Genomic DNA, 72,089 nt, shown 5'->3' with positions numbered 1-72,089 from the left:
ACATAGGCATGACTTTTAGTATTTAAAAGGAAGGTTTTAACCAGTCTAAAGGGCTTATTTTGACAAGGTGTATTTCCAGAATAAAACTGCTACAGCCAGGCTACAAATGGCAGACCAGCAGTCATGTTTGCACTGTTACTGCAGTGGATGGCACAAGGAGTGCAACAGTCCATTAGTAATATTTAACTGACAGACCCTGGGCGCATTTTGTTCCTTATGCTAGGCACTGATAGGTAATTTAGACATGCCATGTTGAAAGGGGTAGCATAGGCACTTTATCACTGATTAGCAGAAGTAAAGTGCACAGAGTTTTACAGCCAGCAAAAATATAGGCCCAGCAAATTTCCTATAGAGCTGTTGCTCTCTCCCCCACTGCTGGTGCTCTTTAGGCTGACATGCGCTGCACACATCTTAGTGCAAGGGTGTCAGCATGAAGCCTGATGTAGGTTTTGTTCTGGAAGTGAATCCTTTTAATTACAAAATAAATAAAAAAATCCAATTGTATATGTGTGCTTTACAATACTGCAAACCTTTCTCAAACATTAAGGATGCCTAGAGAAAATGTAATTTTTTATTGCAAAGCATGTATACAATTGTTGGGAGATAGGGTTTTGGGCCTCGTGTACAAAGTCTTTAAATTGTCACCAACCCTCAGATGTGGTAAATCTGAGGGTTTGCAACCACTAAACCACTTTTTTTAATGTACTAAACCCAGTGAATGATTTGGAAAAGGTTTTCCAAATTGTTAAATGGGTTTAGGAAACAATGAGCAGTCTGTATATGGAAGGGGTGTGTTTAGGGCACACCTTTAAAATACAGAATATTTATGGTATGAATTAGCTGAAACAGTATGGGGTGCATCTGAACTCTTGATGCAAAAAAATAATGTTTACCTACAACTTAAAGGAGGGGGTAACCGATTCGCAAAGGGGAAGGAGTGCACTATGGACTATGGACATCCTTCGCCTTTGTAAATGTTGACATTACTCCTTAAAAAGGTATATGTGTTCGTTTAAGGAAAACAGGCTGCATTGAATTTTTTCTTTTTCTAAGTCACAGACATAGTGCTCTGCTAACCTCAGAACGCCGTCATCCCTCTTATTTTGGCCAGTCATTTTGGGTCGTATGCTGCATCCTGCCTCGTGATATTGATGAATATTATTGAGATTGGTTGAATTGTGATACACTATGATTCTGTATTTTGTGACTCAACCTACTAGTACATACATTGGTTTATCAAAATCAAATATTAATTAAAAGTCGGGGTGCAATTTGCAACTACTTTTACTGATTTGATTTTTTGTACATGAGGATCTTTGTATCGAAAACCATATACCACCCATGGGCTACCTCCTTCAAACAAAGCAGCAGAAAGCAGCACCCGCCACTACTTTGTTTTAATGTAAGGCTACTTCAAGTGCAAATCACATTTTGCAAAAGTTTTCTTTATTTTTGTTTACTCGCACCCACACGGGGCCATAGTGTGCAATCACCGTTGTGCTGTCTTCCGCCACACAGTATTCCTAAACAATATTCCTCAGCCATTGCACATTCTGCAAAGTAAAGGGTTTACTTTTGCAAACCTCTGTGCTCTCTAAACAGTGGAAATAGGGTGATTTTAAAAGATTACCTTTTGTTAAAATGGCGCTCTAGGGTAAATGATTTCAATAACGGTCATGTTTCTCGGCCAGATTTAAATCTTTTGACTCTCGCCAGGCTTACAGTGTAATAAGGTGAGATGTACTGTAGAGTTGGCGTTCTAGTGTTCACGCTACATCACCATGTAGCGTGAACGGCAGCCATTTTGGGTCGCGCGCGAGGCACGCCATATCGGGTGCCGGAGCGGGGCTTAGAGGCAGCAAGCTCGGCGCTCTCCGTGAGGAGCATGCTAAATCAAATAAATACAAAGTTAAATCACCCAGAGTGTCCTGTCATTAATAGGAGGAACCTAACCTCCACAGTGGCGACGAGGCTGGGACCTGGGGAAAAGACAACCACAGGAAGCAACCCACAGAAGTAACAAGACAGTCACACAGCAGCTCATAGACAGACCCCATATGGGAGAGGCCAGAGGATCACGGAGAGCGCAGCAGAAGCGCAGAAACCCACCAGAACCAAGAGGGAAAGCAAGGAACCAGGTACAAGGGCACTGTTCACCCAGGAGCAAGGGGGTGGAACCACCAGAACCAAGAAGTGTGAGGGGAGCAGGAAGATAGTAGCCCACGGCCACCGCACGCCCAGAAGAGCACGCAGGGGCACAACACGGTACAGAGGGTGCCCCAACTGAGCAGGAGCACTGGCGGAATCAAGGGGCAGTGAGGAAGGAGACGCAGAGAGCCCCCACCTCCAACCAGAACAGGGAGAGGAGAGCAGTGCGCCAGGCAGTCCCAAGAGCCCGAATACAGTGCCGGATAAGCGTGATACCATGTGCGCAAAGGCGACTTCAGCGACAGCCCCGATACAATTCCTACCCAAACCGGGAGAACCCCCTAATGAAGTGGGATGATTGGAGAGAGTACATTCTAAATTACATAGAGGTCCTGGAAGATGAAAATGAGGAGGCTTTAACGAGCAAAAGGAAAAGAAGAATTTTGCTGCACAACCTAGGCCCGGAAGGAATCAGGGTATTTAAAAACCTACTACCCAAACTTCGGCAAGACACAGATGACGATGTCTTTGCCCATGCGATCGAAGAACTCAATGAACACTACCGGCCGGCAGTGTGCGTGTCAATAGACCGCTACAACTTTCAACAGCAGAAACAAGAAGCTGGAGAATCAATTGACGAGTATGTGGTGACGTTGAAAAAGTTAGCGGCGACATGTAAATACAGCGCACTCCATGATGAGTTAATCAAGGACCAAATTGTGATGCAGACAACAAATAAATCGGTGCAAGGCAAACTATGGGCGAGCGGAGACGCCTCATTGAAAGAAGTGATTGCGATAGTGAAGAAGGCGGAATTGGCGCGGAGATGCGCAGACGCAGCTAAAAGAGAACCAGCATTGAAGCCGATGGTAAATAAGATAGACGAAGAGGAAATCAAAGGAGGGAATAAGAACATGGGTGCGACTTACAGAGGACCCAACAGGTGGCCGGGGAAGCCGGGACCACAAGGGAAGCAGACGAAAGGAGTTAAGAATCCCTGCTACCGTTGTGGCAGTTTGGCTCATGAAGCACATGACAAGAGATGCCCAGCGTTCCGCACCAAGTGCATGTTTTGCGGCATAATGGGGCATTACGAAAAGGTATGCCGGAGGAAGGCAGGCCGCAACACGGTGAAGTATGTAGACCAAGACCAAGAAGGCATGGAAGGAAGATGTCAAGAGGAAGAGGTTGAGGTGCTATGTATAGAGGAACAAGTTCTAAGCGTGGACGCCAGGAGGTCGAACAAACCGTTACTTGACATGCTAATAGGCGGAGTGATGATAAGCATCGTGGCGGACTCAGGATCGCCATACACGATAGTCCAGAGAGCAGTATGGACTGAGAAATTCACGCCTCATTTGGGTCCGCAGTTGGAACCACCAGACATCAGGCCAGTCACGTACCCCTGAGACTGCATCCCAATGGTGGGGTTTAGACCGTTGAAATTCGAGTTCAGGGGACGCAGTGCCGCTTCTAAATTATATGTAGCGGAAAAGGGCCTGTCGGTCCTAGGCTGGATGTATCAAGGAGACCTGGGAATCAAGTTGGACCCCGGCGGAGCGGTACAGGTGCTGATGACGGCGCCGGAACAATGGCCAGACCTAGAAAAATGGAAAAGAGACTTCCCAAAGGTGTTCGGCGGAAAGGTTGGGAAATTGGAAAAATTCTCTCACAAGATTGTCCTCAAGATGGATGCCACGCCGGTATCACACAAAGTGAGGAATGTGCCGATCGCAGTGAGGGAAGCGGTGCAACAGGAACTACGTGAACTGGAGAGGAATGGGATAATAGAACCCATTACTTGTGCGGAGTGGCTTGCACCCCTGGTGGTAGTAATGAAGCCTAACGGCAAGGTCCGGTTGTGCGTGGACCTGCGTGAACTAAACAAAAGCATAGTGGTGGAAAAGATTCCATTACCCCGCATCGAGGAAATACTGGCGAAAACCAAAGGAAAAAAATGGTACTCCACCATTGATCTGACGTCGGCGTACCACCAGATAGCGTTACACCCGGAGAGTAGGAAGCTGACGTCATTCATAACTCTCTTCGGGTGTTACCAATTCTGCAGAATGCCTTTTGGCCTTGCATCTGCGGCGGCCGTCTTCCAGAAACTCATGCACCGCCTCTTCAAAGACATGGAAGGGATCCAATACTTCCAAGATGATATCCTCGTGATGGGTAAGGACCAACGAGACCACGACACCAAGTTGTCCAGGGTACTGAATGTGCTAGAGGATAAAGGACTGACCGCAGAGTGGGAGAAGTGTCGTTTAGGGATGGCCTCTGTCACCTATCTGAGACATGAAATTGGTGAACAGGGTATCATACCAAAGAAGGAGAACGTGAGAGCAATATGTGATACTCCACCCCCCTCCAGCAAGGAAGAAGTAAGGTCCTTTCTAGGGATGGCTGAATATTACAGCAAGTTCGTATAACACTTTGCCACCAAGACCCACCACATGAGGCAGCTTACGAGAGAGAAAACGGCATTCGCATGGACGGAAGAGACGTAGAAGGAGTTTGAATGTATCAAAAGGGATGTTGTCCAGCCATACCCCTCCAGGGATACGATCCGCAGGGTCAAATGGTGTTGACAACGGATGCCAGTGACAAGGGGCTGGGAGCAGTCCTAATGCAAGACAGGGGCGGAGGAACGATGGAGACATTAGGCTCCGCATCCAGAGCCCTGACAGACACGGAAAAGAAGTTTAGCGTCGTCGAAAAGGAAATGTTTGCAGTAGTGTGGGCCATGGGCAGATTTCGTCAGTTCTTGTGGGGCACGAGGTTCCAACTTAAAACGGACCACAAACCCTTGGTGAGAGTTCTCACGTCTAACGGGCATGCGAGCGCCACGCTCAGAATTGCAAAAATTACCCTCAAATTGTTGGCATATCGCTATGATGTGGAATACATCCCGGGCAGCAGGAACAAGGTGGCTGACTACCTGAGCAGAGCTGCAGCAATGGAAACCGCCGATGAAGAGAAGATAGCATGTGAAGAGATGGTGGTATTGATGGAAGACCCGGTGAAGGTAATAAGCAATCAAGAATGGAAGGAGGCGTACAAAGCGGACAGGAACATCCAAGAGGTGATAGAACACATAGTTGGAGGATGGCCCGAAAAAAAGCATTTAAATGGGAACCTGAGGAAGTATTATGAAGTAAGAGAGGAACTGTCCCTGGATGACAAAGGTGTGTTTGTATAGAGAGGGGATAAGGTGGTACCCCCGGAGGGGCTAATCCCGAGGCTACTGGCGATACTGCATGAAGGCCATCTAGGTATTGGAAAAACCAAACTGAGGGCCAAACAAGGATACTGGTGGCCTGGCATGGACATACATACTGAACGACATGTAAGAGAGTGTGACCAATGCCAGGGTGCTGACAAAACCATGACACCATTGAGGCCGGCCTTAGGAAAATTTGCTGCCCCGAAGAATCCATGGGAGGAACTCTCCATTGATATACTGGGACCAATACTGGACGAAGAAGGAACTCCGAAATATCTATGTGTCCTAGTAGACAGGTACTCAAAATGGCCTGAAGTTCCCATTCAATAGGAGATGGATACGGAAACCATACTTAGGTTCCTCACGGCAACTTTACTCAGGGAAGGCATTCCCAAGCCCATATTGAGTGATAATGGTCCTCAGTTCACATCAGAAAAGTGGCTTAAATACATGGAGAGGAATGGGATCATCTCCAAACACACATCCATATATCATCCCGCGGGAAATGGACAAGTGGAACGATTTAATAGAGTACTAATGGGGTCCATCCAGGCAGCCATCATGATAGGGAAGGACTGGGAAAAAGAGATTCGACACATGATTTGGGCCTACCACATCACGCCCACAAGTACGGGGTACAGCCCCTTCCAGATTCTCAGAAGCAGAGATCCCTTTACCATAGACAATTTGGCGTGGAAGGATAAGACTGTTACTAGCAAATGGTCTCCGGCTGTAGTACAGAGAAATCTGGAAAAAGCTCAAACCATATATACTGAACATTATAACAAAAGGAAAAATGCAAAGGGCACGTAATTGGAAAAAGTTGAATGGGTGAGGGTCAAGCTGGCAGTGTTGCAGAAAAAGGGAGACAGCAAATACAGCCGCCCCCTCCAAGTCAAAGAGGTTTGTGATCGAGCAGCATTGCTTAGTGATGGAAATGTGTGGCCCCAGGATCGCTTGGCTTGATGCAACAAGATCATAAAATGGACTCCTGAAGATCGGGAACAGGGAGCGACAGAACAGGACACGACAAAGGATGAGCACAGCCAGGAAGGAGGCATGGAAGGTGTGGATCCAGGGTTGGAGCAAGTAAACAGTGAAACTCTCAGAGCAGGGACACAGAGTCGAGAGAGGAGAGAGTTGTCTTGCAGAGAGAGTCCGGGTACCCAAGAAGGTAGAGAGAAGGGGTCCACGACGACCAGCGGGAGAGAAGTGGTGTCCACCCCGGTAAGATGCACAAGGGGGGGCGATTGGTTGTGAGACCCTCCAGGTTCCGGGACTATGAGATGGGTGACGGACAGTAACGCCCCCAAGACTGCTTCATTCATGTGATACAAAAAGGGGGAGATATGTAGAGTTGGCGTTCTAGTGTTCACGCTACGTCACCACGTAGCGTGAACGGCTGCCATTTTGGGTCACGCACGAGGCGCGCCATATCGGGTGCCTAGAGTGTCCTGTCATTAATAGGAGGAACCTAACCTCCACATGTACCACATCCAATTACATCAGTGCATCACATTACAGACTGTAATCTTATATGCTGATGTAATAAGCTTTGATTTATTATCCAGGGTAACGTTAGGAGTACGTTTAAAGTGCAGGTGGTACACAACATTGTCTAAATGTATATGCAATGTATTCAATATCACGTATATTCAAAATGCTGATGATTAAGAAACAATTCATAATCACAGCAGCGCAATAGTAGCGACAGCTGTTCCCCAGATGCAGAGTATTTGTACAGCTATATTATCTGGACAGTCACAATGCCTCAATTTTTATCCTGTGACCTACGTGGAATATTCACTCACTGACCTTTATTTGCCCACTTCACAGTTAGTATGGTTATGACTATCTACAATATATGTGTATCTTCTTTGTAGTGCAAGGTCTCAGTGTTGGTATCACAAGACACTTGATCAATGGGGACTTATTTAAGCAGTGTTTCCTCCTTTGCAGCTGGTCTATCACCTTGGAGACAATTGTATTTCATTTTCAGATGGACTAGTTGCAGTCATTTTACATGCACAGAAAGAGGCAGCTTAGGGCGGGGTACAGTACTTGGAAGTTCTGGGAGGGAGCACGACAGATACCCAGTGCCCTTCCATTCCCCTCAGAAAGCATTGCTGTCACATAATACAGCTTCAACTTAAAATGCTGAAACTTCTCCTTTCCTAAAACCTCTCCTAAAGACAAAGGGGTATTTGTACAAGGAAAAATGCAGCACAGCACTGTGGCAAATGTTTCAGCATCATGCTGCGCCCCTTCTTCCAAAACACAGGTATGCACCGTATTTACAAGAATACTGAGCACATGTTAGAAATGGGGGGCTCAGGTTGGCGATGGTTTTCACCTTTTTCCAAGTAGGGACCCTTGCGTCTAGTCACGGTAAGGGAGTTACACTCTTAGACAACCCCAGTTCAAACAAACATCCAACAGATAGTAGACAAAATATGCACTTTGCAAAAATAATCTTAGAAATTCAGTTTCTTGAAATCAGTAGCTCCGCCCAGAGCTACCACAGTGCTGAAAACAACCAAATCCCGTCAGTGCGGACTGGCATCGGTGTCAGAAGCCTCATAAACAGTACCTTTGGTTCCGCCCGACCACGTTGGTGCGGGCTGGTTGTGGAACAATCCTGGTTGCAGTGTATGTATGTTTGTATGTTTTGGATTTATATAGCGCTTATAACCCAGGGGTCTCTAAGCACTTTGCCTTGGGAACCCGTCCTGGCTTTTCCCTGTGAGATAGCCCCTACAAGGCATCCCCAAGGTGAAAGCCAGGCATCCCGCCGCGGGGGGGCGTTGTGGAGATTAAGCAAGCTTAATGCCCAGAGTTGCAGAGTGTGAACCCATGATTAGGTCAGGCACCGAAGCGAGAATTATCGAGTCCGTGGACATTTGAGCTCGAGACCCTGCCGCGTCGGGAATTGAACCCTGGTCCCGGGTCTGACCTCTGCTTCAGGGTCTGCCTGCTCTAACCAGTGAGCCACACTTCTCCAGTGTGAAGTTGAGCAGTCTGGCGTGCGGTGCCCTCAGGTTGTTGTGCAGGCAGCGGCTCGGAGACCGTTGTCCAGTGACGTCGGTGAGACCAGGATGGTGGTGCTAAGTGGGGCAGTGCTCGTTGCAGTGCTGACAGATCATGCTGCAGGCGGTGGTGCCAGTCAATGGGAGCTGGTATCGTTGGGCCCAGACTATGATATGAGACGGGGTGGTGCTTCATGTGACTTACGAGTGGTACCCCCAAACTACAGTGCAGGCAGGGGCAGCGATGTCAGCGTACAGCGTACTTGTCGGGGAGACCAGGGTAGCAGAGTGAACCGAGGCGATGCAGAATGCGGTGCCCATAGGTCGTGCTGCAAGCAGCGGCTTGGTGGTGATGGTCATCATTGTCCATGAGATCAGGGTTGCGTTTCAATGTGTGGCTGTGCCCTCTGCAGTGTATTCAGATCAAGGAGCCAGGAGCGGTGTCGGTGACGGCAACATGTTGGAGTTTCCCTCTGTGGCAACTGGAGCGCACGTTCCCGGAGGTGATATCCTGCAGAAGGTGAAGTCTTTGCTGTTCCTGAGACTTCTTGAACAGAGAGCACGCTCTACTAAAAGCCCTTGGAGATACTCATTAAAGAAAAGTTACAGAAAGTTAAGTCCAGTCCTTTCTCTGCCCAAGATAGAAGCATCTACTACCGGCCAACACAGCAAGCACACAGCAAAATGGTAGTCCCTCCTCACAGCTTCCCCAGCTCTTCTTCTTGGCAAGTTCCTTGATCCAAGCGAGTTCTAAAGTTCTGGGATCTGGGCCCCTATATTTATACCACATTTTCCTTTGTTCTCTTGTGGCAAAAGTCTCTCAGCTTAGTCCAAACCAGTTCTGTCCTCTCTGGTCCAGCTTCCTGGCAGGAGGTGGAGACAGCATTGTGCACAGGAGACAGGGCCTAATCCAGTGCAAGGAAAACTCCTCCCACTACTCTAAATGCAACCTAGGCCTATTCAGCGCAGCTGTGAGTTATCCAGGAAAGGCAGGACACACCTCAACCCCCCCCCCAGTAGCTGTCTACAGCGAATGCACATCCCCAGCTCATGTCACTCTGATACCAGACAGTCAATACACAACCCAGCAGAGGCACATAGGATGGGTAAACAAGAAAATGCCCACTTTCTAAAAGTGGCATTTTCAAACACACAATTAAAAAAAAAAACTTTACTAAAAGATGTGTTATTAAATTCTGAGTTTAGAGAGCCTAAACTCCATTTCTGTATCTTGTCCCAATAGAAAGTTATACTAAACTCCCTTGTTACCCTATGGGACATATTGCCTTTCATTAGTGAAACATGGAATTGGCAGTAGTTCACTATCAGGCCATGTAAAACACACCAGCACATGTCCTACCTTTCACATACACTGCGACCTGTGCATGGGGGTACCTTGGGCCTACTTTAGGGATGACTCACATGTAAGAAAATGTAGGGTTAGGGTCTGGCAAGTGCATGCACTTGCCAGGTCGACATGGCAGTTAAAAACTGTGCGCATACACTGCAGTGGCAGGTCTTAGTCACCCCTCTGAAAGGCTACTTGGGTTGGTGTCACAACCAGTGCTGCAGACCCACTAGTAGCATTGTATTTACAGAACCTGGGCACACACAGTGCACATTACTAGGGACTTATTAGTAATACACCAATACATAAACACAATGTGCATGGAGGGCCTTTGCACTGTAGCACTAAATAGCAGTGGTAAAGTGCCCAAAGTCCTAAAACCAACAAAAACAGGGTTGAAAATCAGAGGCCAAAAAGCAAAAAGTCTGGGGGTGAACCCACTAAAAAAGCCAAGTCTAACAGCACCCCTACGTTTTTCCCTTGTGCTGGCGCTAAAAATAGCTGCCTAGCGCAGACACGGACACCCTTGAACCATAGTGCAAAGGTTACTGCATTGCAGGGATGAATGTTTGTGTGCAGGAAGGTGTCCGTTTCTGCACATAAACAATCAATAATGGTGATTTGGTACTTTTATGAATGTAGCACACATTGAAGTAGAAGATCGCCATTATATAGACATTGTTTTTGTGCACGAAGGGAAACCTTCCTGCACAAAAACAGTCATTAATGGTGTTTTGCTTTTTCTATGTGTGCTGCATAATGCAGCCCACATAGAAAATCAAAAACGAGGAAAATAAAAGCATTTCTCCTCGTTGAGCCAATCTAATGCATGCTTTTTCATGGCATTAGTTTCTGGCACTGCCTCAGATTTACATATCCTTGTATATCGGTGACAGCATCAAAAAGCAGTGGGTGTTGCGGTGGAACGCCCATAGCAATAGTCATTGTATCATATTTACAAAGCAGCGTCGAGCCACAAAAAGTGGTTTAACACAACTTTGTAAATATGAAGCACAATATTGCACCACTGGAATGGTGGTAAAAGGGATGTTGCAGTGGCTCAACTCTCAAAGTATGGATAATTGATGAGGACTAATGAAACACAGTAAGGGCTTTCCAAACTGACCCCGTGCCGGGGAACAAAAATGCACGCCATGGAAGAGTGGCAGAAAATAGGCACTAAACATGCAATAGGGCATACGCTTTCTCTTCTCTGGAGCTGGCAATGGGGAAGTCCATTCCATACTGTTGCCCTATGTCCAAAGCTTATGAACAGTGATTTAAGGAGATACATTTTGCAAGCACACCAAATTATAATGAGTCATAATTGTCATTGAGTAAAGTGATCTTTATTTTCCATCAAAGCAGATCTAGCCAACACCTGTTTAAAACCAGGCGAATATCATACATAGGAATTAATAACATATTAAAAAAACATAACCAATGCCAAATACATTCATCCAGGACATTGTTGCATCAATAATAGGCAGTGTGTTCAAAGTCCAAGCTTTTCTGTGAATAAGTAGCTCGGAAAACACATTCACGAAACGTATTGTTTGCTGACAGTTTGTGAGTAAACATCCAAGCACACACAAGCATGGAAAGCAGTGTTGCCAATAGTTGTGAGAGTCTAAAAACTATTCAGTAGAAGAGAAACATCATCATCTATAGTTGATCTATATTTCCTTCAGTAAGGTTTTACTATCAAAGTGCTGCATGCCAAGGAGCACGCACATGAGTCTTAAGGCCTGATTATAAGATGGGCAGTTAGTTTTGTATTGTGCGTAAACCTCCTTACGCAAGGGGCGGAATTACGAGTTTGGTTTTATTTAACACTCCCGATAATTATCGTATACATTAAATAACCCAACATTTGATACATTTCGACAGGTCAAACCTGCAAAAATTTAACAGGGGAAAACATATCGTGTTGACAGTACCATGCAGATTTTGGTGCTTTAAACACCAAAAACCGCATTTTATTCTGCAAAAACTCAAAATAGGTATTATAAATCGCACACGATAAACAAGGTACCCCATGGTATCGTTATTTATCAGGGGCAATAAATCACGCCTCAACTTGTAGTCAGGCTCATAGAGTTTGGAGAGGGTCTTGCGTGTCAAGTAATTAATATATAAAAAATGTGAAATGAAATAATCACAACCCTCGGTATAAACACACCTTACATTGTCAACGGGAGGGGGGGCGTCGTAGTTGATGTGCTTTCTATATGTAGTCTTCTCTAAGTTTAATAACTTGCATATTATTAAGAAATAATTATAAGATATATTCAGAGATTCAACAGTATACTCGGTATTTAGGTGGTGTGGATTTCGAACAAGGTCAGTGGCTCGATTAGTACATTCGATTTAATTGTACATAACGTTTCTGTCTCAAAAAGAGAGGAATTAAGAGCAATAGGGTATTAATATAGGTCGTGCAACCCCAAAACATCAAAAAGTCGTCTAGAATGTTTCAATTTGATTAAAGAAATGAATGACTTGTTTATTAGGCTTATAATAACTAGAGTGGTATCAAATAAAAGTCAAAAGGCCACCTTCACTCTGCAGGCCATATAGCGACAGTAGTTGAAGACAGATAGAGGCATGTTAGGGCGGGGCACAATGCCGGTGCATTTAAGGACGGACCAAGGCAGATCCCAAAGGCCTACAATTCACCCCACATAGCACTGCTGTCTCATAATACACCTACATCTCAAAATGCTGAGATTCTACTTTCCAAAAGCCCAAGGGTCTTATTTATGAGCCCTTTATGACAACAATCCATCACTTTTTGTGATGCAGTGGCGTAAATTATGCACCACACTGCGCCATATTTACAAAGTGACGCATCTAGGCAGATACATCACTTTGTAAACCCCTGCCCTACATTATATCTGCAACAGGTATAATGTATGCAGGGTGGGCGTTCTGGCAGCAGAAAAAAGTTTGTAGAAGTGTTGCAGTGAAATCTAATAGATTGCAATGCAACACATCTAGGACATCGCAGTGTCAAATTCTTACTACTGCCCCACAGTAGGCATAAGGAGTGACGCAAATACTTTCATATGGGGCTTCCATGTGAAAGGACACATTGCCGCTTTTGCGTCTGTTTTCAGACACACCCCAGCAATGTGCCACTTTTGCGCCTACAAATGCGCTAGGAATACTGATGTATCTGCAAATCCTTGTGACATGGAGCGCTGTACAGTAAATACGGCGCATCCATGATGTGGCAAGGAGGGTGCACTGAAATGTGTTGCATCGCTGTTTTCAGGCAGCGATGCAACACTTTTCCTAAATGATACCCAAAGTGTGATTAATTGCTAAACAGTCATGCCACATATTAAGGGCATAGCACCTGACTCCTCCCTGGGAACAAAGAATGCTCAATATGACTGCAATAAGGGGTACTAACCATACAATATGGCACCTGCTCTGGATCAGACACTGGGGGAATCCAACCTATACTGTTGCTATTCATGCAAAACTAATGTACAGTGATTTAACCTTATGGCTAGACCTTGAAATGTTGAGCGACACCTATATCTTGCTTTCTCTACTTTCTTGAAGCTTTACTTGATAGCACAAGGTCCCACAACTGTTTCAGTCTTTAGGACAGGCTGAAGAGAGCTATAGCTCTTTTAGGAAGGGTTAATGTCTCTCGGCCAAAAAATAAGGTTTCTTGTTTGCAGTACCCATGACAACAATTAAGAAGTTGATCAAAAATGCATGATTCTCCCACTGCCCACCCGTGCCAGCTTTGACACTGCCCAACAGTGCAAGCTTTCACATATCCAGGAGTGCCAGATCCGTTGCACGCCTACAAGTGGCATCACTTTGTGGTGTCAATCAGTGCCAGCTTATTACCATGTCCATTAATATCTAATCCATGTCCTGCTCAGCATTTTCCCCTGTCAATGTGCCAGCCCTGTGTGCTGTCGACCAATCCCAGTTCCAGAAACTGTCCATAGTTGTTTATTATGATGATTAAATCTAATGCAGAGTTGTTTTAAATTCACATCTCAGTAAATGACACCCATAGCTATCTGTCTCCAAAATCATACTAATTTTATCCGCCTGTGGAAGATGAAAATCTTGCTGAAAGTGAGGCCTGCTGGATTGATGTACATGCTACAGTGCTTCGTTTGTGTAAGGTTGTTTTTCCGACTGCTTCCTGGTATACCAATAAAATGTGCTAACAACCTTCGGGTCATTCTACCCGAGTTGTCGCTCTGATTTAATGCGTCCATCAGTCTTCCCTTTCAGGGCTGTGTGCAGCCTTGAAGCACATACAATGGCCAGCAGCATAATGAAATATTTTAATTGTCTTGGCATATGTTGCTTTTATTAGATGAATATAATTGCATTCCTGGGATCACCTACAGAGTTCTCTGGAAGATAAAATTGAAATGGCTTCACACTCAGTGCACAAGTCCTTCTGAGCCATGCCGTTTTCCCCTTGGCTGCCTCTTGTCCCCTTTTTGCTGTAAAGTTCACATTGAAGTGTGACAAGAGACACTTGACAACTGACACATGCTGGATCCTATCAGCAGAGAGTGCAGTCATGGGCTCAGACTGAGGCGCGATTGTCATTTCTACACCATTTACTCCTCTCTCAGCCTCATTGCCTGCTTCCTTTCCAAGGAAATTCTCCCTGTTAAAGTACTGTACTTGTCATTTCTTTGTTTTTTTCTATAAAAAGGTTGGTGAAAGGCATTTATCCTACAGGCATGCACATAGCTGACTTACACTAACCTTCTGCACTGACAGTGCGGTTCCCAGCCGATCCAGGCTAGTAACAGAAGCATAACAAAGCATGTATTGTGTCACTGCAGCTCTTTAAACCATCACTCAATAACTCTATTACCTGTAATCAGCCCACAGGCTAGTTTATTTCAGAGCAACTAAATCAACAGCAAAACAGTTCAGTTTCACCAAGGCCTGCTGGTGGTCGTGGAGATACATGGGAAGTTTGAATTAATTCAGTATAGTCTGATGTACCCCATTAAGTATTCAGTGGATTAATGTGTGTGAACATCTAAGCAGTAGGGCAGGCTAACGTTGTTGTGCGGAGGACTTGCTATGGCGTTTACATACATGCGTAAGAAGTCCGAGAAGATACGGAAATGTTTGAAAAAAATGAACATTTACATTTATTGGAAATTGTCTTTCTTTTTACCTAGATACCAGCTGACATATTAAACGCGAAAGTCATAAATGTTGTCTGTGTGAGGAGCAAGGGCCTCTTCGTATTTTTCTGCAAAACAATGTAGAATTTGTTATTATAAAGACAACGCATGACCATAGCTTGAATGAAATGTTCACATGTGGCACAAATTTACAAACAAACTGTAAGCGTACAGGGCGCTGCCAACATTTATTTATGCATTTTGTATAAAGCGCTGACTTAAGAAGGTGTCAGAGAGCTGTACAGTAGAACCAGTTAAGTTACATAAGAGAAATCTTACAAAATAGAACGTACAAGAATAGCAAAACACAGAATCGAACACAGCAGGAAAGAGGAACACAAAATCCAACACAGCATGCTAGGGATGTAAAAAAATAAATAAATAAATATTACAAATGTACAATGACTAGCGGACTTCCTGGCGGGGTCTGAGAATGAAAGCCTCAGTTCGGAAAGTGTATTTGGAATATAAGAGATTTGAGGTCCGCTTTAAGGATCCGGATGGAGGTGGTGATACGGAGCGATGGAGGAATGGAATTCCAGATCCACATTCCTTTGATATGCACTTTTGCAGACACGTTGTCTTTATACTACTGTTTTTTCTCATCATTTACTGTTTTGGATCATTTAGGAAACCACTTAGTTAGCTCAAAGCATTTAGAACCCGTGGCCTAGTTGGCTTAAGTAGAAGCAACACCCAACAAGAAAAAAGCTTTCAAGGTGCAGCTGGTGGGAGGGTTTTTGGCTATCGTATCTAGCTATAGAACAGTATTAACAAGGATCTACATTTTATAAGGGCATGCGGATATATTGTAGAGACTGGGGGCACATTGCATACTTGAGACACTCTATTCTCCCCATTCCCTAATATCACAAATGTACCTATATGCTTGTTCTCCACCAGAAAAAAAACTTGAAGAACCATGTATTATGGTAGTGATCAAGGCTTGTTTGCACTGATGGTGGCATAGGAAGGTATTTACTCTTAACCAGAAAATTAGGGCTTGCACATCGTAACTTTCGAAATTCTGAAAACTAGTAGGGCTTTCACCTGATTAGATCACTGGTCTTAAGAGTCAGCCCCCAACAAGAATATCCATTTATGGAACAGCATAAGGGCATAGCTCAGCTGTTAATGAGACACACCGTGACACAGGACAGTTGACTTCATCACCAGTCAACTGGACTATGGCAATGCCCTCTACATAGGAATCAACACACACATTATACAAAGACTTCAGACCATATAGAACACCGCAGCCGGACTCATCCTCAGCTTTCCCTGATGAACCCACATTATACTCCACCTCAGGCAACTCCACTGGCTCCCCATACAGAAGAGACAACAATTCAAGCAGCTGACCCACGCACACAAGACTCTACACAACCAAGGACCTCCATACATCAACCACCGCCTGTACTTCCATCAACCGTTGGGAAGACTAGGTTCGTCTCCCTTTCACTTGCTCATACTCTCCGCATTTACCGAAGCAGAAGTGGAGGGCGCTGTTTCTCCCACATTGCAGGAAAGACCTGGAACAGCCTCTCCACGGACCTCCAGATCATCACCTCACTTCTAGAATTCCGAATGCCCTCAAGACCTGGCTATTCGAATAAGCCTCTAGGACCTGCAAGCGCCTGGATACCCTATTGTGTGATTAGACATGCTTTATAAATCCTGATTAATTGACTGATTGAACAAGGATACTTGGTGCTATCAGTTGACCAATAGACCTACAACCTGACTATCAGCATTTCAAAACCATCTGGCTACATGAGGATCAGTGGTGGCTCCTCCGCTAAGGTGGAGGAGCGTTGGCCCACTGCTTCTAAGCAGTGTAACTAAAGGGAAAATAAAATGATAATAAAAGAATATTATTATTATTTTATTTGTTCCTGGAGGCGGTTGGGACTGCTCTTCTCTCAGAGCAGGACAGGGCAGGACTGGTTTGCCCTCTCCAAGTGCGCATGAATGTTGGCAAACATTCATGCGCACTTTGCATGTTCTCCATGCAGGCTGGATTCCAGCTTGCATGGAGAACATGCCCATGCCCCCATTTTCTGGCTGAGTGCCCACAGCACTCAGACCAATCACAACGCTGCATTGCAGCGTTGTGTTTGGTCCGAGGAGCCTGGGTGCTTCCTTGTTCCTGTTCCGGCCAAGTCCTGATGCGGAAGAGAGACTGGAGAGATGCAAAGGTGATAAGATACGTTTTTTTTTTTTTTTAAATTCCCCCGTCCTCCCAGCCCCACCCCGCCACCCCTGATCGATGCCGGCTGCCACTGATGAGGATTCCACCAACTACCAGGAAGAACCTCAACTAGATACACAGGAACATGCATAACTGAGAAGAAGACAGGACACACTGTTTAATTTCAGTTTTATTGCACAATGCACACTACCAGCACTAATGAGAGACTCTCAAACTTATTTGAGGAGGCTGACATTTACCCCAGCTAATGCTTTTTGGAAAACTGTGCTTAGATACTTTTAATAATATGGCCCGGTGGTATCCTAGTTAGTCCAGCCATAAACTGATGTTTTCAAAAACTCAGTGTGATTAGGACGGGTGGACTTTACTTTGGTACCTTCTTTAGATTACCAGTTGAGTTAGAGGCACCACTAGAAATGGTGGGAATCATGGGGAGTCCTTGGAGTAGTATTTGAACTGACCCACATAGCAGTGGCAGCACTTGAATTTCCACCCGGCAGAAGTGTGTGTTACCAGTGAAATCGAAGTGAGTCATGTAATCACAAATCCTGTCCCAAAAAATAAAGTTACATTTAAGAAGATGTGAAGTCCGTGGTGTGGGAGAAAACATATCTATACAAACTGGGGGTATCCAAAAGCCTACCACTCCTGCCTTGGATGCACAGAAAAAGTTAGTAAACATCACAGCAATGGCCCTACCTACAATTCTGCATGTTTATATTGTTTATATCAGGATTACATCAAGGGGGAAATATCCTTCTTTATTAGTATCCTCTTTTTTTAAATGACCTTATCATCAGGAACTTCTGGCTCATACTATACAAGCATACCACAACTATGTTAGTATCTACAGTGGGCCATGATCGCCAATATCACTAATCAGTATTGGAGAGAGGACCTTGAAACCTGACTCACTTTTTATGCAGACATTTGCTGGCTTCCTGTTTTGTACTATTACCCCTCATCAATTGCCAGACTTTCAATCAATCAATCTGTCAATCAGGGATTTGTGAAGTGCATGTTCACCAAGTTTTACTGCAGATTGATATGACTACCTACATTGGAAAGTGCTCCATGAAGTGGATTTTGACTGCTCTGACTGTCCTTATGTCACTGTCACATGCATGGAATGACCAGGCATCATAATGCTAAAAAACTCATTTTATGTCCAGATTTAACAATGTGACAGAAAAACAGAGAGAATGGGTAGTTGTAAAACAAACATGTTGAAGCGAGATGCAAAGCATAGGTTAACTCTCATAAACCAGTGAACCAAGGGCCTGTGGATCCCTCAGAAGATTTGAAATGATGTTAACCATCTCAGATTCATGACTATAAACTCTTTGTGTTTCAGAGCTTGCTTTACTGAGCCATCAAGATAATTCCAGCAGCCGGACCGTTATTGCTAAAGTTGGGAATCCACAGAGCTGTGCATGGAATATTCAGGAGATGTATTCAAATAAATCTTAAGATCAAGGATTTAGATTTTTGTAATTTACACATCAGTACTAGAGTTGTACATTGAAGAATAATGAACTTTAATTGCACTTGGCACTTCTATGAGTGGAACAAAAATAATCCTCAATCTATAGAGACATATTTTTTGTGACTTACATGTGTCATTAGAGTATTGGCAATTGTAGGGACATGACTGCTTATTGTCAGGTAGAAACCTATAATACAAATGTGTATTCATTATGCTACACCTGATGAACCTGTTAAATTATGAATAATTCCAAGCTCCAAATTAATGTACAAATCAAATAAGGTAATTATCAAGACAGAAACTAGTGTTGAAGTTCAGGCATTTCCTTACATCTGTTAAAAAGTCTTTATTTGTATTTTAGCTCTCGGAAGTTCTAGGTTTTCAACAATCTACAGAGAATCAGAAATACCAAGATTTTAACAAGGTTATATGTAATATTAAAAAGAGTAACTAGAATTTCAAAGATGTCATGCTAAATACGTTTTCTCTTGTTTTATTTATCAACACATCTACAGAACTGGGTTAGTGAATTTTCCGGAGTCTCTATTTCTCTCTTGTCTCATTCACATTTCCCCACGTCTATTGCTGATGAGAATATTAATCTTTGCAAGGTTCTCAGTGGATTCAGGATTTTGAGGATATTATTATCATTCCTGTCGGGATTTCCATGCTAGTGCAAACATGACGGTCTCTTGTAATGTGGAGCATCTTGAACTGCTATCTAAGTGTCCTTGGCTGGCCTCCTGTTCACTTTTACAGGGACCTCTAAAGGCAAAGAAGGATTCCAGCCTGCAAAACAGATGCAATTGATGAGTTGTGAATGGACTACATTGGACATTTAGAAAATTCTAGGAGAGACAAAAGACGTTCCAAAATCAAGATAAATTGGGACTTGCTCATTTTTCAGACTTCTGTAGGACAAGGCCCTAAAGCTCTCAGGGAAGCCTCAACCTAATTGGCTAAACATAGCTAGTTTGTCCTGCCCCGTGGAGTCCTGGTCAGCCTCAGCCTCCTTTCTTATCCTACTGAAGGAAAAAAATGAGAATTGAAAAGTGATTTAATCTGAATAAAGAACTTTGGACCACAGCAAGGCGAAGAACCCATCCTATTGCTGTATCAGCCTAAAAGGGTATGAAATTCAACTTTGCTCCACTCTGGGATTTTGGCACCAAAATTGATACCTTCAGCCGCAACAAATATAAAGCCACTCTTTGTAAAGCCAAACGCGAATACGCTGTCACCAATTGGAATGATTTGGTTTTAGCAGCAAAGGCAAGAGATTGCCGCAAGTTCTGGTTGATTGTGTCTAAGGGTACTGCGGAGTATTCCACTTCTAATAGTCATATCCAGCCAGAGGTTTGGGTGGATCATTTCTCTGGCTTATACTCTGATGATAGGGTCATTATAGATGCCCACACATAATCCCCAAGAGTTTTCAGTCTTGAAGATACCTTGTCAGCAATCCAGAAACTAAAAACAGGTAAAGCCCCGGGACCCGACCTGATACCAGGGGACTTGTTTAAGTCTGAACCCGCAATATGGGCACCATACATTAACCTTTTATCTAACTGTATTTTAGCTGGTGGTGATATTCCTGAAACTTGGAGGGGGGCAGAGGTAATAACCATCTTTAAAAGGGTAACCCTGCTATCCCATCTAATTATGGACCCATCAGTTTGATTGACAACCTACAGAAGGTTTTTGCTAGACAAGTTTTAGATAAGCTCCAGGACTGGATGGATGAAAAGATGATACTGTCCCCAGCCCAAGCTGGTTTAGGCGCACAAATTAGCACGTGCGACCAAGCTTCTAGATTTTCTCTGTTAGCATGGAAGTACGTGCTACTTAGGAAACAGCAGCTTTATGTAGCTTTCGTGGACCTGCGAGCTGCATTCGATTTGGTACCACGTAACCTACTGTGGAAGACTATGCTTGATCAAAGTGCCCCGGTTAACCTGGTATCTGTGCTTGTTAGACTGCATAAGGACAATTATGCCCAGGTTAGGTGGGGGCAAATGGGGAACTGACAGGGAGGATTCCGATTGAACGTGGGGTGTGTCCTCACCCCCCCATTGTTTTCTCTGTATATTAATGATGTGGTGAGTTGTCCATTGGATTGTAAAAATGACGCCCCCTTCATTGAATAATGCAAAAGTACCCATTTTGCTATTTGCTGATGATTCTTTATTAATATCCACTACTCCTATGGGTTTACACGTTTTATTGGATACATTCCTGAGCTTCTGCAAGGAGAGGAGGCTGGAACTGAATACCACGAACACAACATTTATGGTGCTCGGTAAATCAAGAGGTGGCATACGACAGGTCAAGATCAAATATGAACCCCTGGATCGAGTAAAAGATTTTGATTACTTGGGCATTGGCATAAATAAGTCACTTAGTTGGGAATATCAGCTGCGGAACAGGTTCTTAACCTTACGTCAGAGATCGAAATCAATTTTAAGATTTTTTTTAAAATCCTACACTCCAACCCTGTCCCCGGCTCCTGAAATATACTGCGCAAAGGCCCAAAATGGAGCTCTGTATGGAGCGGAGATCTGGGGATTCACTCCTGTAAAACAGTTAATTACTTGTGAGAACAACTTCGTCAGGGCTTTGATCGCACTACCTGTTACAACACCACTTATTCCTCTTTTTTGTGATCTTGGGCTAAAAAGAATTGGTGATCTGGCTGCCCTTAAACCCTTAACCTATTGGTTGTGTCTATGGACTACCCCCCAACTAACTGAATATCGTAAAGGGAGGTATTGGCGCTCAACAGGGCTAAACAGCTTCCCTGGTTCAAGCACATTGCTAAATGGTGGAAGCTATTGAACCTAATGGGCTTATGGGAGTATCCAGAAAGGGCCACCAGTCGCAACATTTTGTTTTTCAAAGCTACTTACTGGAAGGTGGTGGGCGAGCACTACATGAATAACCCCACTAGCGGTCAGCTAACTACAAACTTCCTAATCATAAAATCTTTCTCCCTATTTGAACCGTTCCTTGACCTGATCTCGCCCCCCACTCGCTAAAAGCTTGTACATCAGGTTTAGGTATGGTAATCTGTTGTTGAAATTTCCGGGGAAAGAGGTGAAGGGCCTTTCTATAGAAACCTGCCCGGCATGCTGCGCTGCTGCCAAAACCGAAGAACATATTTTGTTTGTTTGTCCCACGTGTAGGCAGGTACGTAGGAGATGGATTAGACCTATGTGCCTTAACATGAGTCTTAGGAAGTACCAGATTGCATTTAGAATTTTAGAAACAGACACTTCTGGACCAATTGTGTTTTCTCTTAGTCATTTTCTGTTATCTTTTTGGTTCATTCGTAAAAAATGTCTTTGCTAATCACGACACCATTTTCAACCTTTGTTTACCTATCCTTTTATGATATATATCTATCTCACATCCACAGCTTACTCAATGGTTTAGTTTTCATAAGCTTGGTGACTGCATTGTGTCCATCCCCTAGCATGATCAGATTGTTGGTATATGCTTTATGTTCTTAAAATGATTCAAGATGTCATTTGTATTTGAGATTGCAATGGTTTAATACTATTTTTAATGAATTATGTATGTATTTTATATGATGTCTTTTATGGTGTAATAATCGAAATAAAGACATATGAAACTGATATATTTATGTTTTATTTCTTGTGTACTTTGATGGCTTTTTTTACAAATGACCGAATAAAGATATTATGATGATGATAATATCTTCAGCTAGAGCTCAACTATTATACATCAACCATGAGCGGTCCTTGTCAGCTTCAGCACACCACATTACCTGGCTGTAAGACTTTGAGAATCAGAAAAGTAACAGCCCCAAAGTAATATTTTGGGACTGCGATTTGCCTGAAAGCATGAATAGGCACCAATTACTGGAAACATTTCTTTTCATTGCCACTCTGAGATTTTTTGGTGCCTCTTGTCTTAAAGCTTCAAAAGTTAATATCTCTTATTCCTGTAATATATTTTATGGTTCAATTCTATTTACTCTATTTATTCACCTACATCTAGTATCCGGTGAGGTGAAACAATGGTAAAACAGAGGAGAATGCCAATGTGGTGGGGAGAGGGGAAGGAAGAGTGGTGGAAGAGGTAATGGGTAGATGAGAGGTGTGAATGGAAAAATAAGAAAACAGTCCCCCACCGCAAGGGTTGACACCACAGCAATATTTTCTGTTCTGTTGGGCTGGACCCAGAAGGTTGTTATGTCTGTTGAGGTCAGTTCCCCTTTGTATTATTCAGTCGTGACTTCACTTGTATGGAGCCCCAACACTCGTGGATAGTTAGGACAGGTAAGTTCTTGGAAATCTCACACCAAGTATCGTATACATGTTCCCCACATTTTGTTGATTGTGTAATTTGTTCTCCATTCCTGTGAGGTCCAGAAACATATGCAACCAGTCAGCATGTTCTGGTGTTCTATCCTTACCCCATTTGGATGGGACAACTTGTTGAGCTGCACATAGGGCTAGTGCCAAAGCATTTCCCTTGTTGGAACATAGTGGAAAGGTCAGCAGCTTATGGAGTCCCAGTAGGACATAACTGGGGAAATGTAATCTCAGTATCAAAGATGTTGTTGATGTCCTTCAACACTTCTTCCGAGAGTAGATGAGAGAGTGTTACCGGGTATCCACAGTGATGCCTATATCCTTCAGAGGGGTCAGGTTCCATTTGGCCACCATGGCAGAGGTATAATACCAGTAGTAGGATATGTTGAGCATGGCCTCTCATCTGGATGCACTGAGGGAGGAGGAATGAGTCTTACAGAGTTTGAGTTGACATGGGGTGATGGGGCATTCCAGTTATGCCTCCTATCTCTTTTTAGCCAGTGATTTACTAGAGTCTGGAGCTTTATTTAGGAAGCTGTGAATGTCTGAAAGCAGTTGCCTGTTTCCTGTTCTTATAATTAACTATTTCTCAAATCTTGTGACTTGCCTACCTTTATTTTTATAACATTTTGCATATAATATTTTTATTGAATTAAATTAGGAACTTTACTGTTTTGCGTTCTTAATGTTATTGTTGTTTGCTACTGCTTAACTTAACACAGATTTCTCCAGGTAATTGATTGCTGGTTTGCAACAGCTAACACGTTTTCTAATTAAAGTATGTTTTGACCTAAGTAGAATGTGTTCATTAAATTAGTAGGGACTACTCTCTCTAATATGCATTCTCAATTTCTGACATTGCTGGTATGCTTAGACATGGCATTCCAAACGTACAGCATTTTGCTGCAACATAGCTTTAAAACTGCTCACAGATACCTAGGAAGCAACGTTAATCAGTGGTAGTTGTTTATTCAGTTGGAGAATGGAATAATGTTGATCCTTTATTTTAGACCATTTGAGGACTAGAAGGAGTTATGATGCAGTATTTCCCAAAGAAAACCCTCATGCAAGTAGTACCAAGGTAGAGTTTCCCTTATGTGACCTGACTAGAGTCCTACCTCATGCATGGCATGGGGAAGCACCCAAGATGTTTTTATCCTGACCTGAAACTAGATCGTCATTCCTATCAACAATGTGACATTGAAGGTGGGAGGTGGTCCTTATATTATAGGATATGAGAGGACCATCAGTATCCTTGATTTAAGTAAATTATTGGGAGGTCTACCCACTTTTTTTTCTAGGATAGGATATTTCTACGATACTCATGCCCCAAAACGTCCTGTGACCCTTTCAGAATGTTCTACCACAAGTACCCCAGCAGAAGCAACAAACCTATTTTCATAGCTCAGCATGTGACATATCAGCAACCTTCACCAGACAAAGAACCCAAGTGGGAGAACTGGATAGATGATCCTTCTGATGTGCTGGCGCTCCTCACAGTCTTATGCATCTTTGAATAAGAATTTCAATTTTACACGAACATTCATATCCTGCAAAAGAGGCAGCTATATTGAGTGCAGCCTGGAGGAGCTTCATTATTTATGCAATGCTGATTTTCCCCAGTGCTTTTACACCAGTACAGACTACACTTCGAGGCTGTGCCACTCCATAATAGCTATCTGTGATTCTGCTTCTACGTTGCACTCCAAGAAGGACCAGGAAAAGTATACCAGGGAACAAGGTCACTGTTGGAATTCTTTTGCCCCTACCCAGACAATGACCTATTTACCTGACATTTCTTGCATCATATATCTTTGTTGTTCTTGGCACTAGAAGAAATCAAGAAGTTGTGTACAACAGAAAGGGGAAACATGGTTTCCAACGCGGGGATTACATTGCGATGCTATTACATCGCGGTTTTCAAAACGCAATTCGTTACAACGACTTGCGCTGGAAGGTGCTCTAGGACAAGGAATAGTATAATTTACTATCCAACACCTTCCCTACTGTACGTAGACTGGAGTTGGAATAGTAAATTATACAACTCTTAAGTCCAGCGCCCTCCAACGCAAGTCGTAGAAAACAACTTGTGTTGTGAAATCCACAATGCAATGTACCGCGATGTAAATGTATGCGTTGTAATGTCATACATTCAACAGAAAGATGAACACACATTTCATTTTGCTGCGTATACTTTTTCATATTGTTCATGAGAGCTATAGCTTCATACCACACCTATTTGGGCACTATGACTAAACAAAACAGCCACTGTATGAATCCTATATCTCCTAAATCATGTCTGCTCAAAGTGTAGCTGAGTCTTTTTAAGATACTCTTCAATATGTCATACTTTTTAACAAACACACATCTTGAACTAACCAAGAGAGACGTTACAAGCCACAGTTTTATAACTGAATCTTAATTAGATCATCAAAATGCACTTATGAGTGATACATTATTGAGAGATACTCTTACCTTTCCAGGTAAGACAACAGCAGAATGATCACATTAGTAGTAGGCCAATACTACATGGACAACAAAAGAAAATATATAATGAACACCCCAATATTTAAGTGAGTTAGGGGAATTTTATCTGCCCCGATACTGTTCGATCAGAAGGAGTTGGAGTTGGGCATCTGAGGACTATCTAGCAATAAAACGCCAGGACCAGATGGTATACCGCCGGACCTCTTTAAGTCCAACTCCCAGTTTTGGGCCCCGGTACTGGCAGGCGTGATTAGCGCTGCGGCCATGGTCGGGTGTCCAGAGTCCTGGGGTACGTCCACGAATGTGCCGGTTTTCAAGAAGGGGGACCGAAATAGCACTTTTTGCTACAGACCAATTTCCCTTCTTGATTCTGTGGTCAAGGTTGTTGGTGGGGTAATACTGAGAAGATTAGCCTCCTGGGCGGAGCAAAACACTATAATTTCAGACATCCAGTATGTGTTCCGCTCGTGGCATTCCACCATATCCCAATGCCTCAACTTATATTTGATCTAGGGTAAATATACAATCGCCCGTCGGGTTTCTCTTTACATGGCCTTCATGGATTTATCTTCCAATTTTGACTGTGTCAATCGGGGGAAACTGTGGCAATCCATGAGGGCCATGGGGGTAGAGGATAACTTGGCTGGATTTCTCGAGGACCTGCACAGGGATACCAGGGCTAATGTCAGATACGCCAACGACCTTCGGGTCTCCAGGGATTTTAATAAAGAGAGGGGCGTTCGGCAGGGCTGCATCCTGACCCCGTTTTTACTCAACCTTTATAATAATGACCTACATAAGATGTTGGTATCAACAGGGGCCGATTTTCCTTACGTGGGTAGTCGGGGTCTGCCCATCTTGCTTTACGCGGACGATGTAGCACTTATTGCTAGAACTGCAAAGGGTTTGCAGACCCTGCTTGATTCCTTCCGGAGTTTGAGGGAGAATCGTGACCTTTCAATCAATAATTCCAAATCATATATTATGTTGGTCGGGTCCCACCCCAAGAAAGTATACCCTTTTAAAGTAGGCATTGACAGGGTGCCCCTGACAACGATATTTTATTATTTGGGCTTCCTGATGGATGACAAACTCAACTGGGGGCCGCTCATCCAGAGGACTAAAGGGGAGGTTACACGGGCCAACACAGCAATCTTCAACTTTGCCACCAAAATGGGTAAGCGTCCTGTGGCAGCAATGTTGAAGTTGTACCAAGCGAAAAGTGTGGCAATTGTGAGCTATGGGAGTGGTCTATGGGGCTACACCGCCACTGATGCCATACAGGTGGTGAAGAACAACTTTTTAAAACGCCTCCTTGGAGTGCCTAGGGGTACCTCCAATATGATGGTCCACGAAGAAGTGGGGACTGCCATACATCAGTGACAATTTGGCTTTGCAACCCTTGATGCTCGGGCTCAACTGTTGGCTGAATGATGAGTTAGCCCTTAATCACCAGATTTTAAGGGACATCATGAGTCTGGATTTCATGCTACGAATTCTGTGGTTGAAATATATAAAGAGTTGTTTTGAGGAGTTAGGGTGGCCAGATTTATTTTTAAAACCTGATCTCATTCCAATGGAGGATGTGGGCTACATTAAGAAGACTTTCACAATGACCAAGAAGCTCGCTAGAGATCACATTGAACTGGGGAAACAAAGTGTTCGCAAATATGTGATGCTAAAAACAATCCCTACCATGGAAGGATACCTTCTGTGGCCACTGTCTACCCATGAGCGTTTTTTATTGATCAGGTTTCGTTTGGATTATTATCATTTGCTTTTAGCGGTTCCAAAGGGGAGCTGCAGGGGACAAGTGCTAGCACCCTGTGGCTGCGACGGAGTGTCTCCACAGGACCTGCTGCACTTTGTGTTTTTCTGCACTTTTTACATTGTCCCCATAGAAATTTTTTAACATCATTATTAAAGAAACTGAATTTTACTCAGATCCGCCCTGCTCTCTTTTATTTACAATTGTTAAAACCAGACTGTATCCCCTTTGTAGCAGGTTTTTTAAAATCGGCCCTGCGATCTAGAATATGTATGGAGCACTGATAGTCACCTTCTGTATTATCACCTTTTGCCTCATGAGTTTGTATTTTGCACATTGTCCGTTTGTCCTGTACTTGCTTTATAACTTGGTATTGACGCCTATATTTTAACCTCATTGTACTGTAACCGGATTTTTCATTATTTTTTTTTAAATGGTTGTATTGTGCTCTGAAACTTTTATGGTTTTTTCATTAAAACCAAATAAAGTATTTAAAAAACAAAAAAGTGAGTTATGATATAATGTTCTGATAAGTCTAGTATCAATAGTTACATTATTGCAATTGTGTCTTTTTCTCTCGAACAGAAGCTGTACCAGAATAACGTTCAGTAGAGAGATATACCACAGGTTTGACAGTGATGGTTAGCAGCTTCAGATACACCACAGTAACTTTTCCCAATATATTTTTCATCAACTTGATTGTGTGACCTTTTGTAGCCAGTCTCTAGAGACCTCCCAGGTGAAACCTGGGAACAGGAGGGTTTGAATTGCTCCTTCAAGGATCTAAATGGCAGACATTAATGGTTGAATTTTAACAGCTGTGTTCAAACAGCGTGTAGAGGTAGAATATACTGAGGATGTATATGTTCTCACCTACTCAGGTAGTTTAATCTGGATGTAGTATATTTTGCAATGCTTAAACACCCTGCCCGACCTGGTCGGATATTAGAGTGCTCTTGTCAGTACCACTCATATGTAACATGCTGAGGTGTCTGAGTAATACTCAGGCCACAAACACCCAGCCATGACTACGTAGAAGTACTGTGCCCACACAAATAGGAATTGTTCAGGGCTAAAATGCCATGACAAGCCCACTTAGAAGTATGATAACTTGCTCAGCCTACCCAATTTCCAAAATTTAGATATAGAGCCAGTTTATAATTACTTTATCCACAAAAGCCCTGCCATTTCCACCTATACAGTAAATGTAACTTTCAGTTTTTCCAGCATGTTAGTATGTAGACAAAGGAGGAATATTGATGCATCAAATAGCTTCCATCAAGTCCAACCAGCTATAAGATACTAAAGTGAATGAGAATATCCCAGTTAGATCAACTTAAAAAGAAGATGACAGAGAAACCGAGAAGTACCTACACCTCAAATACATTATGAATTCCACCTAGAAATACAGCATACTAGTCTGACCATCTAGAGGGAGGGATGGAGAAATAAATGTGTCCACAGGCACCTAAAAATGTATATTGAAATGCCGTTTTTTCATTTGTTATTAATGTAATCAGTTTTATGTTTCCATTCATTTTCAGTTTTTTAATATGACCTCTAATTTGTTCTAGTTTATTGTTTTTTTTGTATGTCCTAAACTTTTCCCCTAGGCCTATCTTCATAAGGGTCTACATACATATATATTTTAAGATAGGTTAAGAATATAACCATATAGGTTATACTGCATTGGGATGTAATCACATTGAAACTTACCTGCAATATATTGACTCCTGATGTTGTGCTTCACTAATAGTGACTCCTAATTTTGGGTCCTCGATGTATTGGGGTAGGGTACATCTGGTAATGAGTTGCTGCCTGGGGTATGCTCCAGAGGATCCTAGAGCTGCTCTGTCTTCCATCCTCTGTGAAAGGTATATCCCTCATAAATGATCTAAAATGTACAAAATTCACATCAGTGTGAGCTGTCAAATTTATGTTCAGTATTTACAGAGATAGAATTGTCCACTGCCAAGCCAAGGTGGTGGGTGACAACAGTTTTGAGCAAAATTGTGGCTGAGGTCCTACCTACACTGTCTTAGCATATTCCACGTAGAAAATAAGATGGATGGATCAGTTCATACTTAGGACATATTTTGTAGAAATAACTCTTCAAAGAAAGTGGAGAGGGTCCCCTCCAACCGAAGGGCCAGGGCTCTGTATCAGACTGTAAAGTCACAAGATTTTCCCTTTGGAGTCATACATCACCCCAAGGACTCATTTAATAGCATTTCATCGCACATGGCTTCACAATTTATCTACAACTCATGTACACAACTCCTAGTCTAAGTAAAGTAAGATCTTTTCTTGCTCTAAGATAGTGAAAATATTGTTGAGAGTTCAAATACTCTGAGAAGAATAAAGTGGTGCATCTTTTTGTAGCAATTGAATTTTGTCTGGAAATATGCTCCTGAATCATTGTTTTTCTGGAACTTCAAATATCATATTTTAGACCAGAAAGTCGGACGAAGGCCCTACAAAACAATGATGTTTCACCAAAATTGACTCCTTGAGTAGTTTATGAAGCAGTTACCTTCTTCACACACTTCAGAAGTAGGGGTGTGTGAAATTTGTGTAATTTTCTTTTCCATAATTACTTGTAATTTTGGCAAAATCACATGAAAATACACATAATTATGTAAAATTGGTTTTTGATGCTGTATTTCACCATAAAATGTACCATGAAATATATCCATGTATTAACTTTGGACACAAGGGTGCATTTTGTGCTAAAGAAGTCATGGAAAAACCAAAAGCACCATGAGCAACAGCCGCTCACTTTCTTTCAATCACATTGTTCCTGTGCATTATCAGAAAATTCTTATGATGAATGGCGCATTATGGTAAATCAATTTTTACAGCAAACAGCACATAATTATGCAACGTTGCATATTAGCATAATTTTGGCTATTTCGCATCACAAGAATAACACAATGGGGTCGATTCCCATCCGGTAAAAAGCGCTCCGAATTGCCGTTCGGAGCGTTTTTCCCCATACGATTCGTACCCATAAGCGTCCCCGTACGAACGACGAAGTACGATCCGTACCAGGAGCCGTACTCCGTACGAGTCGTACAAGACACCGTACGACTCTAATCTCCGTACGACTCTCCCTCGGATCCCGCTGTACGCGACATCTGTACGGTTTCGCGGCCAACTTTTCCGACCCGGCAAGTACGATTCGTGTTAGGTATGCACCGTATGACCCTTTTCCTACGGGAGCTGAAAACAGCCGTAAAAGCAGAGTTCGCCCCGAAACAGGTACGGAACGCCCCCCGGGTACGGCGCGTACACCCCATGATCGCAGAAGTACGCGCCGTACCCCTGCGATCATGGGGGGTATGTGCCGTACACCCAGCGTACATGGGGTACGCACCATACCCCATGTACGCTGGGTGTACGGTGCGTACCCCATGTACGCTGGGTGTACGGCACGTACCCCCCATGATCGCAGGGGTACGGCGCGTACCCCTGGGATCATGACGTGTATGCGCCGTACGGTGTTTATGTGATTGTGCGCTTTTCCGTACAAATCGCCCTTACCTGACGTGGACCGTACGACTCGCGTTCTGGTACCCCGGTCGGGATCATACTCGTCGGGCCATACGGCGTCTGTACGAGTCATACGGAAACGGCTCCGGATGCGAGTCGTACGGGTGGTGATTTTACCGGATCGGAATCGACCCCCAAATTACAAAAATTATACTCCAGCATAACACAAACTTCACCAAGGCCTTATCAGGAGTTCCAGCAAAAGCATCAGGGGCTAACCACAGAGAGTTATTTTGCAGCATTTTACTCGTCCCCCAAAAACAAGTTTTGGAAGCAGTTGCTCCAGCGTGTAGGCAAGCCTACTTGTGCCCTTACATCATGATTAGGTTTATCAAGCCATGCAAGGCCCCCTTTCATGGCCCTACGCTGCTTGCTAAATCTAGAATGAAGCAACGCTGCTCAAACAGCTGCATTATGTTTCTCTCTCCCAGGGAGGCGTTCAATGGGAGGTGCGTGGGTGTTCCAACCCAATGCCCAGGGTCTGTGGCACATTCCCAGGTTTACCATTATTGGTAGACCCGGGAATGCATCAAAAGGCTATGCATCCCCAGCGGAGGTGTAACAAAGAGAAATATCTTTATTTCTCCTTGTAATTTCCTCTTTCTATGTGTAGTGCGTTCTGCAGCACCAACAGAAGAAGGAAAGTGTCTCAGGGGATTGTTTTTGTGCCCCATTTTATACAGATTCGTAGCCAGTACCGTGTATGAAAAGTTTGGATTAAATTACCACAAATAGTAGCTTCGTTCAGAAATCAAACAAAATCCACTTTGTATTCTTCTAACTGTGTATTTTCTATTTGAGATGTAATGTATTTTTCAGCGGTATTTTCTTTTTTAACATGCTATTTTGGTATATTGTTTCAGTGTTGGATATTGTTCAATGGATTCAAAACAAATAAAGTGTAAGTTATCAAGTCTCGTCATTAAACTATGTGAAACTAGAAAAAACATGCAATTTCGTGTAAATGCTTGGTAATAATAGTGTTTACTGCATCAAACTAGGTATTTTGACAAGTAGTGGAAAGCTTTCACACCCTGCGTGGGTTGACCAATAGGCATCTGAGAAGGAGCATATTCTACCACTGTCAGTTTGTGTTACTTTGCAGATAAACGTCCAAAATAGAGTGTAGCGTCTTTACAACAGATAAAGTCAGACATCAAAGAAAAGATATGCATCAGAGTCAAAGGTAAAGTTGAAGAATCCTAACTAATATTCTGTTTCACCGAAACATTTTATTAAATAGGTATCCAGCTAATGTATTAATGTATTAATAAGCCAATAACCCTTTTGTAGAGTTTATTTGAGCAGCATTCTGTCCAAAAGAAAGATACTTTTGTTCTGAATGACTGGAAAATTAATTAACTATACATTGCATGGTCTATTAGCAGGTACAGATGTACATGGTTTTGTGGCCAGGTAAGAAACTGCTCCTCATATAACCGTTTTGTTATACCTTCTATTTGTATTTATTTGTTCATTTAATTATTTATTCAGTTAAATAATTATTTATTGTGAGTGAGTCCCGTGCCACTAGTTTCCTGACTACTGCTCTACACAATTTTTGTATATGGTTTACTAACAGTGTTAGATTTTATGTCAAGAAAGGAGGCTAGCATTATGCATATAACTTTTATTTGCAACCTCTGAGCAGCATCCATTAGAATGTTTCTATTAGAACTTAAACAGCATCACAACAATAAAAAGAATGTTCAGTCCCATATAATGAGCGTGTCCTCCATTTTCCTTCTCTTTTGTTTGCTGCTTCTGAGCATATAAGTATATGGCAAGATTCTTGTTTTTTGATGCATGGTAGTGTTGGGAGAACTTCAGTAAGAATGGTGTGGCAACTATATCCTATACCCAATTTATGGATGCATGCTTTAATATAAGATCACGTATGTTTGTAGGAGGGGAAATATATATTTTTAAAGTGTGTTTCCTGCTTGTTCCCTTATTTTTTGTGAGGTTTTATGGTAGTTGCTTTAGAGGAAGCAGTATTTTCAAGCATAAGTAATTTTTCAAATCTTACTTGTAAGGTGTTTTTTCAGGCACACTCGAGTGCATTCTGTTGAGGAAGTTAACGCACTGAGTGTGCGAGGCAGCTTCCATTTGACTTACACGCTGAGCTCGGCTTCCATTTGAGTTGAGCGCAGAGGTAGCACCGCATGCAGCTAGCTTTGTGCGCTAAGGAAGCACCACAAGCTGTTAGAGATGGGCTTCTGTTTAGTCGGCAGTTGGGGAAGTGAGCCGCGTAACGTCGTCGTCTAAGGATTCAGTTTCCTATTGGTGTATGTTTGGATTTGTTTCTTTAGGCTGAAGGCCATGTTTTGAAACTTTTGGGTTTGTTTTTATGGCTAATTGAACTGTGAGGCCATTTCCTCAGCAACGATGCACTCTTCATAGCTTCGTGTCAGGGGGGGCTGTTGCGATCATGAGAAGAGTATTGAAACATTAATTTGAGAATAAAACACTATATTTCTGAGAATTTTGAGACAAAATGGCTGAAATAAATAATAATGAAGGAAGTCAGTAGGATTTGATTAGAAATATAATTTCAAAAGAATTACAGGTGGTGATACAGGAGTCTGTAAAGCAGGCTCTGGCTAAAAGAAAGAGCAATGAGGGAGAGGAATACTGCTCAGTATCTGGGGAATAGGACCATCAGAGAGGTCTAGGTGAAAAATGCCGTTCTAAGAGAAAACTCCTAAAAATGAAGGCGGGGCAGAGTGGAGCCCAAAGCGGCTTGCAAAGGAAGATACTTGACCCAGTGCAAATAAAAGACAGCTTGCCACTGAGAAGGGAATATATGCATCAGAGGATGCAGGTAGTAGAACAGATGTGGATTTAGATCAGTACATATTGGATTTGGAGTATAAGGATGGATTAGATGAGGGAAATAAAACGAATATTAGAGGAAAAAGTAGGGCTACAGTCATTGATCCTTTTGGAGAAAAGTTATTCAATCCAACATAGATTAGGCCCCGAAGGGGAAAGGATTGGTGGCCATTGGACTACCTTTCAGAACATATCAAGGCAAGAATAAGAATGTCCTTGGAGATAGATAAAAGAAGTTTGATGCAAGCGGAATGCTCCAGACCTATGATTGATAAAAAAGTGTCTTTGACACCTAATTGGATCCTAACTAATAACTAAACTATTCAAAATGGGTAAGGATCCAAGGAAGCAATTGGAAAAATCCTTAAAACAATGTCAAGATAAGGGTTTTAATATTCTGGGCCATTGGCAAAGAATTTTGATGCAGTGGGGGAAGCGTATGTTAAGGGTCTGGATGTCTGGATCTTGATCTGATACTGTTATGTGGATGGTGTCAGAGAGCCATTTGTTATTTTAGGAAACGAGAATGCAGGACTTTTGGGGGAGAGAAAAAAAACTGCACTTATGTGCATTAATCCCACAGTAAGTGATCTAGTGAATTGGGAATCTAGGTAGGATGCCTGTGGCTTACTGTTTGATTAAGTTATGGTGAAGTCTAATTATGTGCATGCCTTCACGTGTTTGGATAAAGTGCAATCATCTATGCTTAGAGCGTTTTCGAATAGTGTTGTTTATGGGTAGGCAGGTAGGAGAAGGCACCCTACCGGCCGCGCAAATTTTAGAGACCAGTATCAGAACCAAAAGAATGGATATTACAGATCAGGACAAGCAGTTTCTCAGTTCTTTCCCCTGAGAGGGAGAAGTCGGGGACGCAAAGGCAGTGGAAGGGGTCGGAATCCCAGGCAAGGACAAAACCAGGGCGAATATGGAGAATTTTTCTGTGTCCATCCCGAAAAGTATAGGAGGAAGATTAAGGAATTTAAAAGAAAATTGGAGAGCACTGGCACAAGATAATTTGAGTTCTAAGGACCATAGAGGAGTATCGGATAGAATTCGATGCAGAGCTTGTGCAAGCAACAGAGCCGCTTTGGTTGGTATTCCAAGGAGAGTTGGTACAAATAGTTCATAAGGTGCTTTTTGCAGATTTTGGGGAAGAATGTGATTGTGAAAGTAGTGGAGCAGGAGAAAGGTTTTGTAACCACCTTATTCTTGGTAGAAAAAAAAGAACAATGGTTGGAAGCCGGTAATACATTTGAGCTTTGAATTTGAATCAATTTGGACATATCAGCATTTCATGATGGAAGGTATGATGGAAGGTATTCATTTTTTAAGGGGTCTGCTACAAGTTTGGGATTGGCTGGTGAAAATGGATCTCAAGGATGCTTTTTTCACAATAACAGTAGCAAAGGAGAGTCATAAATATCTGCAAATATCTGCAGTTCAGGTGGAAAGGCCAATTATTTCAGTTTCAGAGTTTACCGCTCGGGCGCACTTCAGCCCATTGGTGCTTAACAAAGGTAATGAGACCGGTGGTTGGTTTTCTCAGGGAGAGAGGAGTGAGAATGATCATTTATCTCAACAATATCTTGATAATGATTCAGGATGTTGGTGAGTTGAGGGAACATTTGGAAATTGTGAGAAATATGTTGGAAGGTTTGAGACTTATAATAAATCAAGAGAAGTCTGTATTGACTCTAGTGCAGACATTGGAATTCATGGGATTCATGGTAGAAACAGGGTTGGGTAAATTACGTCATCCTGAAGATAAGGTAAAGAAGATAAAATAAGAGGTGCAAGCAGTAATAAAGAAGGATAAAATAAAGACAAGAGATTTGGCACTAATGATTGGGTTACTGTCCTCATTAATACAGGCAGTTTTCCAGGGGCCATTGCATTAAAGGACCTTGCAGCGTTTGAATATTTCGGGTCTAGCAAAGAGCTTGTTTTATACATTCAAAATTGGTATCAAAGGAAACAATACTCAACACATAACATCTTTATTTCAATATATATATCATAAAAGACAATCATAATAAAAATGGGAAGCATAACATTCTCTTCATACAATTCTATTACATAGAAATACAACATGAGATATGATAGTTAACTTAGTCCGTCCATTAATGATATAATTTAATTTAAAAACCATTCATAAATAACATTAATACAAAAAGATAAAAAGGTAAGAAACCAGGGTCAAAGTACAATTAGTATCACAGAATAGATTTATGACTAAATACTCAACACTTTTTGAGAAGAGTACATTTAATTACCCTCTCAGTACAAATCGTTGTTCAGAACGAATATATCTATATCAATCTATCGCTCACACAGGACAAAGACGCCTATTCAAGGTGAAACATTAAACAATAATCACCAAATCCAAGAAACATCTCTCACCTCACTGTACCTGTTGCTGTTTAAGTTCTAATAGAAAGCTTTTATTGGTTACTGCTCAGAGGTGGTAAATAAAAGTTACATGCATAATTCTAGCATCCAAGTCTTTAATAAAATCTAGATTCTTTATACAGTAAACCTATTAGAATCGCAAGTCTATGGGTTTGAAGAGGGCCCCTCCAAAGTAGTACTCTTTTTAACATGGGATAGTACAACTCCTAAGACCATGTCATGACACAAATATCAGTCTTTGGCAGATGATCATAGAGTAAGTTAGAAGGCCTTCTTTATCTGCACCACTGTCAGGAGTTTGACTACTCCGTCTCCCTGGTAAATCAGTTCAGTATGTCATGATTGATTCCTTCTCTGCCATGATTGCATGTAGACACTTTGAGAAGCACCTAAGTATATGAGTGGTGATGTACACCTATGCCTATGTCTCACACAGCTGATGTAGCTCCAAAGTTATTCCACATAGCTTAGGGGTATTTGGAGATGATGTCTCCCCTTCAATATTTTCTGGCCTCCCTGAACTGCTCCCTGTATTGCTGCTCCCCAAAGAACTTTGGATAAAGGAATGGGAGAAGGAAAAGTATGTGTGTGCTTGATGCACTCCGATCAAGCCAGTTCGAGCAGATCAATCAGAGGCTTTCCAAAACCCTGGACAAACATCATACCTATGACTGCACACTTCATAAAAAAAGTTATGCTACTTGCCCAGTCCCTGATTGCTGTGCCCCATTGTACTGACAAGAGAAGATCCTACCATCAGGTTGGAAATCCCCTCCATTGGGTGATAACTCCTCTGCAGCTACTTGCCAATACGCTGTGGCTCACCAGAAACTCAAATGAATTTTGCCATAATTCTCTCCCCTGAAAGTATGGAACCAACTTTGAATCAGAGTGGGTGATTTTTGCAGGCCAGCTGCCACTCTATTTAAAGTAAGCTCACGCACACCTTTGATTACAAATGGGAGTAACCAAGGTACTTCTGCCCTTCTACTCTTAACATGGTGTACAATCAAGAGATTTTATTTTTTCTCTTCTTAGGCAGATAGCAAAGATAATATGGAAAAAGCTGGCTGTACCTGAGAGAAATGAGGTAATCAGTCTCTTGGTGTTCAAAAACTACCGGGCTGTAGTCTGGATGATTGATGAAGGAATACTGTTAGACACCATTATTTCAGCTAAAATAAGACAAATATATTGAAAGGTTAGTGAATATAGGGAAATATAGATTTCCTATTCTTAATCGCACATTTACATACCTTGAGGATATATAAATTGTCAAGGCACATAAAAAGAAAACCTATAAATACCTTTCTATATTTTTGTCCTTGATGATTTGGCTACAGTATTACGGTATAATGACATTTTCTTCTTGATATTCATTCCGCAGGTATTGTGAGACTGTAATTCTAAACACTTATGATTTTCTGGAAAAAGGATTACTTTTTTGTTTAGGAAGAAATCCCCCATCATTTTAAGATTTCCTCTGCACAAGTAGTTGAAGTCAATGTATTTTGCTACCTTAACAAACTTAGACAGTCTTCAATTGGGATTATTGTTGCTCTATGAGTTGGATCAGAAATTGTAGTGTCTCATCCTGGTTTGACAAAGTACCCAAATAAAAATCATTAAACATGCATTGCCATATACCCCTATCCTGGAAGTGAACCAGCATGTTAACCCTTTCCGTGCTGATGACGGAACCGCTCCGTCATCAGCCGCGGTGGCGCTGTGCTGATGATGGAACGGTTCCGTCATGGCCCGCCCGACGCGCCTGCGCGGTGCTGATTTCGCGCCTGCGCGGCGCGTTCTATTAAGCGGGCGGGGCCATGACGGAACCGCTCCGTCATGAGCACAGCTCAACCGTGGCTGGGGACGGAGCGGTTCCGTCACCAGCATGGGCGCGTCGCGCGCGGCCCCCCCGCACCCTTAGTGCTGCGGCAGAATAGCCACCGCAGCGATGAGGTTAAATAGGGAAACAGCCTGTACAACACAGGCATTACTACGCAATGCTTATACCACAAAATCATTTACCATGCACATTTTTACCACTCATATGCTCTAGCCAGACATAAGTCTTTACCACACATGGTGATTGTATATGAGTGGTGATGTACATAAGTAGGTATATGGGTTTGTAAGGTATGTATGTATATATGTATGTATGTATGAGTATATATATATATATATATATATATATATAATATATATACATACATGTCACTGATCATTTCATGAGTAATGTAATATGTAAGGTCATAAGCAGTGCACTGCAGGGGAGTAATTTAAAGTTAGCTCAGCTAACTATTACTGCTGAATTTCTATGGTTTTGTACAAGTGAAATCGGAGCCATACTATAACATCTCTCTAACCTTTGGTTTTTACAGTAAATATTATAATATTTATTTTATTTCCTAACTGGAACCTGGAACCTTTGCAAGTGGGTGTATGATTGGCTGAATGTGTCTGTGATTAGGTGTGTGAGTGGTTGTATGGGTCTCTAAGTGGATGTGTGAATGTGTGGATGTGTGAGTGGTATTCTGGGAGTGTGAGTGGCTGTATGGGTGTGTGGGTGGGTGTATGAGTGGTTGTGATGGTGTGTGAGTGGCTCTATGGGTGTGTGATTGGGTGTGTGAATGGCTGTGTAGGTCTTTGAGTATGTAGGTGAGTGACTGTATAAGTATACTGAGTGAAAGCTTGAGTGGGTCTCTGAGTATAGGTGAGAGGGGCTGAAAGTGTGTTAGTGGGTATGTGAGTATCAGCGTGGGTGCATCAGTAGCTCTGTGAGTGACTGTAAAAGAACAGAAACTCACCTGCCGCTTTATTGAACAAGATTCCACAGTTTTGCAGAAAAGGTCTACCTCACATGTATACTTTCTACTGGTTAATTAATTAGTGCTACCTTGTTGGGTAATAACTGGTTCATATTCTACACTACATCTGCATAGTGGACCAGTAGGAAATGTCTCCAGTGACCTCGTGTGTGTTTCAGCAATGTGATTGTTCTTCATCGTCATCCAGAAATCTGTGATAACACAAATCCTCCTACAGCCAAAACAACGAGACAACAAAGAGGTGAATCTCCACCATACAAGAGTAATTCCTCTTATCTAAACAAAGCAAGTGCAAAAGGCAAAAGGTGGGAAGACCATTGCATACTACTAAGGTGATTAGTGCAGGGCTCAGTGGGCTGAGCTTCAGGTGATTTTGCACATGTGTATACTTGTAGTCATTTAAAGGGAGAACCGTGGACTCTGCTCGCACCAGGAGAGGCAAGAAGGAACCCAATCATCACTGTCAGTGCAAATTGCCCTCCAATAAATCCATGATGAACTCGACTTCACCAAGGATTTTAAATAATTTTTCACTATGTAATTGTTGGGAAAATACACTTGCTTTACCTTCACCAATCCCAGGAAGTTAGGATCATTTGTCCTTTACAAAAGTGGAGCTTCAACTGGGGCACCAATTATGTTTATATCTGTAAATGTCTCCTGTTGGAGTTTAATGTCATCCAGTGTGCAATGTTAGGGACAGTGGGGAAGCCTCAATGCACAAGCAGGCCCTGCTAGATTCCCACCTCCAGCGGAAGCCAGCTTTGCTGCCACATGCAGGGAGCAGCTAAAAATGCTGCTCCCTGCATGTGGGAGCAATCCTTTAGTTTCTCTTTTTGGGCCTGGGGAGGTGGTGGTCCCTAGGACCTTATCATGGTAAGGAGGGGGGTCAGTGCAGCTCCTCTCCAACTGCTCAATAATGCCCTGGGGAGGTGGTGGTCCCTGGGACTATTTTAAGCAGGAGATGGGGGTCCAAACAGCCCCCTGTATTATTTACATAAAGCCGTGGGGAGGTGGTAGTCCCTGGTGCTCAAAAGAGCCACAGTTGTGGAATCAAGTGCACCCCTCCCAATTTGTAAGCATGCCCCTGGGACCTGCCCTACCCATGGGCTAAAAAGTGAAAAAGCATGTGAACCTGCGCTTGTTTGTAAAAACAATTTGCTGCAAATTCATGAAACAAGTGGTGACCTTGGTAGCACACGGCCTAGTGGGTCAGGGTATTCCTAGCTCCCATCCCCACTTTTCTTAATTTGTATGTTTTTGGGGGAGACTTGGCTGAAGCAGAGCCCCAGAATGGCTGCCAACACTTCCTGGTTGAAGTGTTGGCAGCCAATCAGAACCCTGCAGGAGATTTGCAATATTTACGAAGCATTGACGCATCTAAATATACAAAGATGTGTTTCTTTAAATGTCTCGAAATCTACTGAATGGATTTACAACAAATAACAAAAGGGCTCTTTCTGGACAAAGTGCTACCTTTCTGCCAAATGTGGTGTAATTGTATCCAATGGTTTGGACTGTAGTCATGTTCAAAATCCCTATCAGAATTGGCCCCCCTTTTTCCTGGCCACGCTTGAAGGATCACCCCAAAACTTTCCATGCAAAATAAGACCCAGCGGCACACTTTGTTGGGAACATTTTGTGAAGATTTGTCAACCAGCGCTGAAGATTTAGGCATGTCAAAAATCACTTTTCATATGGAAACTAAATCCTAACCATAACTACCTACTGGCAACCATATATACATGTATGTATATACAGACAGCTTTACTATATGGGTCATGCGATTCTTATTCATGTAAACTACTAGCTAAAAATGTGTTCTTAAGAAAGTACCGCTTTGAAATGTTATTTTATAAGTAAAGGTGTTTAGCCTTAGTGTGAATGATTGTAGGCAGTGCTCACCTTGGCCAAAGATTGACAACAGTGAAGCTTCTTCCTTTTGAACTGCATTATTTTCTTGGGGTATGTAGTATGAATTTGTTGAAGGAACAAAAGAAGATCTAATTACTCCTTGACTTTAGTATTTTCAAGTTGGTGCATTTATGTTTCTGCATGTGGTTTTTCAGCAACTCACAGTGTTTTTCAGAAGGTCAGTGGAGTCACCAAGGTGGCAGAGTGATATAGATCCAGAACATCTCTAATTTATAATCGGACTGAGTAGTTCAAGATCACGTAATGTTGGTAGACTATGAATCACATATGATCATGCTGGTATAGTGGCCTGCTTGAGTCAGCAGACCTCAGTTATGTAAAAGCATAATGTGCTCGCATTGCAAAACTCTGTCCCTTAAAAGGGTGGGGGTATAGCAGCCACAAAATTGAAACAGAGTGAATGTGGCAGTAAAAGGTGGATGAAGCAGCCCATTGGCCACTGTTCTCTCCTCCTTTTTTTGTACCAGACAGAGGCAGCCGACGAATAGCCCACACTCGAACTGCAGGACATTGTTTCTGTTATGACATTGAATCTATACTTACTTTTTCTCTTTTTCTCCCCGTTACCGTCAGGAGAAACCATAAGAGCACTATAAATGTTCTATTTTGTACTCTACTGATATTGCTTACTCGTATATGCTATCCATCTTTTGAGATATTAGGTTAAACCACAATCAAAAAATCATTATCTGAGAAATAAACAGCATTCCATTTTCGATCATCTTCCAAGATTCCAGACTCATAAAACAAGGACACATCTTGAATGTACTACTTAGCCCACAACATTATAGTTTATATTTCTTCTGTGGCACATTCTATCAGTATGTGGAGTTCATCTACTAAGGCGTGTTCTCATTTGAGATATAGCCCAGGGAGCTTGGGATCGGATCACATTTTCTAATTATCTTAGATGAATAATAAATACGCTTTACTGATGGTGAAAACATGGCGGATCTTTTTTTTGACTAACAAAATCAAAATTAAATGCATAAAAAAGTAACCCTGGGCGTAGTGTGCGGAGTGGGGCTCCGCGGAGCTACGCGAAGTGGGCACACAACTACGCCCACCCGCGCACTCCGCGTAGCCCCACTCCGCGCCGCCCGCCTCCTTCCCGCCCTCCCTAAATACATCAATGCGTCCCCGGGGCTCCCTCTCGCCGTCCCGCGATTCGCGCCGCCACCGACCCGGATACTAATGCGCATGCGCGGGCGGCCGCGCATGCGCATTCCTCATGAGAAATACGCATGCGCGGCCGCCCGCGCATGCGCATTAGGACCCGAAATGGCGGCGAGAATCGCGGGACAGCGAGAGGGAGCCCCGGGGACGCGGCAGACAAGGTAAGTGTTTTTAATAGCTTTTTATACTTTTATTGCTGTATTTAGGGAGGGCGGGAGGGAGGCGGGTGGCGGCCGGCTACGCTCCGTCTGCGGAGCGCGCGTAGTGCCGCCAGGCTACGCCCGCTACGCAAAATGCGTAGGAGACGGCACTCCGTGCTGGCCGCCCACCCTTATAAAAAAGTAATTTGTTAGAGTGCATCAAATAAAAATGATTGAATAAGGCTTGTTAAACTTGTAGTATAGTAAATTACACTTAAGATAGAGAGAATCTGCAGGTATGGTGATTCTCTGCTTTTGTTAAGGAAGGAGCTGAGATGGAACTGGAGGTGTTACAATGGGGTAGTCCTAAATATTGAAGTAAGCACACACAAACTCGTATATTTATGAACAATATGGGTGTAGCTTCACATTACAGAAAAACATACAGCACTATCCAGTGAAAGCAAAGAGTATGGTCATATTTATGAGCCCCTTTTACGTCACTCTTTCACCATGCAACATGGTGCAAAAGCAACGCAAATTAAAAATTACATTAGGAAGCCAGACAAGACTTCATATAATGCAGCACAAATCACTGCATTGCATTACTCTGCGCCAGGTAGGGGTTTCCATGGGTGTTGCCTGGGTGTTCCCACACAACATACTTGGATTTTGACACAGTCCCAGATTTACCAGAAATGTGAATGTGCCAAAAACCTACGCCTCCCCAGGTGAGGCATAACAAGGAGAAATATCTTTATTTCTACCTGTTTTTCCACTTTCTATGTGTGCATTCTGCAGCACACATAGAAAGAGGGAAACGCACAAAAAACAATCCTCCTTAAAACAATGCATTCCTGCCCTTTTCCTGTCATGCAGTGCAGCAAGGTGACTTTTTGCACTGCACTGTATGACTTGGCCATACATATGGCCCTTTGTGTCTTGTAAGGGAGAGAAAGGAAGGGAACACCCTCCATCTTATAGATGCTTAGAGGAAGGAGATTTCTCAGATTGAAAATAACTTTTCTTGAACAGAAACTTATATGTGTACAAGCGCACATTCCACATAATTTTGTCATGCTGATATTTCACTTGGAGTAAATTACACACAATAACATTCTGTTCATTGATCTACTTTTATTTTAATGTTCCTGGGATTCTTTGTGATGCCATAGAGCTGAAAACATCTACTCAGCTGCAGGGTTCACGAAAAGATACACTGGGGTGTGGAATAGAGAACAGTGTGCTGTTATATAATTTCTTAGTTTTCTCAAATATTGTGCAATCAAGAATAGTTTCTAAATATTTTAGAAATGCCATCTAAGTTCAGTTTCTTGTATCATTACTTTCAATCATCACTTCCTTGTACATTAGTAATGTAAATCAGTGTTTTGTACCAAAGTGACTTTTCTTTACTTTGTTTTTTAAAGTGACAACCCATGAATTGAAATACAAATAACTATCTCAGTTAAATACAGAATCATCACCACTTAAACATATTGAAGCCCACATACCATATACCGGTAGGTCTGAGTGACAGTTTAAGAAAACTAATCAACTAAAATGTCTTTCTTTAAAACTTTATTTCGATTTTCTTGTCAAAAAAGGTGTTGCTGCAAACAGCCATACAGATTACCCATATATCACATAGGGTGGAGTCAAAGAATCATTACTTAACCACATCTATGAAAAAAAACATAAAACGGGTTGGGAAGATTATATAAAAATGACCTTCAATAAAATATACAATAAAAGTAGCAAAATACCATACAATGTAATATATAAAGTTGAAGTTCAGATAAACCGCCGTTTCTCCGATTCCAGGGGTCTCACAACCTATTAAAACCATTGTATGCAGTAAACTATTGATCACCCTCTGTGCTCTTTTCCTAATGCCCCACATTTGGCCCAAATATCTAGCCACCTAGCATGCAAACAGAGGCCTGGCATCAGACTTCAGAATTCTCAATGCTTCCTTGTGATTACCAGTTCCCTATTGTTTACAAATTGGGCTCAGCCAGTTTTTCATTGGTATTGCATACAGTGGGCAAGCAAACATTGCATGAGCTAGAGTTTCCTTGGAAGTTTTACTACCAGAGTAACAACTTGTTGATACTAAACCGCTGTTCTATTTTCCAGTAAAGTCATGCAACGACAAAGTGCCAAACCTAAACTGGATATATAATTTCCTATCTGTTGGGATTTCTATAAGGTCTAGGTAGCCCTTCAGAGATAGTTCAAGTTTATGAGTCATAAAGTCTAGAGTGAGCTTTCCCCGTAGCCCACTTCGAAAGCTCACCCTGGGTTACCCACTCCCAGTAAAGTTCCTTTACTTGGCTTTTCTGAAGGAGCAGGAAGGGATTGTTAACTTCCCAGATATCCCAAGCCCAATATCCAATCACAAACTCTTAACACCTCTTAACCAACTAATTGTGTTAAAAGTGTCTCTACAACTTACCTCCTCTAGAGCACGGGCATAAGGCGGTCGACCTCGAATCTGGGGAACGAAGTTCGAGTCTCAGCAATGATGCTGAACATCCTGTGATTCTGGGCAAATCACTTAATTCCCCGTGCCAAACAAAAATGAATGTGGCCTCATGTAACCAACCGGTGCTATGTAAAGCACTCTGATACCTGATTTGGGTCAAGTTCGTGCTATATAAAACTCTATAAAAAAACATATACTGTGACCAGCCATGGATGTCCCGGAGAAACAGGTTGCCAGGTATACCATCAGGTCCCAGGGCTTTTGACTGAACTATTGTACTGATTTGTTTTGTAAAACATGTTTATTGGCATTTAAGAGTATTACATATATCACATCTTTTATTGCCGATGGTGTTGGCGCACAAGTGACCCCGCACATTATATTACGACATGGGAACATAAGGATTTGAAGGTAGTTGAGCCTTTTCGCTCAGTCCATTAACCCCATGGATGCTCAGCATATTCCCCTGCTGTGCTGAGAAATCGGAAATCCCACCCATCATGACGAGCTGGGCTCGTCATGAGCGTGCGAGGAGGCTACTTCATGACGAGCCCAACTCGTCATGAGCGTGGAAGGGGTTAATCAACGATGACCCTCATGACTCATGGGTCTGTGTCCATCTACATGTGACCTTCCTGCATGCTGAACTATTGTACTGATTGAGGATACAATATCCTCCAAGGTGAAGAGGACACCATTAGTTTGGCATTGTTCAGGTAAAAGTGGCTTCATGGTCAGTATATCAAGCCGAGAAAATTGGCATGCCAATCGAAGTAGGAAATAGGATTTGCAGGCTTGGGGGCTCCTGACTTGTCTCCCCACACCACCAGGGATCAGAACTTTTTGGTGTCCCTGGCTCGGTATGCATCCTTAAGGGACTGCCATCTAGATTCATCCCGATCCTTCTTTGCCTTCCAAAGTTCTGGCGTATATACTTTCCTGGCATCTCTAGTCCCTTCAAGGTCCCTAGATTTATTTGCATTAATTACTTGGGACCTGGAGTTCCTACATGCATTATTATACCATGTTTGTGTTTTCATATTGGTAAACCTTGAGTTGTGTGGAGAAACAGTCACAGTAAAGAAGGAGCCCATATGCTCAAAGAAACGACTCTGAGCATTTGTTATTTCTAACTTCCCCTCTTGAGTCTCCAGTAGCACTGTGATTTCAGCTGTGCAGGTCAGCGAATCTCCATGCATGTTCTGCAGCTTATCTATATCTGTAGCAAGTTTATGCTACTTAAGGTGGCGCATGTCATTTGCTGGTCATACCTCTTTAGTTAATAACCGCTGGGTCTTTGTCATTACAGGTGGTTCCCTCCATACTGACACCATGGTTAGGCAGAGGGGATTGGGGTCACTTTCAAGTGTTTCACCTACAACCACATTTATTTATTTATTTATTTTCTGACATTTATAGAGCGCGAACAATTACCCTTGGGTGTCTCGGCGCTAGACTGCAGTTATGTCATTCCCTAGAGGTGAAGATGTGGTAGGTGTACTACATTTATTGGTTGAATAACCACGTCTTCAGATTTTTCCTAAACTGTAAGAGCGATGGACTGGCTTTAATGTGGTATGGTAAGGTATTCCAGATCTTGGGGGCCGCAACTAGGAAACGGCGGTCACCCCATGTCACAGTTCTGCTACGTGGGACCACTAATTGGTTAAGTGCTGAAGATCGTAACTTTCTAGCAGGACTGTAAGGTATTAGGTGATCTTTAAGGAAGCGAGGCCCCTGATCCTGCATTACTTTGTAAACTATGCACATCCCTTTAAACTTTATCCTGTTTTGAATGGACAACCAATGGTAGGACCTTAGAGTATCTGAGATGGGTGCGAATTTTGGTTTTTTGGACAGCAGGCGTGCTGCCGCATTTTGTACCATCTGCAACTTCTTTGTGACTCTGGATTGTGCATTCAGAAAGAGTCCGTTGCAGTAATCTAGTGAACTTAAAACCAATGACGTGACCAGGGTCTTGGCGGCTGTGTCAGGCAGAAAAGGCAAGATTTTCCTGATTATTCTAAGTTTAAAATGGGCCGTGGACGCTACCTTATTGGCATGAGCCATGAAGTTCAGCTGATTGTCAAAGGTAACTCCCAGATTTCTCACCTTGGGGGTTGGGCAAGGTGGGGTGCCAGATGTTGATGGCATCTATTACATTATGCCAAAGCCTCAAATCCAGCAGTATCTAGTCAATCCGGCTAGGGCCATTTGATCTATTATAGGTGTTCGCACCCAACCTTTCCGATTTAGTCCTGCAGTTTTTTGTCCTCAGTCCAAACTCCATGGTCATCGCTTTGACTTGAAGTACTATTTGGGTCCACCTCTAAACCGATTTCAGGTGCAAGGGGGGAACTACCCACTGGCTCTCCATCTCTTGTACTTCGACCGCCTCCTCCCTGTCTAGTGGTTCGAATGTAACGTTGAGGTCACCCGCCACTATCAGAAATTGAATTGGGCTCCTCTTGCTCAGGTGCTCCTCCAGTTTTGTGATGGTTACTGAGGGCCTACCCCCACTAGTGCCTCTCACATAGACATTATAAATGTCTATGGTGTTACCGGTCATATCCTTCAGGTGAATTCCCATAACATCTGGACTATCTGAACGTAAATATGTTATGACACAGCAAATGGTTAACTTTACCCATATGAGTAAGCTGGTTGTCCCATTTTACCTTGGATTGCTGGAACACAATAGCTGGTGAATCCTGCCTTACATAGTGGAATTTTGCTCCAGGTCTCTTGGAACAGACATATGTCAAACTTCTTAATAAACCTGTTCCAATGCAGGTTGGATAATTTGCTATTAACCCCTGCCACATTCCATAAGACTATTGCAAGCTGTGGTGTTAACTGTGGGCAAAATATGTTAGGGTTTTGGGTTGTATGGTTCTCTGAGTCAACACCTTCCAATGTGCTAGTTCTACCAAATTTATCATCAAATAGGGGTAATAGAGTCATCCTATTGGGTCTCTGTCTCATCAGCTTGCTCTGTTTTTCAGGAAAGAACTACCTGCTCCTAACAGTGCATCTTGTTTGATCTGGCCATAGCTACCGAACAAATTTCATAGGATAGTTCAGTTGATTATGGAGTAATTTCCAGCTACCAGGCAGCCTTGCACCGCAAGTCAATAATTTTTCCCCAAAAGTGGCTCATGTGCAAAGCCTTCCAGATGTCTGCGTACCACAGGGAAAGGATCTCCTTATGCAGGACTATGTCTAAATTGTATGGCTGATGATGCTGGAGAGCAGGTTCCAAACTCTAAAGCTATCAAATTCTCAGCCAACATTTCGTTAACCAATGTTAATTCTATATAATGATCAGAGGGGTTTAGGGACTAGCATTCCCTAACCCTGACAATATCCTCTCTGATTAGGGACCTACACCCTCTCACATGATGAATCCAATGGATCATCTTGTTCTTCAGGGAGTCCGCCCCCTCAAAACCTTTCTTGGTATCGTACTTTGGGACATTGGTCATGTAAACTTTACTAGGATTTTGGGTTCTCGCATTCTTGTTTAGTGAAGGCCCACACTCCAAGTTATTTTTATAAGGGGATTCAAAAGGCCAAGTGCCTGTGAGCCCAATATGATCATCCCTACCCCTCCCCCCACCCACCCTAACTCTATTGTTTGGAGGCTAGAAGTGCTGGTTGCATGGTCTAGTGTAGGAAGTAAATGAAAGCATCCCTTTTAGCCTTAGGAAGGTGTACCACATCAGGGGAGTAGAGACCACCTTTTGAGAACTGTGGTTCAAGATAGTGGTTCCATCTGCTAGTACAGAGACATTGACAGCCACTGATGTGGTTTGGAGGAGTGCCCAAAAACTTGCATTGGGAACTGAACATTATTGGTGATCTAAAGTTTGCAGCAATGGTAGCTATTGCACTGTCTGTGGAGGGAAGAAACAAGAAAAGACTGGTCACTGCAACTATCTGTGAGGATCTGCCAGTAAGACATAATCTTCACTGCTGTACCACAGTGCGAGGAGTGCATGTGTGGAAATAAATAGAGGGGTCTAGTCACAAAGGTACCACACCTAGTAGTCATTTTCCACTTTTTTGTTATTCATCATTTTCAAGTGCAAAGTTATTTCTATGTGCAGACTTGCATTTCTTCAGCCCTGATGCAAACTTTTATGCCAGGACTTACAAGGGAAAAAGTTTGGAAGTTTTTTACATTTATTAATCTTAAAAATGATTACTACAATTTTGATATAAATGTCTGCTTTTGATTTGCGATTTCGTGACTAGTTCATGACCATCACGATGTTGCAGTGAATTTTTCTAAAAAAACAAAAAAAAAGGTTCTCCATAAAAAAAATAACAATATTTCAGGTACTAGGGTGTGTTTGACAAGAGCCTTTGACTTGATTGTGTGTACATGACAGCTACACATAAGACTGGATGCAGAGTTTCAGGTAACTTATAAACACCCTGTTGCCTTTGTCTGTAAAGTGCACTCCATCATTTCGATCAATTCCATGTATGTCAAAACTGAGATTGTTGTTATAGATGCAGCCCATGTGATGGTCTCTGAAGAATGCAGAAACAGTTTTATTAACATGTTTCCTGGCTTTGTCAATCTGTGGACAGAATTGATTTGACCACTTTAATTTCTGTCTTTGGCATATATTAGAGTACACTAAGACTATGTGAGGGAACAGTGACATCAGTTCTTCAAATCGTTCATTTGTATTTCCAGCCCTACCCCAGTCAATGTTCCTAGGTAATTGCCACCACAGTGCACAATCATGAGGCGAGGAGCTTGGCAGTCCTCAATGGATTTAACCAAAGTCAGCAACTGATGAAACTTTAACCCTCACTGTCCAAACCAAGTAATCTCCACATTTGGAAAACCCAAGTCCCTGTCGATACCTCTGTTTTTTGCAGCCTCTTTAGCACAATAGACAAAATTGTGGCCCATAATCCACACTTTAAGCATTTTCAAGTGAATGAGCAATAGCAGTCAGGAGAAGGCTGGAGATGAATGAGGTATTTTTCCAAATCAAAAGAAGTTAAAATGGAGGTGTTTATTATTGTTTTTAAAAGATATATTTCATTGGATGCTGTCAGCGTGACGGTGAATAAAATTAGGTAGTGTGTTGAATGGCTTAGCAAGAAGTCCTATTATTGGTTGTTGTTTAAAAAACTTAACATAATACAGAGATGAATATACTTTTGAATCTGTGGAGTAAACAACATCTGCTGTTTCGCATTGGAAGTATCATGTTTCTTCTAGAATGCGCTGTGAACTTGTGACCTACTGGTTCCACTTGGTTGCTAGGTACACTGAGGTAAGAGTGTATTGGGGGGATGGGTGTTAAAGAGACAGAATTTTTTTTGAAAGGTTATGTCGCAATTTAAGTAATAGCAAATTTTAGTCTCCAACTTATGACTATGTCATAAACTGTTGTTCAGTATTTAAATTAAAAAAAACCTGAAGCTAAATATTGGTGTGGACTCCTGTTTCTTTCTTGATTACTCCGCAATGATCGCAAAAACATCACAAACACCCCGGAGACAGGAACCTCGCTTTGAAAGAGAGGGAATGGGTTAACAGGTGCTAACCATTCACAAGTGGAGATACAATAGTCTAAAATAAACTATATGATTTTATTTGCCGCCTTTCTCATGATCATAGAGTGGAAAGTTGAAGACGTTGCCATTTTATAGTTACTTACTATAAGTGGTGTACCATTCTTGTGCTTTGTTTTTACAAATCTTACCAGTATCAAAACTATCCAGAAAGAACTAAAAAAACAACATAATCTACAAACTCAATTCACTGGTATGTATCTAACTTTTCAAAAATCAAAAAGATTTACATTAGAAATAAAGATGTATATGAGAGTTTGATAAAAAACAGTATCACAGTGATGTAAAAAAAAGATATCAGATTGACTGTATCTGGCAGAGGGTATGTGTGTAAGATGTTGGTACTTTTAAAAGTTACCCTGAGCAATGCCTTTAAAAATGACACTGTTTTACATTTCAAAGCATCATGTGCAGAAGAGACAGATCTATGTTATTTGCATTCTGGGAACTGTAGTGCTTTTAGTCACATTATTAACCAGGAGTAGTGTAGTCATGAATAAAACATAAGAACATTTGCTGTACCTGTATATGGATAATAAAGTAGTAATACTTGTTAGGTAGCAATGTATGTAAATGAGGGTGCATAACCATGAAAGGGACAGTTACATTCCTGCCTATTTGCACTGCAGGCACCTTTCTGAAACCCTCAGGTTGGAGAAATACTGACCCATATACCAAACCACAATGGAGGTCCCGTTCTTCTCTTACTGATACACTGAATATAACTATACCATTGCCATATATGACTTTCTCTGAAACTTGCAACTTCCTGAAATTTGCTCATTAAGATTTTTCAGTCTTGAACAAGCTCCAGGCTTGTGAGCCACAAAGAGGGCGAAACATGTTGGTTGAGCCATGTCTCTTACTTCTGAAATAAAATTACTGTGAAGACTATGTAAACTTGTGAACTTGCAGGTTTACCAGCGAAAATTTGAGTTGCAATTCCCGTTGGATACTGAAAGACAGCAAAAATAGTGATACAGGCGGTCCATTGCACCTCTGAGATCCACTACACCCGCTGCAGTAATGCCAGATTTGCATTTGTGGGATAGGGAGATCTGCATTGGATTGAAAAGCACAAGAAGAAACGTGGGCCACACAGGGAATGCAGGGAGATGAGAAATTATTTTCCGAGGGTGGTAAGGAAACTTCAGAAAAGTATTTTTAGTTAAAGTGAAAGACCGAGTAAAACACAATTGGAGAAATAGAAGCGGGAGAGGGAAATGAGTGAAGAGGTGAACACGAGGAACGGGAAGGGAGCAAGAGATAAAGACATAAGCTGATAAAAAGAATTGATGGCCCAAAAGACGGACGGGGGAGTAGAAGTGGACAGACTAAAGCTTTAGCCAGCCTTGAGTTAGATGGCCTTGCCCTGGCTCAGCTCAAGGTCCTCTTCATCCCTCAAGGCCAAAACAAACTGAGCTTTCATGTGGCGCCTGCCACCATGGTCTAGCCTCATGATTCAATAAAAACGCAACAGTTATCCAGATGTAAAACAGGTGAAAAAGTGATACCCATATAGTGGCTGAAATACACACTGTGAAACCAGAAAACTTGAGATCAACCCCTGGCTTCCCCGCATGACCAAACTGCGTGGTCCTAAACTAGGCTTCTTTCTTCATTATCACTTTGTCTTCATTATCACATGTGAGAGCACCTACGAATAAGTGATTTCACAATGTGTTCTACACTCAAAAATCTTTTATGTTTGATTTCATAGACCACATATTGCTCTGCGTGTAATGAGATTCTAGACCACATGTAGGGTGCATGTGCAAGTTGACAAGCCTCTTTGTTCAGTAGTGGCATTTTCGTCAAGACGGAGGGAATGAATGTTTCTAAGTTCAAGCTTAAAATCTATTGTATTAAATAAATGCCTCTCAATGGAGTGATTGGCTCTGATATACTAAGGCGGAATACTTCAGTATGTAAAAGTACTACTCTTTTTCGAATTGTCAAGTGACCTACATGATGTATTTTTCATAATTTATATGCGAAACATTTTCCTGGATCGGCTCATGCACAAACTCTTAAAGCCATGCCAGACTATTGGCTCACTTCTGTCTCGGCTCTCCATGCTAATGTGTTGGCTTGCCCATCTCTGTGGAGGAGTAAGGAAGAGAAACGGTAAGGAAACACTGAGCAGGAGAGGAAAGACGTAACAAATAACAGGGAGAAAGATCACAGTAATGAGTGACGTGGGAAACATGGAAAGAAGACGGGAGGGCGAGAGAGAGCCGAAGGAGGGAAGAGAGGGTGAGTGATATGGAGCCCCAACCAACAAAGAAGAAGGAGGCAGCAGCAGGGAAGGGAAAAAAGGGACATGAAAGGGAAAGAAAAGAAACGCTTGTGTAAAGGTGAGAGGCAGAATAAAGGAGAGAGGGTGCAATTGTTATTTGAGAGCGAATCAAGTGGAGGGGATTCATGACCATCGGTTCGCACTGTGGGGACCCTAGGCTCCACAGCACTGTCAACAAACCAGGGTCTCGGACTGAGAGTCAGTCAACGTTTGTTATTTGTTGTTTTCTCCGTTTTGTGTGCACTGCGATTGCTTGGATGATTTCAGCTAGTGTCCAAAACTATATCGACTTAGGGCAGCAGATATGCTGCTGAGGCCAAATGTGATCAGCTCTGGTTCTGTCCGCCGGAGACAGCACTTCCCCTATTCATCCTAACTCTCTATTCCTTCGTTCTAGGCTTGGTTCTAGGCATCTGTTCTACTCTGGTCACGGTCAGTTCTTTGTCTGAAGTGCCAGGATGCCCATAGGGTGACAGTATGCGCTATATAAAAGCTAAAATCAATCAATCAATCAATCAATCAATCTTTGAGGTGCATGTAGAGATATCCTAGCTGTCCTAGGGGGGTGGGCATAAACAGACTGCTGGCCAATTAGTGCCAGCGCCTCACCCGGCCTAAGCCACATGACCCTCTACCTCTGGGACTGGGCAGACAGCACTCATCTGTCATTCATATTATTGGCACTAAGTTTAGGACTAAATAAATCAGATTAGGATTTTACATCAGTTAAGAACAGAGACGAAATACGCTACTCAGCTTAATTGTGAGACACTCTCAGATACTTGCAGTGATGCAGTCAAAATTATCAAAATGTGTGAGTCTAATCAATGATGAGTGGCACTTAGCAAGGAGGTATAGTAAAACAAAATACTGTCTTTAACTAAGGAACTGTTGTCTCTTTTTGGCAGTCTGACTGCCTGCTTCCCTGGTGATCCAACTGCCGAATTACGAGAACAGCGGAAAGACCACTGCAAAAATGCAGCCACCACCAACATTTGCCGCTACCGCAGCAGGAGAGGCAGAGGTGGTCAATGGAAGAGGTGCAGGCATGTGGACAGCCATCCAAATTGTGACGTACCTTTCTGCCTACATTTTCCTAGTGGTGTCACTGCCATGTATGAGTCAGCGGAGAGGCACGTCAATTTCTGAAAGTAGGACTCCAGGGTGATTGTGCACTTAGGGTATGTCACTGGTGCACATACAAAGCACTCCAATACCTTCAGGTCTGGTTAGTGCTATCACAAAATGTATACAATTACTAGAATTTACACATCCCATGACTGGCTGGGATGACATTCAAGTTTGTCCAGCAGTCAGCAGTGTAATCCTGCAAGGCTCTGCTGCCATGCAACCACCAACCCTGAGTGACACTCCTAATATAGCGGTTGGAATACCCCCGGCTTGCCGGCATTTTCAGACCGCTGATGCAGGGGCCTGGTGGTTCAACCACCAAAGTCATATTCAGGCCCTAAGTAAATAGAGTAGAGCTGCTGTTGGTAGTCTGTCTGCTCTGCGCATCATCATCATCATCATTTTAACTTTACTTCAATCTTCAAGATCATAAAAGTTGAACATACAAGTTTTTTAAAAGCCACTAACATCGCTGTGCAGCTTTGATAATAGATGTTCCCAAACAGACACTTCCATTGCACTGGGGCTACTCCATGGTCCTACTTCAGGACAGCAGAACATAAATTATGTAACACCATTCAAATAAACCATTTCCATATTAGAAAACCGTTTTAAAAAGTATTAGTAAAAACGTATAAATCTATACTTGCATAAGCCGTGCCAACATTTCCTTTGCACTAATAACCAGATCTTGAGTGTCAGTTCTTTCTTTACGCCCATTCGCTTTAAGTAAACACAGAAAGCGTGTACAGGAAACAGCAGAAAGACCCCGTTAGACAATGGAATAAAGTGCATGCTCCTAGTAGTGGACAACAGTGTCAACACTATAGAGATCAAATTGACTTATTTTAACCCAAGTAGGGTGGTACAAGACCTTACAATCAACCTACCCATTTAATTGGAAAGTGCAAAAGTGCATAGAGGAATAAAGTGCAATTGAAGTATTTAAAACAGTATTCAAATGGAATTTTTCATCCTAGGGCTATACTGACATCATGAGGTCATAGATCCGTTATAATTTGCTACAAAAAGATTTTGATGGGAGAGTCTTGTATCTGAACTGTATATTCAATTTACATGCAGGAGGAGGAGTGATTTAATTAATTGTTGGCTCGTAGTACGAACATGGTTTTACATCTATGAATTGCAAAGATCAGCCTGTTTTGGAAGTAGCACACATCTCTATGGTAGAAGACCAACATTTTAGTAATCCCAGTTTCCGCAATGGTGATTTCCTATAGGTCAAGCACTGGGTTTTCCATACGCATACTGGAGATAAAAGATCTCTGAGCAAAATCTGAAGACTTTGGGGTCATTGGTGTGCTAATTGATATTCCCAAGAGACATCTAAGGAACTTATTTTCAACCATTGAAAAGATATTAATGTTTTCACACTCTCAGAAGGGAGCCCCTATAGTCTTTATATTATTGGTTTCAAGAGCGGGTGCCACCCTGTTAGATGTTATCTGTGCATAGATCTTGGCTAGGCCCGCTGTATGATGGATTAGTAGAGTGTACGTTTTTTGAATTTGGGGAACCCAATTTAGATTCAGCTTGAGTCTTAGTCCTAGGTAATCCAAAAATGACACCTAGTTAATTGGATTATTTCCCACATTCATCCTACTGCTCTGCTTTTCATGTGATAGCGTGAATTTAGCCTTAGAGATGTACAGCTCTATGCCTCTCTCGATACAGAAGTCATTAAACTTGTTTAGCAGCTGCTGCAATCCCCCAGGTGACTTCAAACGTAATAGGGTGTTGTCGGTATATATTAGAGCAGGAGCCCTCTAAGCATCACTTTTGGGGGAGTCACACCCATCCCTATCTAAGTAGTCAACCACCCCATTAATGTATAGTGTGAATAGTGTGGGGGCAAAAACATAGGCTTCCCTTACTCCACCTTGGATCCTAAAGGACTAATTGGCCACTGGCAGCCCACCTAACTTAGGCATAAATTCGAAAATGTAACCACACCAAGATATCCGAATGAATGAAGAGAGATTTTGTATAGCGCAGCGTTCACTCCAAGGAGCATCGTGGCACTTTTCAAATGGATTAGCAGGATTCCCATTGCTTCCAGGACCCTCCACATCTTCCCCTCCACTTACACCTACCCACCAGACACCTTTAATCTGCATCCCAGGCAAGAGTACACCTCCCTCGGATCAAGAAGACCACATGCGGAGGACTCTCCTTCTCATTCCCCACAGCCAAGACCTGGAACTACCTCCCGAAACACCTCAGGACCTCCAATTCCCTCATGGACTTCCAAAGGAATCTCAAGACAGGTTGTATAACAGAACTGCGCATGCCTGACCACGAGTAGCTTAACACTGCAGTCAGTACCACAACTGTGTCATTACCACATGTTTCTTTAGCGCACAAGTCATTACGACCCCTTGCTTTAGGGAAGCACTAGACTTTGGAATATTATACATTGCTATTTCAACTCCAGTTGGTGTATCAGTATGGAAAGTGTTGGACTTAAAATCCAACCTCAATCCAACACTGCGTTCCTTAAAGCAAATTATTGCAACAAATTGCATGCTAAAGGAACGTGTTGTAACGTCGTAGTCGTGGTACTGACTGCATTGTAAAAGCACTATGTGGTGCTGTCTGCCTGATAACGGATGTTTACCCACAAGACATGGGTCTTCCAGGCAAAACAGCCATGATCTCCTCCTCCCCCATCAAACCTGCTCGACTGAGCCCTGGATAACCCCACAGGTGATGAGCCGGGCTCTACAAATTCACATTTCATACAGGAGTTCCGAACGGAATCTTGTTTTGTGAAATTTACATTTCTTTTCTGTCTTGCTGAAGCTTGGACCCTGATCAACTTCAATGAACTTCTGGCATGAGAAGGTATTCTTCGTGACGAGTTCTTACCCATCTGATAAACAGATAAACATCACACAATTCTCTTATAATTGAACGCTCTGTAATCCAAATTATTCGGTCAATCTAACGCATTTTTAAAAAACTGTTAGCTAATTACTGCTACTGGTAGGACATTCGTTGGAAAACCTATTTTACATATTTTTTCTCATTCGTTCTATATTTACATTTCACAGTTCTGTAACCATTCTCCTGTTTGTATCATAGAAACTGTACACAGTCAATTTGATGTGCACTGCAGTATGCTGTACGGTTTCAGCACCGTGCAGATGACTGTAACTGAAATCAATGAAAAGCCTAAGGGTTAATTACGAACAGGAAGTAGAGCACATCGCACCATGCATTATCAGTTATGATATTGTGTAAATGTGCAATAATTTTAGCTAAGTAAAACAATAAAATAGGAAGTTGTAAATGGAGAGCTTTTGCAAAACTCTTGTGGCCTCTTTTTGCAGGTTACCTTAAACATCACCTTAATCAGATCTCCCTACAAGACATTATATGGGAAAAGAGTGCAAATATGGGACATGCATGTGAACATAAAAAGGGTGCGACAAACAAAATAGACCGTTCTCAATACCTTTACTACAGGCCTGTAGTAGACTATGTTATGTCCCTTCTTGACCAATTGTAAATGTGGACAGTTTGCCGACTTTTGGCCTTCATACCTTAGCAAGCAGCTCAACCATGGAATACTTTTATAATGTAATATCTTGAAAAACATCTACTCCAACAAAACCATAAACAATTAATCTTGTTGTTGAGAAAGGAATTGAAACCGCATAATGGGGATGTGTGCAAATGTGCTACCTATATGAAGCAAAAAAGACATGAATCTAGTTGTTCTCTGTGCAACAGATTTTTCCCAAGATATGAAATCCAGCATATTGATCGATTTTTTGCTTTGCAATGGTATCAACTGACTGGTGTGTAAAGTAGTACAGATTTGTCAAAGCTCTAAGAACTCGAATGAGCACGTGAAATAAATACCTCATTGTACCCCATGCACGATATTGGCAAACCCTCCTCTCCAATTAACAAAATGTGAATTAAATGTGAACTATCAAAAATGGATTGCACAATGGATATTTCTAAGTTAATTTAACTCCTTCAGTATGGCAATATTACATTTCTCTGTGTCACCATGATCGCACCATAATCAATAAAGCAGGCAAGTTAAGGGATTTATACACCTATAACATAACAAAGGTAGATGTGACAAGAAACACCTCAGTCTTGCCCGCGGCACTGGGGAGACATTGTACTATAAGCAAAACACACGAAAAAACATAGTCAAGTTCACCTTCTTAACCGTCCTCCTCGTCCCAAACCTTACCTGGTGAGTTTTGCCTGGTTACAGAGCGAACTTACCTACCTACATTACCCCAAAAATAAATTCAAAACCAAATACCTATACAGTAGCGGCTCCATGAGGGAGTGTTGCGGGTGGCGGTGCATGAAAGGTAAGAACACTTTGGGTGGGCTCTTAATCAGCAAGGCTGAGCCAAAATTATGAATCAACAAAAAACAAATGCCTATACTGATATTGTTTAACAAAGATTTTGCCACCAGAGCAAAGAATGTTTATCCAAGCTGGGAAGTGCTTATAAGTAGCCTTTTATTAAATTGTCTTGATCCAAAAAACACAGGGGTATATTTGTATTAGTCATATACATTTGAGAACAAAAGCAACACTTTTACATACACTAAATACAATACGGACAAAAAAGGGGGTGAATAGATTCTTTAAAAACAATTCAACAAACATACCAAAGTCAGTCGTATCACAATCATACCTTACCATTCATACATGGAAAACATACAAAAACAAATACATACACGATTAAGTAAACAGATAAACAATCATGTAATGTATTAGGTCTGCTGCAATCTATACAATTTATATACACAATAATATTTACAAGTATAATTCCAAATTACTCAAAGAAATCAAGTATCAGCTTGAGATGTAAACAGCAATTTTTTATACGCCAGTAATGTGACACTGTATTCACACTAAAGGACAGAAACCTATCGAAGGAAAGCAGACACTGAGCATGGAACGGCCTACGCGTTTCAAATCCCAGGGTTTTTAGCCGGGATTTTCGTCAGGGCCAGGTCATTCTAAAAGAAGAAGAAGAGAAAAAAGAGAATTCTATCGTGTGGATCTATAAAACTATTATAGTAGAATATCAAGAGCGCTCTTCAGCATAACCACCCAAGGAGCTTTCTGCTTACCACTATGGAAAATATCCAGGGAAGGAGTAAAACCTGTGTGATGAAAAGAACAACATGTAGAGGACTATATGAGTGAGTTGAAAAACACGCAACGAAAATGAGGTTTGCCATGTGTCAAAACAAAGTTTACCTTAGCGGTATCTTGTGTTGTTGCAAGTTCAAGTAGGGGGCCTGTAACAGAGCAACGTTCGTTTTAGTGTGGCATGATCGAAGACAGGGCTCATGAACCAAACCAAAAAAGGGGGTTGTAGAGTGCTTACCAGCCAGTTATGGTCAAATGCGTCCTTGAACGAGGACAATGCGGGTACAGATTTGAATCAATTTCTTCCAAAAAAGCGGCCTCTATTTGAAAGGGAAAAACGAAGGGCTCGTTTATTCCATGTACCAGATTACTGTGGGCATATTTGACAAACAACCTAGTCCTGTTCGGGCTTACCGGCATGAAGCTCCGTTGTTCTCAATCAATCGGCGTCCCCTGTAGCACTGCTCTCTCGCGCATGCGTGGAGAGTAGAGAAACTTTGCAAGGCTACTCAATATATGTAACGCAAATGCGCATGCGTGGGACAAAGACAGGCCGAGAGGGCATTTCCTCGCGCATGCGTGGAGAGTAGGGAAACATTGCAGGTCTAATCAATATATAGCGCTAATGCGCGGAACAAAGGCAGGCCGGGGGGGCATTTCCTGGTGTAGTATAGATTGCGCATGTATAGCGTCCCATAGATTCATTGTGTGGTGTTATAACTCCTAAGTTATAGCTTATATATCTCTGAAATCTCATTAAGTCCTTTGACTGCTGTGTCAAACTTTACAATTAAGTGGGCTTCCCTTTTGGATAATTTCAGCTCCATGTCTCCTCCTCGTGCATCTTTTTCAACACGTGAGATCACAGTCCATTTAAGGTCACTGAACAGATGTTTACAACGTTTCCAATGGTTAACTAACGGGGCAGTGTCGATCCCATTTTTTATTCTGGATTTATGTTGTGTGATTCGTGTCCGAATTTCCTGATTAGTTTTTCCGATGTAAAGTAACCCACATGGACAGGTAATGCCATATATGACATATTTAGTTCTACAGTTGCTGAAACTGTCATGTTTCCATGATATCCCACGATGTTGGAAGAGGGATCCCTCGACGGTCAGTTCGCAGCACAGGCAAGTGCCACATTTGTGGTGGCCTGTGATCGGTGGTAATCCCATCATCTGTCTTAGCGATGGCTGTTTGTCTTTTTTGGTTCCTGCTCTAATCACATGATTGGCCACGCTACTCTCCTTTTTAAATGCAAATAAAGGAGGGGCTTCCATACTACTGTCCAAGTATTTTACAAGGTGCCAATTTTGCAGGATGATTCTTTTAAGATTATTGGCGTTTGGACAATAAGTAGTTACACAAACTTGCCTGTTGGAAGCAGATTTGTTTTTCCTTTCGAGGAGACTTTCCCTCGGGGTCCATCTGGCCCTTTTCATGGAGTTGCGGACAAGTTTTTTAGGGTATCCCCTGTCACACAATTTGGATACAAGGTTTTCAGCATGATGTTTATAGTCCTCCTGTAATGAGCAGTTTCTGCGAATTCGCAGAAATTGCCCATAGGGCAGATTTTCCTTTAGGCTTCGCGGATGATTACTTGAAAATAGTAATGCTTTATTCCTGTCGGTGGGTTTAGTGAAGAGGGACGTGGCTAACGTACCTCCTAACGGAAACACTTCGACATCCAGAAAAGAAATTTTTTTGTCTGAGTATGATATACTGAACTGTATGTCCGTTGTTCTATTGTTGAGCCAGTTGAAAAACGATGTTAAACTTTCTTCTCCCCCAGTCCAAATCATAAAGACATCGTCTATAAAACGCCACCATGTGGTGATGTGTTCTTTAAACGGATTGTTGTTGTGGATGTACTTTTCTTCATAGAGTGACATAAAAAGTACTGCCAACTCCGGCGCAAAGGGACACCCCATCGCCACCCCCTTTATTTGGAGGTAGAAATCATTACCGAAGCTGAAGTAGTTCTTTTTTAAGGCAAAGGATGCCAATTCAACAAGGAATTTTGTGGGTACCTGGACAGGTCTAGGTCGCAGGTCCAGGAAGTATTCCAAAACTGCCACAGCCTCATCTTGAGGTATTTGTGTATAGAGCTGGGTCACATCTAGTGTTACAAGTAAATCCTTTTCTTTCTCAAATTTGATGCCATCCAACTTGGTGATGAAATCTGTTGTGTCTTTTAAGTAAGAGACAACTAAGTCCATAAACTGTTTTAAAAAACAGTCGACATATTTGGCCACCGGTTCCAAAAGGGAGTCACACCCTGCCACAATTGGTCTCCCTGGTGGCTTTGTTTGATGTTTGTGGACCTTTGGGAGGACATAAAAAAGGGGTACTTTCGGGTGTTTATTTCGTAAATATTCCAGCTCTTTAGGCCCTAAGAAGCCCGCCTCAAATCCTTCTTGTAAAATGGGAAACAGGAGGTTTTGAAATTCTAGCGTGGGGTCTTTACTAATCTTCCGGTAGCACATTTGGTCGTTTAGCTGCCTCAATACTTCAGTATTGTAATCATTGGTGTCCCAAATGACAATCGAACCGCCCTTATCGGCTTGTTTTATGGTGATTGTATTATCGTTCTTTAACATTGAAAGTGCATTTGTTTCATCCTTTGAAATGTTAAATTTTACGAACTTTTTTTGTTTCTCCATGTCCGCAATGGCCGAGAGGACCGTTTTTTCGAAGATGACTACTTCTTTTGGTACTTTGTGACCAGGAGGACAGAATGTGGATTTTTTCCGTAATCCGGTAACTTCTGAAGATGTAGAGAAAGGGTTCTCTGCAAAAAATGTGGTGAGGCGCAATTTCCGACAAAATTCGATGAACTCGGTCTTCATCTTGACAAAATCTGTTTTTTTTGTGGGCACGAAAGATAATCCTTTGGATAAAATACTTTCTTCAGCTGTTGTTAATATCCTATTTGAGAGGTTGAAAATCGGAGAGACCGCTAGTTTTTGTATTGTTTTTGGCGGGTTGTCATCTCCCAAGGCTGATTGTAGCGTTGTCTCCCTCTGGAGCTCGTTTGGCCTCGTCCTAAAAAAGAGGAATTTGATGACTGTCCTTGGGGTTGTTGCATTTGGTTCCATTTGCGATTTTTATTATTAGATCTACTATTGTTTATATCGCTATCGTCCCCCGAGGAAGAGGTGTCCGAGAATGTAATGAATTGTTTGCGGGATCTCCCACGGTTGTCAGATAAGTATCTCCTAGAATCTCCCTTGGTGTAAAAATCCGGTTGCAAGAATGGATATACGTTTTCAATCCTGAAATTCTTTTTATCCTTCTCAAATTGGTTTGATTTTTGGATTATGGTAAAGTCCTTAAATTCCTGAATCTCTTTGTTGACTTTTTCCAATAATCCTTTTGAATCTGTAATAGTTTGGTTATGGCTGATTTCTTCCTCTAACTTTGTGATTTCTTCGAGCTCAGCCTTAGAAATCCTGACCGCTGTTTCAATAGTAAGGACCATAAGGTCCCTACTACACTTAGTTTCTATAAAGCTGAACCCTTTCTTAAACACCGGGTCCTCTGTAAATATGACGGGAATATTTTTAATTTGCAATCCTCCAGGGATGGTACCTTCGCGGAGATGGTTTAACAAAAAATGACCATGTAGGTCCGTGCGTATTTGTTTCTTTTTGAGTCTTAAGAGTCTGTCAGATTCGTTCTGAGAGGTGGCTGTAGTACTCAAGGAGAAGGATGAAAAAATGGGTGGGTCGCTTAAGAGGTTCTTGATGTGGTTCTCACTATATGCAAAGGTGTCCTCCTCTGCCATATCTTTTGTAATGAGACGCGTTAAAATACGTTAGATGTGTGTAAACAAACATAAAATAAAACAACTGTGAAAGAACAGATAAACCTCCACCAGAAAGACTTAAAAAAGTCGATAGAAAAATGGGGAATTTAACCCCTTGTACCTACCGCTAGTAGGAATTACCAAAAAGCCTCGCGAGACAGCTCCCGCTATACACAACCTAAGAACACTTTGGGTGGGCTCTTAATCAGCAAGGCTGAGCCAAAATTATGAATCAACAAAAAACAAATGCCTATACTGATATTGTTTAACAAAGATTTTGCCACCAGAGCAAAGAATGTTTATCCAAGCTGGGAAGTGCTTATAAGTAGCCTTTTATTAAATTGTCTTGATCCAAAAAACACAGGGGTATATTTGTATTAGTCATATACATTTGAGAACAAAAGCAACACTTTTACATACACTAAATACAATACGGACAAAAAAGGGGGTGAATAGATTCTTTAAAAACAATTCAACAAACATACCAAAGTCAGTCGTATCACAATCATACCTTACCATTCATACATGGAAAACATACAAAAACAAATACATACACGATTAAGTAAACAGATAAACAATCATGTAATGTATTAGGTCTGCTGCAATCTATACAATTTATATACACAATAATATTTACAAGTATAATTCCAAATTACTCAAAGAAATCAAGTATCAGCTTGAGATGTAAACAGCAATTTTTTATACGCCAGTAATGTGACACTGTATTCACACTAAAGGACAGAAACCTATCGAAGGAAAGCAGACACTGAGCATGGAACGGCCTACGCGTTTCAAATCCCAGGGTTTTTAGCCGGGATTTTCGTCAGGGCCAGGTCATTCTAAAAGAAGAAGAAGAGAAAAAAGAGAATTCTATCGTGTGGATCTATAAAACTATTATAGTAGAATATCAAGAGCGCTCTTCAGCATAACCACCCAAGGAGCTTTCTGCTTACCACTATGGAAAATATCCAGGGAAGGAGTAAAACCTGTGTGATGAAAAGAACAACATGTAGAGGACTATATGAGTGAGTTGAAAAACACGCAACGAAAATGAGGTTTGCCATGTGTCAAAACAAAGTTTACCTTAGCGGTATCTTGTGTTGTTGCAAGTTCAAGTAGGGGGCCTGTAACAGAGCAACGTTCGTTTTAGTGTGGCATGATCGAAGACAGGGCTCATGAACCAAACCAAAAAAGGGGGTTGTAGAGTGCTTACCAGCCAGTTATGGTCAAATGCGTCCTTGAACGAGGACAATGCGGGTACAGATTTGAATCAATTTCTTCCAAAAAAGCGGCCTCTATTTGAAAGGGAAAAACGAAGGGCTCGTTTATTCCATGTACCAGATTACTGTGGGCATATTTGACAAACAACCTAGTCCTGTTCGGGCTTACCGGCATGAAGCTCCGTTGTTCTCAATCAATCGGCGTCCCCTGTAGCACTGCTCTCTCGCGCATGCGTGGAGAGTAGAGAAACTTTGCAAGGCTACTCAATATATGTAACGCAAATGCGCATGCGTGGGACAAAGACAGGCCGAGAGGGCATTTCCTCGCGCATGCGTGGAGAGTAGGGAAACATTGCAGGTCTAATCAATATATAGCGCTAATGCTTGTCCGCAACTCCATGAAAAGGGCCAGATGGACCCCGAGGGAAAGTCTCCTCGAAAGGAAAAACAAATCTGCTTCCAACAGGCAAGTTTGTGTAACTACTTATTGTCCAAACGCCAATAATCTTAAAAGAATCATCCTGCAAAATTGGCACCTTGTAAAATACTTGGACAGTAGTATGGAAGCCCCTCCTTTATTTGCATTTAAAAAGGAGAGTAGCGTGGCCAATCATGTGATTAGAGCAGGAACCAAAAAAGACAAACAGCCATCGCTAAGACAGATGATGGGATTACCACCGATCACAGGCCACCACAAATGTGGCACTTGCCTGTGCTGCGAACTGACCGTCGAGGGATCCCTCTTCCAACATCGTGGGATATCATGGAAACATGACAGTTTCAGCAACTGTAGAACTAAATATGTCATATATGGCATTACCTGTCCATGTGGGTTACTTTACATCGGAAAAACTAATCAGGAAATTCGGACACGAATCACACAACATAAATCCAGAATAAAAAATGGGATCGACACTGCCCCGTTAGTTAACCATTGGAAACGTTGTAAACATCTGTTCAGTGACCTTAAATGGACTGTGATCTCACGTGTTGAAAAAGATGCACGAGGAGGAGACATGGAGCTGAAATTATCCAAAAGGGAAGCCCACTTAATTGTAAAGTTTGACACAGCAGTCAAAGGACTTAATGAGATTTCAGAGATATATAAGCTATAACTTAGGAGTTATAACACCACACAATGAATCTATGGGACGCTATACATGCGCAATCTATACTACACCAGGAAATGCCCCCCCGGCCTGCCTTTGTTCCGCGCATTAGCGCTATATATTGATTAGACCTGCAATGTTTCCCTACTCTCCACGCATGCGCGAGGAAATGCCCTCTCGGCCTGTCTTTGTCCCACGCATGCGCATTTGCGTTACATATATTGAGTAGCCTTGCAAAGTTTCTCTACTCTCCACGCATGCGCGAGAGAGCAGTGCTACAGGGGACGCCGATTGATTGAGAACAACGGAGCTTCATGCCGGTAAGCCCGAACAGGACTAGGTTGTTTGTCAAATATGCCCACAGTAATCTGGTACATGGAATAAACGAGCCCTTCGTTTTTCCCTTTCAAATAGAGGCCGCTTTTTTGGAAGAAATTGATTCAAATCTGTACCCGCATTGTCCTCGTTCAAGGACGCATTTGACCATAACTGGCTGGTAAGCACTCTACAACCCCCTTTTTTGGTTTGGTTCATGAGCCCTGTCTTCGATCATGCCACACTAAAACGAACGTTGCTCTGTTACAGGCCCCCTACTTGAACTTGCAACAACACAAGATACCGCTAAGGTAAACTTTGTTTTGACACATGGCAAACCTCATTTTCGTTGCGTGTTTTTCAACTCACTCATATAGTCCTCTACATGTTGTTCTTTTCATCACACAGGTTTTACTCCTTCCCTGGATATTTTCCATAGTGGTAAGCAGAAAGCTCCTTGGGTGGTTATGCTGAAGAGCGCTCTTGATATTCTACTATAATAGTTTTATAGATCCACACGATAGAATTCTCTTTTTTCTCTTCTTCTTCTTTTAGAATGACCTGGCCCTGACGAAAATCCCGGCTAAAAACCCTGGGATTTGAAACGCGTAGGCCGTTCCATGCTCAGTGTCTGCTTTCCTTCGATAGGTTTCTGTCCTTTAGTGTGAATACAGTGTCACATTACTGGCGTATAAAAAATTGCTGTTTACATCTCAAGCTGATACTTGATTTCTTTGAGTAATTTGGAATTATACTTGTAAATATTATTGTGTATATAAATTGTATAGATTGCAGCAGACCTAATACATTACATGATTGTTTATCTGTTTACTTAATCGTGTATGTATTTGTTTTTGTATGTTTTCCATGTATGAATGGTAAGGTATGATTGTGATACGACTGACTTTGGTATGTTTGTTGAATTGTTTTTAAAGAATCTATTCACCCCCTTTTTTGTCCGTATTGTATTTAGTGTATGTAAAAGTGTTGCTTTTGTTCTCAAATGTATATGACTAATACAAATATACCCCTGTGTTTTTTGGATCAAGACAATTTAATAAAAGGCTACTTATAAGCACTTCCCAGCTTGGATAAACATTCTTTGCTCTGGTGGCAAAATCTTTGTTAAACAATATCAGTATAGGCATTTGTTTTTTGTTGATTCATAATTTTGGCTCAGCCTTGCTGATTAAGAGCCCACCCAAAGTGTTCTTAGGTTGTGTATAGCGGGAGCTGTCTCGCGAGGCTTTTTGGTAATTCCTACTAGCGGTAGGTACAAGGGGTTAAATTCCCCATTTTTCTATCGACTTTTTTAAGTCTTTCTGGTGGAGGTTTATCTGTTCTTTCACAGTTGTTTTATTTTATGTTTGTTTACACACATCTAACGTATTTTAACGCGTCTCATTACAAAAGATATGGCAGAGGAGGACACCTTTGCATATAGTGAGAACCACATCAAGAACCTCTTAAGCGACCCACCCATTTTTTCATCCTTCTCCTTGAGTACTACAGCCACCTCTCAGAACGAATCTGACAGACTCTTAAGACTCAAAAAGAAACAAATACGCACGGACCTACATGGTCATTTTTTGTTAAACCATCTCCGCGAAGGTACCATCCCTGGAGGATTGCAAATTAAAAATATTCCCGTCATATTTACAGAGGACCCGGTGTTTAAGAAAGGGTTCAGCTTTATAGAAACTAAGTGTAGTAGGGACCTTATGGTCCTTACTATTGAAACAGCGGTCAGGATTTCTAAGGCTGAGCTCGAAGAAATCACAAAGTTAGAGGAAGAAATCAGCCATAACCAAACTATTACAGATTCAAAAGGATTATTGGAAAAAGTCAACAAAGAGATTCAGGAATTTAAGGACTTTACCATAATCCAAAAATCAAACCAATTTGAGAAGGATAAAAAGAATTTCAGGATTGAAAACGTATATCCATTCTTGCAACCGGATTTTTACACCAAGGGAGATTCTAGGAGATACTTATCTGACAACCGTGGGAGATCCCGCAAACAATTCATTACATTCTCGGACACCTCTTCCTCGGGGGACGATAGCGATATAAACAATAGTAGATCTAATAATAAAAATCGCAAATGGAACCAAATGCAACAACCCCAAGGACAGTCATCAAATTCCTCTTTTTTAGGACGAGGCCAAACGAGCTCCAGAGGGAGACAACGCTACAATCAGCCTTGGGAGATGACAACCCGCCAAAAACAATACAAAAACTAGCGGTCTCTCCGATTTTCAACCTCTCAAATAGGATATTAACAACAGCTGAAGAAAGTATTTTATCCAAAGGATTATCTTTCGTGCCCACAAAAAAAACAGATTTTGTCAAGATGAAGACCGAGTTCATCGAATTTTGTCGGAAATTGCGCCTCACCACATTTTTTGCAGAGAACCCTTTCTCTACATCTTCAGAAGTTACCGGATTACGGAAAAAATCCACATTCTGTCCTCCTGGTCACAAAGTACCAAAAGAAGTAGTCATCTTCGAAAAAACGGTCCTCTCGGCCATTGCGGACATGGAGAAACAAAAAAAGTTCGTAAAATTTAACATTTCAAAGGATGAAACAAATGCACTTTCAATGTTAAAGAACGATAATACAATCACCATAAAACAAGCCGATAAGGGCGGTTCGATTGTCATTTGGGACACCAATGATTACAATACTGAAGTATTGAGGCAGCTAAACGACCAAATGTGCTACCGGAAGATTAGTAAAGACCCCACGCTAGAATTTCAAAACCTCCTGTTTCCCATTTTACAAGAAGGATTTGAGGCGGGCTTCTTAGGGCCTAAAGAGCTGGAATATTTACGAAATAAACACCCGAAAGTACCCCTTTTTTATGTCCTCCCAAAGGTCCACAAACATCAAACAAAGCCACCAGGGAGACCAATTGTGGCAGGGTGTGACTCCCTTTTGGAACCGGTGGCCAAATATGTCGACTGTTTTTTAAAACAGTTTATGGACTTAGTTGTCTCTTACTTAAAAGACACAACAGATTTCATCACCAAGTTGGATGGCATCAAATTTGAGAAAGAAAAGGATTTACTTGTAACACTAGATGTGACCCAGCTCTATACACAAATACCTCAAGATGAGGCTGTGGCAGTTTTGGAATACTTCCTGGACCTGCGACCTAGACCTGTCCAGGTACCCACAAAATTCCTTGTTGAATTGGCATCCTTTGCCTTAAAAAAGAACTACTTCAGCTTCGGTAATGATTTCTACCTCCAAATAAAGGGGGTGGCGATGGGGTGTCCCTTTGCGCCGGAGTTGGCAGTACTTTTTATGTCACTCTATGAAGAAAAGTACATCCACAACAACAATCCGTTTAAAGAACACATCACCACATGGTGGCGTTTTATAGACGATGTCTTTATGATTTGGACTGGGGGAGAAGAAAGTTTAACATCGTTTTTCAACTGGCTCAACAATAGAACAACGGACATACAGTTCAGTATATCATACTCAGACAAAAAAATTTCTTTTCTGGATGTCGAAGTGTTTCCGTTAGGAGGTACGTTAGCCACGTCCCTCTTCACTAAACCCACCGACAGGAATAAAGCATTACTATTTTCAAGTAATCATCCGCGAAGCCTAAAGGAAAATCTGCCCTATGGGCAATTTCTGCGAATTCGCAGAAACTGCTCATTACAGGAGGACTATAAACATCATGCTGAAAACCTTGTATCCAAATTGTGTGACAGGGGATACCCTAAAAAACTTGTCCGCAACTCCATGAAAAGGGCCAGATGGACCCCGAGGGAAAGTCTCCTCGAAAGGAAAAACAAATCTGCTTCCAACAGGCAAGTTTGTGTAACTACTTATTGTCCAAACGCCAATAATCTTAAAAGAATCATCCTGCAAAATTGGCACCTTGTAAAATACTTGGACAGTAGTATGGAAGCCCCTCCTTTATTTGCATTTAAAAAGGAGAGTAGCGTGGCCAATCATGTGATTAGAGCAGGAACCAAAAAAGACAAACAGCCATCGCTAAGACAGATGATGGGATTACCACCGATCACAGGCCACCACAAATGTGGCACTTGCCTGTGCTGCGAACTGACCGTCGAGGGATCCCTCTTCCAACATCGTGGGATATCATGGAAACATGACAGTTTCAGCAACTGTAGAACTAAATATGTCATATATGGCATTACCTGTCCATGTGGGTTACTTTACATCGGAAAAACTAATCAGGAAATTCGGACACGAATCACACAACATAAATCCAGAATAAAAAATGGGATCGACACTGCCCCGTTAGTTAACCATTGGAAACGTTGTAAACATCTGTTCAGTGACCTTAAATGGACTGTGATCTCACGTGTTGAAAAAGATGCACGAGGAGGAGACATGGAGCTGAAATTATCCAAAAGGGAAGCCCACTTAATTGTAAAGTTTGACACAGCAGTCAAAGGACTTAATGAGATTTCAGAGATATATAAGCTATAACTTAGGAGTTATAACACCACACAATGAATCTATGGGACGCTATACATGCGCAATCTATACTACACCAGGAAATGCCCCCCCGGCCTGCCTTTGTTCCGCGCATTAGCGCTATATATTGATTAGACCTGCAATGTTTCCCTACTCTCCACGCATGCGCGAGGAAATGCCCTCTCGGCCTGTCTTTGTCCCACGCATGCGCATTTGCGTTACATATATTGAGTAGCCTTGCAAAGTTTCTCTACTCTCCACGCATGCGCGAGAGAGCAGTGCTACAGGGGACGCCGATTGATTGAGAACAACGGAGCTTCATGCCGGTAAGCCCGAACAGGACTAGGTTGTTTGTCAAATATGCCCACAGTAATCTGGTACATGGAATAAACGAGCCCTTCGTTTTTCCCTTTCAAATAGAGGCCGCTTTTTTGGAAGAAATTGATTCAAATCTGTACCCGCATTGTCCTCGTTCAAGGACGCATTTGACCATAACTGGCTGGTAAGCACTCTACAACCCCCTTTTTTGGTTTGGTTCATGAGCCCTGTCTTCGATCATGCCACACTAAAACGAACGTTGCTCTGTTACAGGCCCCCTACTTGAACTTGCAACAACACAAGATACCGCTAAGGTAAACTTTGTTTTGACACATGGCAAACCTCATTTTCGTTGCGTGTTTTTCAACTCACTCATATAGTCCTCTACATGTTGTTCTTTTCATCACACAGGTTTTACTCCTTCCCTGGATATTTTCCATAGTGGTAAGCAGAAAGCTCCTTGGGTGGTTATGCTGAAGAGCGCTCTTGATATTCTACTATAATAGTTTTATAGATCCACACGATAGAATTCTCTTTTTTCTCTTCTTCTTCTTTTAGAATGACCTGGCCCTGACGAAAATCCCGGCTAAAAACCCTGGGATTTGAAACGCGTAGGCCGTTCCATGCTCAGTGTCTGCTTTCCTTCGATAGGTTTCTGTCCTTTAGTGTGAATACAGTGTCACATTACTGGCGTATAAAAAATTGCTGTTTACATCTCAAGCTGATACTTGATTTCTTTGAGTAATTTGGAATTATACTTGTAAATATTATTGTGTATATAAATTGTATAGATTGCAGCAGACCTAATACATTACATGATTGTTTATCTGTTTACTTAATCGTGTATGTATTTGTTTTTGTATGTTTTCCATGTATGAATGGTAAGGTATGATTGTGATACGACTGACTTTGGTATGTTTGTTGAATTGTTTTTAAAGAATCTATTCACCCCCTTTTTTGTCCGTATTGTATTTAGTGTATGTAAAAGTGTTGCTTTTGTTCTCAAATGTATATGACTAATACAAATATACCCCTGTGTTTTTTGGATCAAGACAATTTAATAAAAGGCTACTTATAAGCACTTCCCAGCTTGGATAAACATTCTTTGCTCTGGTGGCAAAATCTTTGTTAAACAATATCAGTATAGGCATTTGTTTTTTGTTGGTGCATGAAAGGGGCAGGGTGGGGGGTAGTAAACTCTGGAATTGGGCGGATAGGAGTTGAAATAAATAAATAAAATGAATTACATTGCACGCTGCATCGCCGATTTGGCATTGCAGCGCGGGTAATGTAATTAGTTTTATTGTCTTTCTTTCTTTACTCAACTCCGTTCGGCACAATTCCGGAGGTTACTACCCCCATCCTCCCCCACGCTGCCTCACCCGCCCACCGCCCGCAGCACTCCCTTGATGAGCCGCTACTCCCTATACACAGTCTATAACTTGGTAGTCATAAAGAGAGACCCCCTACCATACTTACTGAAATACTAAGAACCTCAGTGGCCTACTATCAAAACCAAGTGGGCAGGAAGCGTAGATATTTTGGATTGTGAAGAGGAAGAATAGGACTTGGAGTAATTAAGATTACGGGTAATTGTCTGGAAATTTTAGGAAGAAAGAGGATTGACTTTGGAGCGAGGTGAAATATATTTCAGAAGGAAATTTGTGGCTGGTGTTTCCAAACGAGAACTTATAGATGTGATGTGAGTTTACATGAAATCTCAATGTATAATTACAGGCGTCTCACAATAAGTGATTTACACTTAGCAAAACATGAACAAGACAGATTTTGTTTAGTTCTGTGAGTAATTCAAACATATGTGCATTATAGTGCAAATTCTGCGCAGAACACCACCATTCTTAAAGCTAGAATTTGCATATATTTCCATGCGAAGAAGTCACTTATGACTAAAGATACTCTGTCAAATCAGCGCTGGCGAGCATGGGGTTCCCCAGACTTTTTCTTTCCTGGATACAACTCCTCTATACACAGCCGACGGCGAGAGTCCTCATCAATGGCCGCCTCTCTCACTCAGTAGCCATCACCAGAGGCACGCGTCAGGG

General features: G+C 42.1%; 1 long non-coding RNA gene across 2 annotated transcripts; it reads right to left on the bottom strand.

Annotated features, from left to right (window-relative positions):
* Positions 1-13,652: 13,652 nt before the first annotated feature.
* On the bottom strand, positions 13,653-33,030 carry LOC144798653 (uncharacterized). 2 transcript variants are annotated; one of them, XR_013603596.1, is made up of 3 exons: positions 32,904-33,030; positions 28,950-29,127; positions 13,653-15,011 (listed from the first exon to the last, which is right to left on the bottom strand). It is a non-coding gene; the product is annotated as an uncharacterized LOC144798653 (long non-coding RNA). The 2 variants fall into 2 exon arrangements; XR_013603597.1 differs by having other exon boundaries at positions 32,815-33,001.
* Between the last annotated feature and the right edge of the window lie 39,059 nt (positions 33,031-72,089).

The sequence above is a fragment of the Lissotriton helveticus genome, chromosome 12 (genome assembly GCF_964261635.1).
Source record: "Lissotriton helveticus chromosome 12, aLisHel1.1, whole genome shotgun sequence".
Lineage (NCBI taxonomy): Eukaryota > Metazoa > Chordata > Amphibia > Caudata > Salamandridae > Lissotriton > Lissotriton helveticus.
Note: the sequence above shows the minus strand (reverse complement) of the source record. Positions and strands in the feature narration are given on the sequence as shown.